Source organism: Nuphar pumila, chromosome 4 (genome assembly GCF_984573655.1).
Source record: "Nuphar pumila chromosome 4, dmNupPumi1.hap1.1, whole genome shotgun sequence".
Taxonomy (NCBI): Eukaryota; Viridiplantae; Streptophyta; class Magnoliopsida; order Nymphaeales; family Nymphaeaceae; genus Nuphar; species Nuphar pumila.
In genome coordinates this window covers 50,494,261-50,566,349 of record NC_143252.1, presented here as the reverse complement: position 1 = coordinate 50,566,349, position 72,089 = coordinate 50,494,261, and the positions used below count along the sequence as shown (strand labels likewise).

The 72,089-nt window shown below is 37.7% G+C and overlaps 1 protein-coding gene and 1 pseudogene across 2 annotated transcripts; both read left to right on the top strand.

Annotated features, from left to right (window-relative positions):
* The first annotated feature begins 14,395 nt into the window (after nt 1-14,395).
* Nucleotides 14,396-31,146, top strand: LOC149840205 (uncharacterized; annotated as a pseudogene). The gene is made up of 4 exons (XR_016431677.1): nt 14,396-14,653; nt 15,614-15,850; nt 15,961-16,178; nt 30,969-31,146. The product of XR_016431677.1 is annotated as an uncharacterized LOC149840205 (transcript).
* A 1,690-nt stretch (nt 31,147-32,836) lies between these two features.
* Nucleotides 32,837-36,829, top strand: LOC149840204 (uncharacterized). The gene is made up of 2 exons (XM_090004368.1): nt 32,837-35,139; nt 35,223-36,829. The coding sequence occupies exons 1-2, from the start codon at nt 33,899-33,901 to the stop codon at nt 36,691-36,693; spliced, it is 2,712 nt and encodes a 903-aa protein (XP_089860494.1). The 5' UTR covers nt 32,837-33,898; the 3' UTR covers nt 36,694-36,829.
* The last annotated feature ends 35,260 nt before the right edge of the window (nt 36,830-72,089 follow it).

Here is a 72,089-nt window from a genome sequence, read left to right as displayed (position 1 = left end):
TTTCTCAAGAAACTTCTTGGCATTAACTTCTTCAGACATAGTGCTCCTGAAGGTATTCAGAATTGCATGTTTCATGATTATAAGACTCATGCGATTGGATCAACCCCACGTCTTATAGTTTTTTTTATCCTCAATGAAACTTCTATCTGTGACAGCAGTGGGTTGATCCTCTAGAAGTGCAAGATTCAAATCCATACACCCAAGAACAATCATGACATTCTCTTTCTAGTTTTTGAAGTTTGAGCTATTCAAAACAGAGATTGAATTGATATTTTCAGATATTAAAGAAGCAGAAGAATTAACTGAATAAAAAATAAAACAAACAACAACATACTCACAATTAATATACATATTCACATGCATTAACATATTCAAACTGTAGTGAATCCCATCACAAGATACCCAACACAACATTGACATTTAATGTTTAGACAAAAGAGTCAACTTATAAGTCGTATTCTTATCACAGTAATCAAACATGGATAATTAATCATGTCAAACAACAAACTTTTCTTTAGACCGACTCATTATTTACATGAAAACTTGATAATCATCCCATATTTATTACTGAAAGTATATTTGAGTTCGGCCAAATAATAATCTTCCTTTGGGCCAATCAATATTCGCATGAACCTCAAATATACAAATATCTTAATATTCCAAACAAGTCAATCTTTACAATAAAGGTTATTTTGGTAATATGTTGTTTTAATCTAACTCATTTTAGAATATTAGACCCTTATTCCAAAAATAATAACATAGTTCAAATTTAATATGTGATTACATGCATATGAACAAAAAGAAAACAAAGTCATAATCCAAATAGGGTCAAAAATTTATCTGAAGTCAACCCTTTAAAGGAACCCAAAATACATATGAACAAAAAGAAAACAAAGCTATAATCCAAATAGGGTCAAAAATTTATCTGAAATCAACTCTCTAAAGGGACCCACAATACATACATAATGGCCTGGACCAAAAAAATATAAATTCCTAAAAGAAATTTCTTTTTCCCATTTTTTTTTGTTCCAAGACACATGCAAAGTGTCAATGACCCGACAAGTCAGGTCAAACTAGACCCAGCCCGCGGGCCGATCCGGGTCAGACCTGACCTTGACTCAGGTCAGTCTCAGCTCAAACGGATGGGAGGCTGAACCCGTCCCCACCCATCGTCGGTTTTGGGTCACCCGACGGTGGTCGAGGTGCATAGCCACCCCCCGGACTACCGTCATCGGTGTAACGCCCCAAAATTTTAACCCAATTTTAGAGGAATTTTTTTTATAATAGCGAAAACAATTAATACTATAAGGTTAAGCATTCCGAAATATTACAGTGGAGAGCAAGCAACATCACTTGTTTTATTTCATTATCCAATAAATAACGATATAAGAGTTTCAATGACATGAACTAATAAATCAAAAGGAAATCAAATTATCCCAGGAACAGTAAATCAAATGTCGATCGAAGCCTCATCCCGCTGTCGCTTGTAAACTCTATTCTTCACCTGAAAAATGGTAAATTAATTGAAATTAGACTACAACTGTCTAAGTAAGAAATACTATATTTTTTCTTACAGGTATATCATGTGTCAAATATGTGATGTGGGTGTCGTTTGTGATTTTCAGCATATACAGGAACATGTAAAGAATCTACACTATGACAGTAATAATTTATAAGAAAGCAAACTAACAGGTAAAAGAATTGGTAGAATTTAAGCATCTAATAACCATAAATTTCATTATATGCTTAAAAGTAAATAAGCACATGCCTACCGTAACTGTTTGGTATAAAAGTATAAGTCTGTCACTGCTTACTCAAAAGTGATTCCTAAGACAATCTAATTTTAATATTTATCTTTAATTATCTCGCAGGTACACGCAGGCCAAGGCAACCATTTCAGAAGAGAACATTCGGGGGTTCATTATTCATTGGTGTTTTATTAACCTAAACATTCTAATTGAAATTATAAATCCTAAGGGAGCGGCCAGTGACCGAGAGAACCTCCCAAAGGACCAAATCCAAAACAGGATGCATCCTTAACTTCTGCAGAAGAACTTGGAGCTACCACCTAAGACACAATTTGGTAGTCCAGGTTTCCTAACTCCGAGAACTCGGGACCAATGAGTCATTGCCGCTCGAAGCAATAACACATGTCCCTGAAGTTTTGTACCACCTACCCTCTCCAAGGTATGCTCGAATCTGAGTAGGTTGACCTTTGCATTTATTTAAATTTCCTGAAGTATAAGGGCATTTTCCCAAATTTTATTTTCTACTAAAATAGTAGTAGATCCCCAACCTTCGTTATATTACAAAGGTATACAATCCAAACTTTTCTCTATTTGGTTTCACAGACCCACTCAGAGTGCTCCGGTACCTTTAAACCGTCACACACACAAGCCCTGGTACCTTTAAACCCGTCAGGCCAATAAAATTTAACTTTTAATTTTCTTACTCGTGTAATTTTATTAGCCCAAGTACCCGCATCAGGTACTCAACCCAATACTGCCCATTAGGCAAGATGTCCCAACAACAACCAACTTAATAATTTTCCCCTTTAGGGTACCACAATATATTAAACCAGTGGGACTTTAACATTACTCGTGTGTCAGTTCATTACTAGAATACCTAACTCTGAACAATTTAAAAAATGTTGCTATATCCAGTTTCCCTTACTTGGATACCTATCCAGAAAAAAAAAGAAATTTCAAGCATACTGGTATATACTGACCCATTGCTGAATACATAACTATTATTGTATTAAATTGTAAGTGTACTACTGCACAGGTTTTATGGCTGGGATGCATGTCTATAAACCACTACCATTCCCATTTCAGAACTTACAGTAATTCAAACATAGAGACCAATTTGCACATGTATAGCGTGAGTATTGCAATTTCAGAACTACTTAGGGCATGGTATAGTCTGAGTATTAGCATTTCGGAATTTGAGGTAACTTACACATGGAATAAGGTTTAACATGTGAGTATTAACCCATGCTACTGGATCATCAAACTTTCAGAACCAACGATTCTTTAACAAGCACAAAGTTTATCAAACCCTGTACCACAGTTTACCTTCAACCGACACAAGAGATAGACTTGAAACAAATATTACTTTATGCAGGGAAAAACTAATTAGATTAAGCCATAATCTGTGAAGGGAAAAAATTTCAGTACAGGCAATTTATATTAAGTAACAAAAGATTAGCATACACGTTACAAATTATCTAAGCAAGAATGTAACATGCAAAACTCTATTTCAACAAGATTATAACACCATTTTTTTTATAACTTTGATAAACACCCGTGATGCGTAAACCTCTTTCTCAATTGCCTGTTATACGTACACGTATGAACTAGTTGGACTGTATGTATAATCTAACAACCGATGTTTTGGCAGATTGAAATTTTTTTCACGTTAATCAATTGAATCCCCATATGCTAGGAATATTAATATAGAAACTCACACATTATGAAGAACAATTCATTCAGTCGCACAAAAAAATTTAACTTATTGTATCAATCGTTATCTAACATCATCACAGAGTAAAATAAGATGGAAGATACAACAAATCTCAAATGGTACATCAAACAGTTATAATAAAATCCTTTTTTTTTTAGTTCACGACAGCCGAACTAGAAACCCATTTGCAAAAATAGAAAGAAATCTCATGTAATCCATAATCAAAACTCCCTTTTTTCAATTGGTTCTTGGCAGTCAAAATCCCCAAATCAAGCGATTTGGGGTTTCTGACAACCCTCGTGGTATGCCTATCCTTACTGAACAACAATCCAAAACCCTTAAGCATAAATCAAAAACCCTTTTTGCATAAACCGAAAACCCCTTTTTATCATTCGACCCCCCCCCCCCCCCCCCTTAGCATAAATCGAAACCCTTTTTTTTACCTGGGATTCACGGCAACCTGAATCCCTAATTTTTTTCTCGATTAAGGATTCATGGCAACCCATATCCCTCATTTCTTGCTTGATTTGGGTTTCATTTTATAGTAGCCGAAATCCCCAAATCAATTGATTTGGGGTTTTCGGACAACCCACACCATAGGCTCAACCCATGACGTACCCAACAAGAAGAACACAAAATATTCCTACCTCTCCTAGTGCTTTTCTGGCGATCGAAGTTTGCTGTCGTGAGAGGAGGGCCGACCAACGTCGATTGCTTCGCTGCCAAGCTCGAGTCGAGAGGAACAGAGAGAAGAGAGGAGTCAGGGGTCGCTTAGGCGGATGCCAACGGACGTAGAGAGAGGGGAGAAGACACATAGAGAGAGAAGAGGAGAGTGGGAGGAAGAGGGGTTTGGGACCCCATTAGTAGGAGGGTGGCCTCTCGAAAAGGAAGGAGGTCGTTACCCTCACCTCGACGGCTACGCACCTCCCCTTCCCCTTTCGATTGCATTAAGAACCCTAATAGGTTCTATTGGGCCTTCGTATGCCCCTATACTTACAACCTTTTTTTTTTCATTTCACGGGGTGTGGCCCAGGTTCGAGACCTGGGATCCAGACGCGGTCTAGATCCGCGACACCCCATTGTCGGTATGGATCCGCAGGTTGGATTCAAATGGATCCACTGCGGGTCCACGTATTAACATGTTATATATATAAATGTATAGATCCGTTATGGATCCTAGATCCAAAATACGAATCCCAAGGCCAATTCAATAAATTATGCATTATTTTAAATAGTTTTCAAATAATTAATGAGAAAAATTAGGTTATTACATCCTTTCCCCCTAAAAGAAATTTTATCCTCAAAATTTACATGTAAGTGCTTACTCAAAAAGATTGGGGTACTTCTCCCGCATATTGGCCTCAGTTTTCCAAGTGCTTTCATCAGTGCCATGGTGTTGCCATCTCACCTTGAGGAGAGGAATGGTCTTTGATCTCAAGACTCGCTCACTTCGTTCTAATATTTTCACTGGTTTTTCTTCCATTGTTAGGTCTTCCCTTATATCCACGTCCTCATACTAGATGACATGTGACAGATCTTGAAGATACTTCCTTAGCATAGATACATGGAATACATTATGAATCTGAGCATACTGAGGAGGTAGATTTATACGATAGGCCATTTCTTTAATCCGCTCCAAAATCTCAAAAGGTCCGACATATCTGAGGCTCAATTTTCCTTTCTTACCAAAATGAAACACACTTTTGGTGGGTGATATCTTGGTGGGTAATATCTTCACGAAAATCTGATCCCCCACTTCAAAAGTGAGCTCTTTGTGCCTTTGATCTGCATAACTCTTTTGCCGACTCTGGGCTGATAGCAGTCTATCCCTTATCATTTTAATCTGCTAGGTATAATGTTGTAACACGATTGGTGATTTCATCGCGCATTCACCAACCGCGTCCCAATACACAGGCGATCTGCAAGGTCGTCCGGACAGAGCTTCGAAAGGAGCCATGCCGATGCTCGCATGGTAACTATTATTGTAGGTAGACTCTACTAAGACCATGTGCTTATCCCATTCACCTTTCCAATCCAATATACATGCTCGCAACATATCTTCAAGTGTCTGGATAGTCCTCTCTAATTATCCATCAGTCTGGGGATAAAAAGCAGTACTCAACTTCAGCTTTGTACCCCATGGCCTATTGCAACTGACCCAAAAATCGAGAAGTAAACCTAGGATCTCGATCTGATATGATAGAGACTGGTACTTCATACAGTCTAACAATCTCTTTCATGTATAAATCTGCTAAGTTCTCGAGAGATTGATTTATCCGTATGGGTAGAAAGTGAGTTGATTTGGTGAGTCGGTCCACTATTACCCATATAGCGTCATGCTGTTTCCGTGTTTTGGGCAAACCCACCACAAAGTCTATGGTGATTTTTTTCCATTTTCACTGTGGAATATCCATTCGCTGTATCATTCTGCCAGGCTTCTGATGTTTGATCTTGACTTGCTGACAAGTCAGACATTTAGAGACATAATTTGCGACCTCACGCTTCATTCCATTCCACCAATACCCTCATTATAAATCTTTAAACATTTTTGTACGCCCCGAGTGTATGGTGTACTTGAACCTATGTGCTTCACCTAATAGTTCTTCTTTCAACTTAGGATCACTAGGGACCCAAAGTTGTTTCTGCATCTAGATACTGCCATCTTCCTTGAGTGAGAAGTGTGAATTTTCTTGCTGAGCTAGTGACTTGAGCTTCTCAATCTGAGGATCCTCCTTCTGACCCTCAATAATCTTTGTAAGGATCTCCGGATGGGCAGATAAGTTAGATAGTTTGATACTTCCTTTGTCATCTGCGAACGACTTCTAGTTAATAAATTCTTCCACCAACTTCTATTCTTTTGTCACTATATTGGACATATCGTAGCCGGCTTTGCGATTGAGAGAATCAGCTACAACATTTGCCTTTCCTGGGTGATAGGAAACGGTAAAGTCATAATCCTTTATAAACTCCAACCAGCGTCGTTGTCGCATATTCAACTCCTTCTAAGAGAACAGGTATTTGAGACTTTTATGATCAGTAAACACCTCAAACTGTTTCTCATACAGGTAAAGTCGTCATATATTCAAAGCGAACACTACGACTACCAATTCAAGATCATGAGTTGGATAGTTTTGCTCATGAATCTTTAGTTGGCGAGAGGCATACACTATCACTTTGTCATTCTACATTAAGACACCTCCCAATCCTGTACCTGATGCGTCTGAATATACCACAAAACCACCATGACCTGATGGTAAGGCCAATACTGGGGTGGTGGTAAGATTCTTCTTTAATATTTGAAAACTCTCCTCGCATTTATCCGCCCATTTGAACTTAATTCCTTTCCTCATGTGCTTGGTCATGAGCATGGCAATCCGTGAAAAGTCTTGAATGAATCTTCTATAATAGCCTGCTAACCTGAGAAAACTCTTGATATCATCGATATTCTTCAGTTAACCCCGATTTAATACAACTTCAACCTTAGCCGGGTACACCGATACTCCATCTCGCGATATGACATGGCCTAATAACATGACCTTCTCAAGCCAGAATTCACACTTGGAAAATTTTGTGAACAATTGGTGTTCCTTGAGAGTCTCCAATATAATCCTCAAATGATCCCCATGTTGCTCTATGCTTTTAGAGTATATAAGTATATCGTCAATGAAGACGATCACGAAAGTATCCAAGTACGCTTTGCATACCCGATTCATCAAATCCATGAATGCGGTGAGTGCATTTGTCAGTCTGAATGGCATAACCACAAACTCGTAGTGACTGTACCTTGTTCTGAAGGATGTCTTGAGAATATCGTTGTCCTTGATCCGGAGTTGGTGATATCCAGATCTGAGATCGATTTTTGAAAACACCTTAGCCTTTTGCAGCTGATGGAACAAGCCTTCGATGCGAGGTAGGGGGTATTTATTCTTGATGGTCACCTGATTCAGCATCTGATAGTCTATGCACAACCTCATAGACCCATCTTTCTTCTTCACGAAGAGAATTGGTGCTCCCCATGGTGATACGCTAGGTCTAATGAAGCCTTGCTTCATCAACTCTTGAAGTTGTTTTTTTAGTTCCGCCAACTCTACTGGGGCCATACGATATGGTGCTTTAAAAAACGGTGTCATCCCAGACACTAACTCAATATGAAAATCCACCTCCCACTATGGAGGTAGTCCAGGTAACTCATCCGGAAATACTTTCAGAAATTCATGAACCACTTCAAGTTCTTTCAGTGGTGTGACCTTCGGCTCAAAGGAAAATACATTCACTAGGAATGCTCCGCACCCTTGCCGCATATACTTTTGAACCTTTAGTACCAATATAATTCGGGCTTTTGCCGTAGGTCTGAAGAGCCTAAACTCAACCTTTGGCAATCCTAGTCGGGACAAGACCACTTTTCCTTGGTGGCAGAGAACATTGACATAATGTTCATATAACCAACCCATCTCCAATATGATGTCATATTCATTCATATCGAGTAAGATTAGGTCAACAAGTAAGTTTTGCCCTTCCAACACAATTGTTACATAAGGGATGTAGTTTACACATATTGAATTATATCCTATAGGATTGTACACGTCTAATACATGTTTCAGGGATTCAGTATGTGCACCTAAAAGTTTAGCAAACTCTATGGATATAAATGAATATGCAGCACCACAATAAAAAAGAACAAGTGCAGCATGACCGTCGACAAGTATTGTACCTTGCACCGAGTTTCCTTTTTCCAGTTCCTCCGCAGTAGTCACATATACTCGTTCTGACACCCTCTTTTGTGCGTTCTGTTGCGGTGTCTGCTGTTGCTGTTGTTGATACCCTCCTCTGGTGTTCTGCCTCTGCATATCTGTCGTCTTCTTATGACACTGACGAACATAATGACCCATCTTGCCACAATAGAGACATGCACCGGTGTCCCTGGTGCAAGGTTGCCCGTTATGAAACTAGTTGCACTTTGAGCAAACACGGTTTTGTCCCTGATGTTGCGGAGGACGAGCACCACCATTGTACCTCTATTTCTTGTGAGGTGGTTGGTGCTTCTTGCCACCCTAGTGCTGCTGCGGGCTGACTCCCCACTTCCATGATGTGCCATTTTGACCCTTGACTGCTCCCAATCTTTGTTCAGCATAGTAGCCATTTCAATGGCTCGTGCGAGGGTGGATGGCAGATTGGTCATCATTCAAGATCGTAATTCATCCTTGAGTCCCCAAACATACTTGGTTTGCCTGGCCTTATCATTGGCGAACAAGTTCGGGCAATAACGCTCTAAGGTCCGAAATTTGGTAGTGTACTATACCAGATTCATATTCTCCTGATTAAGCTCAAGGAACTCCTGTTATTTCTGATCACGAGTATGCTGGAAAAAATATGTCTTTAAAAATGCCTCCTTGAAAACTTTCCATGGAATATGATCCATCCCGGCAAAGTGAATAGTTCGGGCTGTGTCCCACCACTTCTATGCATCTTCTGTCAAGCGGTAGGTACCGAAGTCTATTTGCTTATCATTGGGAACAGGCAGAACCCGAAAAGCTTACTCCATCTCTGCAATCCAGCTCTCGGCTAGCTCAGAGTCACCCTTTCCTGAAAAAGTTGGCAAATTCAACTTCAGAAACTTCTCATAGGTGACTGTGCCAACATTATGACTTCCACTTATGGCCGCGGATAGCTCCGTCTGGTTACACATTTGGGTGTCCATTGTTTGAGTCAGACTACCGAGAGTTTTCATCATGAAACCCCTTTGTTCCTTTCATTCATTTCCTGTGCTCGAACTAGCCTAGGATCGATGATACATCTAATACAGATTTTGACGACACATATTGTTAAAAAAAAATATCAAGCATCTTTAATAGGCCTACCATTATCATTATACATAACTACACTTACAGAAGAGAAACAATGCAATTATCATGATTAATAAAGAACTATACTCACAGAGCACTTGCATGGTGTGGCACGATCATGATCTTTGATTTATTGTTGTCAGGCTCTGATACCATAACTGTAATGCCCTAAAATTTTAACCCAATTTTAGAGGAATTGTTTTATAATAACAAAAACAATTAATACTATAAGGTTAAGCATTTTGAAACATTACAATAGAGAGCAAGCAACATCACTTATTTTATTTCATTATTGAATAAATAACGATATAAGAGTTTCAATGACATGAACTAATAAATCAAAAGGAAATCAAATTATCCCAGGAACAATAAATCAAATCTCGATCGAAGCCTCATCCCGCAGTCGCTTGTAAACTATATTCTTCACTTGAAAAATGGTAAATTGATTGGAATTAGACTACAATTGTCTAAGTAGGAAATACTATATTTTTTCTTACAGGTATATCATGTGTCAAGTATGTGATGCAGGTGTCGTTTGTGATTTTCAGCATATACAAAAACAAGTAAAGAATCTACACTATGACAACAATAATTTATAAAAAAATAAACTAACAGGTAAAAGAATTGGCAGAATTTAAGGATCTAATAACCATAAATTTCATTGCATGCTTAAAAGTATATAACCACATGCCTACCGTAACTGTTTGGTGTAAAAGTGTAAGTATGTCATTGCTTACTCAAAAGTGATTCCTAAGATGATCTAATTTTAATGTTTATCTTTAATTATCCCGCCGGTACATGCGGGCCAAGACAACCATTTCAGAAGAGAACATTTTGGGGTTCATTATTCATTAGTGTTTTATTAACCCAAACATTCTAACTGAAACTGTAAATCCTAAGAGAGCGGCCAGTGATTGAGAGAACCTCCCAAAGGCCCAAAACCAAAACATGATGCATCCCTAACTTCTGCAGAAGAACTTGGAGCTACCACCTAGGACACAATTTGGTAGTTCGGGTCCCCTAACTCTGAGAACTGGGGACCAACGAGCCATTGTCGCTCGAAGCAATAACACATCCCCGAAGTTTTGTACCACCTACTCTCTCTAAGGTAAGCCCAAATCTGAGTGGGTTGATCTTTGCATTTATTTAAATTTCTCGAAGTACTGGGGCATTTTTCCAAATTTTATTTCCTGCCACCATAGTAGTAGATCCCCAACCTTTATTATATTACAAAGGTATACAATCTAAACTTCTCTCTATTTGGTTTCACAGACCCACTCAAAGCGCTCTGGTACCTTTAAACTGTTACGCACACAAGCCCCGATACCTTTAAACCAGTCGAGCCAACAAAAATTAACTTTTAATTTCCTTACTCGTGTATTTTTATTAGCCCAAGTACTTGTATCAGGTACTCAACCCAATACTGCCCATTAAGCAAGATGTCCCAACAATAACCAACTTAATAATTTTCCCCTTTAGGGTACCACATTATATTAAATCAGTGAGACTTTAACATTACTCGTATGTCAGTTCATTGCTAGAATACCTAACTCTGAGCAATTTCAAAAATGTTGCTATATCCAGATTCCCTTACTGGGATACCTATCTAGAAAAAGAAGAAGTTTCAAGCATACTGGTATATACTGTCCCATTGCTGAATACATAACTATTATTGAATTAAATTGCAAGTGTACTACTGCACAAGTTTTATGGATGGGATGCATGTTTATGAACAACTACCATTCCCATTTCAGAACTTACAGTAATTTAGACATAGAGACCAATTTGCACAAGTATATCCTAAGTATTGCAATTTCAGAACTACTTAGGGCATGGTATAGTCTGAGTATTAGCATTTCGAAATTTGAGGTAACTTACACATGGAACAAGGTTTAACATGTGAGTATTAACCCATACTACTAGAGCATCAAACTTTCAGAACCAACGATTCTTTAACAAGGACAAAGTTTATCAAACCTTGTACCACACTTTACCTTCAGCTGACACGAGAGATAGACTTGAAACAAATATTACTTTATGCAGGGAAAAACAAATTAGATTAAGCCATAATCTATGAAAGGAATTTTTTTTAGTACAAGCAATTTATATTAAGTAACAGAAGATTAACATACACATTACAAATTATCTAAGCAAGAACGTAACAAACAAAACTCTATTTCAACAAGATTGCAACACCATTTTTTTTTTTAACTTTCATAAACACCCGTGATGCCTAAACCACTTTCTCAACTGCCTGTTATACATACACGTATGAACTAGTTGGACTGTATGTATAATCTAACAACCGATGTTATGGCAGATTGAAATTTTTTTTCTCGTTAATCAATTGAATCCCCATATGCTAGGAATATTAATATAGAAACTCACAAATTATGAAGAACAATTCATTGAGTCGCACAGAAAAAATAATTTATTATATCAACCATTATCTAACATCATCATAGAGTAAAATAAGATGGAAGATACAACAGATCTCAAATGGTACATCAAACAGTTATAATAAAATCCTTTTTTTTTTGTTTCTGTTTGGAGTTCACGACAACCGAACTCGAAACCCATTGGCAGAAATAGAAAGAAATCTCTTGTAATCCATAATCAAAACCTCCTTTTTTCAATTGATTCTCGGCAGTCGGAATCCCCAAATTGAGCGATTGGGGGTTTCCGACAGCCCTCGCAGTATGCCTATCCTTACTGAACAACAATCCAAAACCCTTTAGCATAAATCAAAAACCCTTTTTACATAAACCGAAAACCCCTTTTTATCATTCGAACCCCCCCTCTTAGCGTAAATCAAAACCCTTTTTTTTCTCTTTTTTTTTACCTGGGATTCATGGCAACCTGAATCCCCATTTTTTTCTCGATTAGGGATTCACTACAACCCATATCCCTCATTTCCTACTAGATTTGGGTTTCGTTTCAGAGTAGCTGAAATCCCCAAATCGATTGATTTGGGGTTTTCGGGCAACCCACACCATAGGCTCAACCCATGACGTACCCAACAAGAAGAACACAAAATATTCCTACCTCTTTCAATGCTTTTTCGACGATCGAAGACTGTTGTTGCGAGAGGAGGGTCGGCCAACGTCGATTGTTTCACTATCGAGCTCGGGTCAAGAGGAACATGGAGAAGAGAGGAGTAGGGGGTCGCTCAGGTGGATGCCGACAAACGCAGAGAGAGAGAGAGAGGAGGAGGAGAGTGGGAGGAAAAGGGGTTCGGGACCCCATTAGTAGGAGGGTGGCCTCCTGAAAAGGGAGGGGGCCGTTACCCTCACCCGGGCGGTTACACATCTCCCCTCCCCCTTTCCATTGCGTTATCAGAACCCTAACAGGTTCTATCGGACCTTCGTATGCCCCTATACTTATAACCTTTTTTTTTTTCATTTCACGGGGCGCGGCCGGGGTTTGGGTTCGAGACCATATCCTATTATAATCAGATGCTGATATGATTTTCACTTTTTGCTATCAAATCTGACAAATATCCGAACTTTAACCCGAATCCTTTAAATGAAAAAATCTGTTTAGCCCACATCCGGTTAGTTGAATATATGGTATTGGCTACATCCGATCAACCTTTTACATTCTTATGGGTATCGATCTTTCATTCTTGGATTCAACATGTTTCAACTAAATCTGCAATGGTTAAAAAAAAAAATCTCTATATTAGGGACTACTAGAATATGAAAACTGGAAACATGAGAACTCCAGTATCAACAGGGATTTTTATAGGTCATTTTAAAGGGACTGACTCTTGAATATTTCAACTAAATCATCTGATTGTGGCGCAGCGACTTATATTTTTATAAATATTTAAGCATCTAAAAATCTTATTTTTTTGTCAAAAGATCCAACAATCGATTCCTAGCAAATGGACCATGCTGAACTCATATGTGGATTCGGTATTGCAAAAAAAAAAAAAAAAACATGAAGAGCACGAGTTTTTATATTTCCAAGTCTCATATTCTATTAGCCCACACAGGCTTCGCTCATCTAGTAGGGGCTACTAGTGAATGTCACCAAATTGACGGAATGTCACAAGTTCAAAACCCATAGGTGGCTCGCCACAAAGGTAGAATCTGAGTGTACTCCCCCGGTGGGTGAGGGCCATCTGATGGGTTTTACAAACCGCAAGCCAGCCAAGGTGCAGTCGGTGATGGTTTTTTTTCTCTTGGATTATAAAAATAAAAAAAGTCTCGTATTCTATCGGCCACTGTATTAGTCGGTTACATGCAAAGATTAAGGGTAATTTAATAGTTTAAATACATCAGGAAGCCGTTATCCGACGTGGCAGACGCGCGCTTCTCTCCACTGGAAACGTGTGAATTCCCGCTGACGTAGGACATGCCACGTCGGATCACTTTCGGTGCACAGGTCTTCTCCCGATGCCCATTTCTGGAAAAAAGTCCGGTAGAAGAAATCGGAGGACGGAAATCGCTGATCCTTTTTCCGGGGATCGAGATTTCCGAGCTTCCAGTAGGAGAGCAAATCGACGGCCCTAGTTCGATCTTTGGCAGTTCCTCTCCCTCCTACGATTTCGAGATTTCTCTATTTAATTTTTTTTTTCAAACAAAGGAAAAAGCACTCTGCTTTCGACACTCCTTCTCCTTTCCCTTCAAACACACACTCCTATCTTTTTCTCTAATTTTACAGGGAAATCGATTCCCGAACATTTTTAATTTCCTAAAGTATTCTGTACGAAGCGTGTAAATTTTTTCTCTTTCTCTCTTGCTTGGTTTGGGGAATTTAGGGTTGGTATATGTATTTAAAATTTTCAATTACGGAAGCTAAAGTTGAGTAAGATCAGGGTTTCTTGTGTCGTACGCATTCCGCTTGTTTCCGAAATGGGGAAGGGAAAGATTTTCCTTCCGCTAGGGTTTGTTTCTTTGTCGACAATGGAACTCATGAGTTTCGTGTTTTTCGAAGACCGAACGGTTAATGTGAAGCAATGCATGATTCGGCAACCGTAGAGGTGTTTCATCCTGCGTCGCTCTGCACTAGATTGTTGTTTTCCTTGGGTTCTTTCGTGTTATTGTTTGGCTTCTGGTGAATCGTCGGGATCTTTTCGCTCGGAAATGACTTATTGCGTGGAGATTAAGGACGGCTCGGTGTTGGATTCGAAGTTGGAGATGGGAGACGACAATGGGGCGTACGTTAGGTTGGGTTACCTGAACGATCCCGAGCCGGAGGAGTTTGGGAGGTTGGAGAATAGGCCGCCTTTGAAGAAGGCTTGCCGCGTGTGCTGGTGGGTCAAGGCGGTTTTTGTATGCCTTTGCTTCCTGCTGCTGGTTGGTGCTTTCATCATTTGGGGGGCGCCTTTTCTCATTGAGAAGGTAAACCCTTTCTCTTGATTCTCGTAATTGAGTTCTTGCTTTTGCATTTCTTCTTCTCCCTTCCATACTTAGCATTTGCATGACTATTTATTCTATTTTCTGTAAATGCATCCGAATTTAGTCCATAATGTAAGAGAATGATCATTTCCCTGTTTTGGCTAATGAATAAAATTTATGCCCCTCATAGGAAGCATAAACAATATATAAGTTAAGTAAGAAATGATTTCAAATGTAACCTTGTTTTGCCATTCTAATGGCTTTATTGTAACTTCTTATGGATATGAATATGGAATCCTATGCCTTTTACCCCTTGTCAAGCAATTTGTATTATAAAATTTGTAAATATAGTAATGGAGAAATACCCAATTGCCAACAACTAGCAATTCATATTAATGAGGGTTTCTATGTTCTTTCTCAGTTCTTCCGGAGTCTTATTTTACGTGAATTTTGAAAATCAGTGATTGCTTTTAGACCTTGGTGTATCGTATATCGTTTTATTCTTACGGCTGGTCATATGCATAATGCATTCTCCTTGTTGGCAGTTTCAGAATTATGTGATGACTAATGGCTCATTTAGGAGGTACAGTTGCCTTCACGTAACGTCCTAACTTGTTTCTACAGACTTTCAAGTCTTATAACATTTTGGTAGGTTTAAAGGCTTTTAAAGAATGTCTGCAGTTTTAAATTAGGCATCCTTAAACGTTGCTTTGTACTCAAAAACCTTTTGGAGCCTCAAAAAGAGCATCGATGTCCCTCATTCTTAACCCCTTGGTGGATATCAGGATTTAGACATGATTTCACTTAAATGTTGGTATATAGTTACTTCTCTTGTAGAAATCAACTTAAAGAATCCATTCATTTTATGAACTTTGTGCAAACAAAATTCTAGAGTATGACAGCATGACTATTTTTTTCATCTCCAAATTTCTTTTAACAAATTTTGCCTTATGCCATTAATAGGTTGTTGTACCAATCTTGGACTGGGAGACGGCCACATTTAGTACACCTGTTCTCGGTTTTTTGCTTTTTGCTTCTATGGCAGTATTTCCTGCTCTCTTATTGCCATCAGCACCTTGCATGTGGTTAGCGGGAATGACTTTTGGTTATGGATATGGATTTTTACTAATCATGGCAGGCACAATCTTGGGCATGTCTTTGCCATACTTCATTGGTTCTCTCTTTCATGAAGGAATACATGTGAGTCCTAATTTCCTGACTCAAAATTTGCACAAGTGCAATTTGTTAAATGTATCCTTTCATAATCAGAAAATTTTAGTCTGACTGAAAACTTTATTTTATTGATACAGAAATGGCTTGAAAGATGGCCTAAGAAAGCTGCTATTATTAGATTAGCAGGGGAAGGAAGCTGGTTTCATCAGTTTTGAACTGTCAGTTTGCTTAGGATCTCTCCATTTCCTTACATTATCTTCAATTATGCTGTTGTTGCAACAAATGTGAAATACTGGCCGTACATATGTGGATCTTTGGTAGGAATGGTGCCAGAAGATTTTGTTACAATATACAGGTTAGTCCTATGACTGATTTTTATGTAAAGCAGGTTTCATAACTAAAAAGTGTTTTTCCTTCTTGTTATTCATTCTTAGCATTCACAATATGCCTTTGTTGAAAATGCAAGCTCATAAGCTTTGGAATTTTCTACTTTTGTGATTTTGGTTTAACAGGTTGTTTTATTAATCATGATTTATTTATTTATGACTTCAAATAAGATGAGTGAGAATCGTTTACGGTGGTTTGGACATATTCGGCGAAGGCCTAATGATGCTCCAATTAGAAGGATGGAGAAATGGGAAAATATATTAGTTAAAAGAGGTCGGGGTAGGCCTAGGAAGACATGGATGGAGGTGATAGGAAAGGATATGAATGCTTTGAACCTCATCGAGGACATGGCATTGGATAGAAATGATTGGAGGAGAAGGATTCATGTGGAAGACCCAGAATGATTTTCTTTTTTGGTTCATATCGCCGACCCCAATTGTTTTGGGATGAAGGCGTAGTAGTTGTTGTTGTTTTTGTAGTCTAGTTTGTGGTAAGGGTGGGTATGGGGCTGGGCAGTTTGCAGACTGCCTGTGGTCTGACCTGAACGTGCCAGGCCTGACCTTCCTTTTTGGGATCCAGCTTGGAACAAACTGGTCTTGCACCTGGCCCATTAACACAGGCCAGGACCCTAGTCAAAAATATGTGGCCCGTATTCTTTGCCTTCTAAAAATAGGGTGCCAGGCAGCTCATGGCCTGACCCATTGGTTTTGTTCCTGCCTCAAACCAGCTTGTTGACGTGCCAGGTTTGACTAGGCCCCGGGCAGGTTGTTCTGTCCAAAACAACAGGCTGGCTGTCCCATTGCCCAACCCTAGTTTGTACTGGAAAACAAAAAGAAAGAAAATTCTAAATTTGTAATATAGTGCTTCTAGCAGTTTTGCAAAATGTCTTGAGAGTCGAGACCCCTTGAACTTTTATTAGCAAAATATTTATGTGTTGCTTCTAACCTCTTGTTTTATGCCCCTCTTTTGTTTTGTTTTTGGACATTGTATTGGAAATCATTCCCAACCCTAGTTTGTACTAGAAAACAAAAAGAAAGAAAAATCTAAATTTGTAATATAGTGCTTCTAGCAGTTTTGCAGAATGTCTTGAGAGTCAAGACCCCTTGAACTTTCATTAGCAAAATATTTATGTGTTGCTTCTAACCTCTTGTTTTATGCCCCTCTTTTGTTTTGTTTTTGGACATTGTATTGGAAATCATTCCTTGGGCCTTATTTCTATTGATGTTTCTTGATGTGGCATGTTGGTGATTAGAAATGTGCATCCAACTGGTTTTGTTTCACATCTGGTTCTTTTCATTTTTTATGATTTATTTCTTTGTTACATACGGTTTCAAGCTTTTGTTTTAAGCTTCCTGCTTCTTATGTCTTACTGTCATTGAATGTGGCAGCCCCATTTACTTTGTGATAAACTAGCCAAACTAATGCAAACATATGCTGCTCTGGATGTCGTTGCACATGTAATAGTGACAGCTGCACTTTAGCAAGGCACTTCACACTTCACCATATCTGTATTAGAAAAACAAATTGTGTTCAACTTTCAACCATTTATTGTCATTTGTCAGGAAGGGAAGTGCAATCCATCATCTAAGTCTTCCATATGAAATTTTCAAGTTTAATCAGTAATTGGCTCCAAATCTTTAAATTGGGTTGCATTCCTAGCAAATCTGATCTACATGATACGTGTGCTTCCTTTCTTGACTTTCGTGTTCTATTTTGGGGAATATTTTGGAAATGCACCACCCATTTTTTTAGGTTTTCCCCAACACATGCTTAACTTTTTGGCTTTTCACCTCATCTAACATTCAGGTGGCTGATAAAAGCATCCTCTGTTCAAGCAATCCAAGCTGCAACTAGCACCACTAACATTGTGAAAATACATAAAATTTTAGCCCCAACAATTTGAAACCCTCTCTCTCTCTCCATCAAGATTATTGATTTTCAACATCTGATCTTTTGGGTCTTGTTTCTTTTTTCAGTCTTAAAACAGTTTTGGGAACACTGATTAACAAAGTGATGGTAATATCATCTGATCTTTTGGGTCTTGTTGTTCCTTTTTTCAGTCTTGAAATAGATTTGGGAACATTGATTAACAAAGTGATGGTAATATCATCTGATCTTTTCCTTTTTTCATTCTTAAAATAGTTTTGGGTGCATTGATTAACAAAGTGTTGGTATAATATCACAAAGAGGGGTTGGGAGAGAACAAGAGGGCACATTTACAATATCAGAGAAGATGAATTGTGGCAACTAGGAGAAAAAGTTAAGGCTTGCATGGAGGTAACAGTTATTCGTGTCATGTTTACTTACTGGCAATAAGAGCACAAGGAGAAGCATAAAACGAAGACTGTAAAGGATAAAACTGTCAATTTTTGCTAGTTCATGGCCAACATTTCTTTGACGTATTTAAAAATTGTAATTAATTAAAGAAAATTTTAGGGGCACTTTTGAAAAGCTAAAAATTTAGGTGCTATTTTGTAATCTTCCCTTTATTTTGAGAATGAAAAATCTTGCTCACATGTAGTCACATTTAACTAGAAAACAGTTGAGGTGTATGTAGAGAACAAAGCATCACCATTTCTTAGAACCAGTCACTTATATCTGTTCCAGGTATATCTCAAGATAATGTAGATTTTCAAATAAACTTGAGAAAACCTTGGCATTCAACATAAAAACATAAACTCAAGATAATATGCCCCCTGTTTGGATCACTTTATAAACTGTTCCTTGCCATTTATGCTTATTTTAATTAACACTTTTTGGTGTTTGGAATCTGGATCATTTACTTTTATTTTTTTTAATGACATTTTATAAATTTCACCCTTTTTTCAAAAATAGGGGGTGACCTACTTATTTCTTTTGTGTAAGTGCTGATTTTCTTCCATTTCACCCCATCATCACCCACCACCATTTCTCCACCATCACCACCATCATTACAATCATCACCATTGCCACCACCATCACCATTACCATAATCACCATTGCTACTACCATCATTACCATTAATACTACCACCACAACCACTATTACCACCATCACCACAATTGCCTCCGCTACCAGCACCATTACCACCACCTGCACCACTGCCACCATCACTATGTCACCATCACCTCTATTACCACCACCACCACTACCATCCACCATCACCATCCATCATCACCATTACTAACTAATCTTCTTTTTTTATTCATATAAATTTAAATAGTTGGTGATCCAAACATTCACATAATTAAAAATAAGGGCAAGTATCTTCATTATAAAATGTGCTTTAATTTATTTTTGTAAGCAATAAACGAAACCAGATCCAATCAGGGCAATAGACATTTAAGTAAACCTTGGCATTTAGAAAAAGAGAAGTATAAAAATACTATAAGAAAAATAGATTTTATTTTTTTCAGAAATTTTGAGAAAATTTTGTAAGTTTTTAAAATGATAAAATAAGAATCAGAAAATCATATTTAATGCAGAAATTTAGAAAAATAAAAAGTTTTGAAAATATAGTGTTTTTTTTATATTTACACAAAGAAACCGTCCACAGGAACAGAGACCTAGCCGTGTTGGCTCTGTCTGCCATACTTACGGTCACTGTCTTGGCAACGTAAAACTCCGTGGAATTACCCCTTGCCCCCAGGGAGTCACCACGCTTCGGCTTGCACAAGTGGTGATGCCCATGAGATTTGAACCTAGACCGCCTGCCTAGCGGCCTAGGCCACATCCCACTACGCTAAACCCCTTTGGGGCTTGAAAAGATAGTGCTAATGCTGCCATTTTTTGAAAAATTTGGTAGTTTGATAATATTGCAATATTTTCACTTTTTAATTAATTCTCCATTATTGTGATATTTTCAGAATACCAGTTACAATTATAAAACCTATCTAACTATGTCAAAATAAATTAAGAAAAAAAATTAGGAAAAGTGAATCTGGATAACATATTTGTCATTATGCACAAATTAAGCTGATCCTATCATCAATATTTGAAAATGTAACCCTTAGCATAATAAAATGGATTAATGATGACACATGCTTCAATGAGTATTTTCTCCAACCAAAGGCACTGAAAAAGGTGCAAAGGATCTGACCCGATTCATGTAACCGATCCATGTAATATCCATGTAATGACCATGTAACTCCTTTTTACATTTATCGGGTCTGGATACACCAGACCCAGACCCATACTGTAATGTAAACTTAAATACACAAGTTAGGTCACAATTTCTTTTACTGAAATCGTGACAGCCGTAATTGATCTCTCTCTCCCTCTCTCTCTCTTCTCTTTCTCAATGCGGGTGCAGAGGAAAACTTTCATGGTATCAGAGCATAAATCCATCTAGGGGTTGAGGAGGATTCCAAAGGTGCGACAGATCAAAGGTTTGAGGTTTCTTTCATCTCCCATCTTCTTTTCTTCTTCAGTTTTCTTTTTCTCTACCTCCATTCCCAATCTCCATCTCTCGTTTTTCCCCTTTTCTGTTTTTCTTCAGTCTTTTCTTTTCCTTTTAGTGGATTCACGCCTCACGTGAATTCCTAAGCTGTTCACAAAGAGCTCACGTGAACCCTGGTTCACGATAATCCTATAGATCAAGAAAGGGAAAAGCCTGTTTCATGTGAAACACTAAGATTAAATTATAAACCATTCAATTTTTTTCTTCTTCTCTTTTCTGCTTATCCCTTCTTATACTGGGCTGGATATCCAAGTCTGATCGTGCATTTCGGGCAGACCTGCGACATCAAATCTGGGATTCTAAACCCTTTTGATGTCCAGCCTGCTGTGTGACAATCTCTTTTGATTCGACTCTCAGAACCCCTTTCTCGTATCATATTTCTTTTGACTGTTACGAGTGGGATCCACATTGAAAATACAGTCTGTTTTTTTTTTTCTTCTCTTCCTTTCCTCATTGCTTCCACATTGAAAATACGGTTTGAATTTCTTTTTCATTGCTTAAATATCCGACCTTTCAAAAGTAAAAAAGAAAACTCAGTCTTGGAATATAGCCTGAATTTCTTCTGACAGCCTCTGGTCGCCAATTTTTGAGTTTCTCAGCCGTAAAAAAAAAAGGCGATCAACAAACATCTCTGGCTGCAGACTGAGCACCCTGTGGATACTCTGGTAACACAAAAAGGGGTTCTTTTTCTTGTTAAAACTCTTCTTTATGGATATTCATTCCTCTTCATCCAATCTTTCTTTAAGTTTTCTCACTCAACTCGTTTCTGAAAAGTTAACTACCTCAAACTTCTTGATTTGGAAGAGACAAATAATTCCTTTTATAAGGAGTCAAGGTCTCTTAGGTCACCTTGATGGAACCACTCCCGCTCCACTCGAATATGTTACGAGAGAGGAAAAAGACGACAAAGGAGTAAGTTCAATTGTGTATGTCAAGAATGTAGAGTACCTCAATTGGGAAAGGAAAGATCAGTCGGTGGTTGCATATATCACTTCCACCTTGTACCAAGAGGTCCTTGTTGCAATTCCCGACAATTGTACTGCTCTGCAACTTTGAAAAAAATTGGTTCAAACATATTCACAAGTTTCGCAGGCACGAATGGTTTTTCTCAAGAGGGAATTTCAAATGCTGAGAAAAGATTCCATGACCATCATGGAATATCTGAACAAGCTGAAGACTATCACAGACCAACTTGCAGTTATAGGGTGCGCGGTGAGTGACAGTGATATGGTACAACAAACTCTGAGTGGATTGGGATCCGACTACAATATGATCATCACTTCACTATTGTGTCTCCCTGCCCTTCCTACCTTTGATGAGTTGCGAGCAAAATTGATTCAGTATGAGATGACTTTGAAAAGGTTCTCTGAGGAATCTCACATTCACACAAATTCTCAGGAAGTTTTTTGCCACAGGAGTGACTTATGGTAGAGGACGAGGACGAAGAGGACAAGGGCGAAGTGGACACGGAGGGTATGGTCTGCTTCCCACTCCAAATACGTTAGCTTATGCGCAGGGATAAAGATCCATTCCTACTTGCTTCCTTTGTAACAAAAAGGGGCATATCAAGGCGAATTGTTGGCATAATCTAGAGAATAAAGGAAAGGGTCCACAGACAGAAAACAAAAGGAAGTTCTCAAATAGTGGAGAGATTAAAGATCTGTTGATATCTGCTTTGTCAGAGTTGAAATTGAAACAGTGTGATGAAGGCACTTGGTTTGTCGACTCAGGGGCAGCGACTCATGTGACAGGTGATGCAGGTAAGATTTCTAATCCCATTCCTTATTTTGGAAAAAGTAAGATTGTCACTGGAGATGGATCCCACCATCTTGTTTCTCATGTTGGAAAAACTGTCATTCCCATGTTATATTCCACTCTTACTTTTTCAGACATTCTTCATGCCCCTGACATTAAGAAAAATATTGTCTCTGTTTCCAAACTTATTGATGATAATAATGCTTCAATTGAATTCACTCCCTTCTCTGTGCAGGTCAAGGACCTACGCACGAGGGAAACATTCGCTGAAGGAAAGAGACGAGGCAATATGTATGTCTTTGAAGAAGCTCCTTGTCATGCTGTTCGCCCTGTCCACCTGAATTCAAAGCCCTCATTAGAGTCGTGTTTATCCTCTTCTGCTAATGTTTTTAGTATTTCTGAATGTAATAAGTCATTCTTATGGCATAGTCGGTTAGTACATTGTGGGAGTCATTTTATTGAGAAACTTGTATCTAATAATCTCATTCCAAAAGAAAGTCTCAATAGGGATGAGAACAGTCACAAATGTTCCAGTTGTCTTTCCTGCAAGAGTCATGTATTGCCTTTTCATTCCATTAATAAGAGAGCTTCAAAACCTTTTGAGATAATCTGTTCTGATGTATGGGGACCCACCCCAATTGCCTCTGGATCTGGAAGCAAATACTATCTAATATTTGTTGATAACTATTCTCGATACACTTGGATATATTTCATAAAAAATAAGTTGGAAGTCTTCTTTTTGTTTTAAAATTTTCTTTCCTTTATCAAAAATCAATTTTCTGAGTCCATTCAATTTTTCCAATGTGATGGAGGTGGGGAATTCTCATCCCGTGATTTTATTTCTTTTCTTCAAAATAACGGAATAGGAAGGGTGTCCTGTCCTCACACCCCTCAACAAAATGGAATTGCTGAACGAAAACACAGGCATATCGTTGAAAGTGCCATGAGTATGCTCCATGACAGCAATCTTCCCATCAACCTATGGACAGAAGCTTTCCATTCAGCCGTGCATGTGATAAATAGACTGCCTATGGTTGTTCTGGAAAATAAGTCTCCTTATCACTGTCTTTTTAGAACTCATCCTAGTTATTATGATCTGCGTGTTTTTTGATGTGTCTGCTATGTGTATATCGATCAGTCTCTGAGAAACAAGTTTCAAGACAAGCCCCAAAAGTGCAGATTTGTGGGATATGCAGATGACTACAAAGGATATAGGTGTTATGATCCCACCAACAAACGCATCAGAACCTCAAGAAACGTTGTCTTTGATGAACAAAATTTTGATCACGGAGCTGACACAACGAATATGCCAACTGAAATTTACTATCCTTGGCTGAGCTCAGAACTTTTTGCTGGCTCCAATGAAGCATGCTCCTCAGATTGTGTGCAACAAGAAGGAGAGGTGTTTGAGAACACTGGGACATCGGGGTCACAGAATGCAGAGGAAGTACCGGGCAAATACAAAGGCATTGTCTATTCTAGATAGAGACCGACAACATCAAGCCATTAAGATCATGTCTCAGTCGCCAATCTTGCGCCTTCTCATACTCTTGCAGCCAGAAAATCAAACCGCATACGACATCCTATTGACAGGTGGGTTAGTTATAACAACTTCTCCTTGGATCTTCAACTGTTTTTAACTGCCATCAATAAGGATGAAGAGCCCATCATGTATTATCAGGCAGCCGCTTCTATGAAATGGGCAGAAGCCATGAATGATGAAATGCAAGCCTTGCATGAATGTGGAACATGAGAAGTTGTTCCCAGATCACCTGATAAAAATGTTGTCGGATGCAAATGGGTCTACAAAATCAAGTACAAACCAGATGGAACCATTGAACGATATAAGGCCAGGCTTGTAGCAAAAGAATTCACTCAAGAAGCAGGGCAAGACTATGATGAGACAATTAGTCCGGTTGTAAGAATGAGAACGATTCGAATCATCATCTCCCTGGCTGTTGAACATGGATGGAAGTTGAGTCAGCTTGATGTAAAAAATGCATTTTTACATGGGAATTTGAAGGAGGAAGTATACATGGAATAACCCCCTGGATATCAAGAACAAAATTGTAAAACCCATGTATGCAAGCTAAAAAGAGCCATTTACGGCCTGAAGCAAGCATCTCGCTCTTGGTTTGATAGCTTCTCGCTAGAGATTCAGAAACATGGATTTTCACGTTCCATGCTGGACCACTCATTATTTATTTTTAAAAGCCCGCCTGTGACCATTCTATTATTAATTTATGTCGACGATATTATCATCACAGGAAACTCTGCGGACCATATCCAAGAAATAAAAGACTTATTAGATCAAAGGTTCAAAATGAAAGATCTTGGAGTTCTACGCTATTTCCTTGGTGTAGAAGTTGATAACCAGGCTCATGGCTTGACACTTACTCAACACAAGTACACCGTAGATGTTCTCAGCAAGGCAGGCATGAAAGACTGCAAACCTCTGGGAACTCCGAGTGTACTTCATCAAAAACTTAACGCTCATGATGAAGATCTGTGTGATGACCCCACCAGGTATCGTAACATAATAGGAATGTTACAATACCTCACATTCACTAGACCTGATATTGTTTATTCAGTCAATCAAGTGTCTCAGTTTATGCATGCGCCATGTACTGGACATATGAAAGCAGTCAAGAGGATCCTTAGATATCTGAAAGGGACTATTGGGGATGGATTGATGTATTTACCACAGTCATATGGCCAAGACAAGCACGAAATTATTGTATATTGTGATACAGACTGGGCAGGAGATCCTGACGAACGAAGATCTACATCAGGATATTGTGCCTTCATTGGAAGAAATTTAGTCTCTTGGAGCAGTAGAAAACAAAAAGCTATCGCTAGATCAAACACTGAGGCTGAATATAGATCCATGGCTGCTGCCACTGCCGAAGTCACATGAATCAGGCATCTTTTAACTGAAGTAGGAGAAAAGATCTCCCACACTACCTTGCTCTGTGACAATCAAAGTGCCATCAACATGTCATTTAATCCAGTACATCACAGTCGTGCCAAGCACATTGAGATCGACCAACACTTTGTGAGACAGAAGGTTGAAGAAAAAAAGATTGAGCCTGAGTTTGTCAGCACTGAAAGACAGGTTGCAGACATATTTACCAAAGGGTTAATCAAGGACCGCTTTTGGATGCTTAAAAGCAAGTTGTTCATGGTTCAAAACCATAATCAACTTGAGGGGGGGTGAAAAAGGTGCAAAGGATCTGACCCGATCCATGTAACATCCATGTAACTCCTTTTTACATTTATCGGGTCTGGATACACCAGACCCGGACCCATACTGTAATGTAAACTTAAATACACAAGTTAGGTCACGATTTCTTTTACTGAAATCGTGACAGCTGTAATTGATCTCTCTCTCTCTCTTCTCTTTCTCAACGCAGGTGCAGAGGAAAACTTTCAGGCACCACCACCACAAAATGATCCACAATATGAGAATGGTGTGAACTCTGCCTGTGATACCAGCTATGACAGAGATCATTTCTCTGATGAAGAACTCCTAGTCCACACCAAAATTTGGCAAAATTAAGCCACACATACTAATAACATAAATATGTGATGCAAAAAGTGGACCATTTCCTCCACGGGCATCACTTTTTATTGTTAATCAGTTGATTTGTATGACCATCAACACATATTTGTTTTACTTGACCCAAAATCTGTCTGGTATGGTATTAGGCTTTAGGCTTCAAAAACAGAAATACCAATAAGAAGCCAGAATAGTACTTGAAATGTGTTCCATGGTAAATCTGGGCATCAATGGTAAGATTTTTCTATTAATGTGGGTTTTCCATCCAATTTTGACTGGATGTACCTCTTCTTTTGTCCCTTGAGAGCAGGAAAATGCTAGTTGAAACACATTTTTTGTGGTGGTTCTAGCTTAGACGTGTATATGTTGTCTTCCAGTGAGGTTCCAGCAAAAGTGGCCTAATATGCCCACTAATTGTTTCTATTATAAGGTGTTGAGAGTTCTCCCAAAATGGTTGTATTTGCCATTCAGAAACTGTAAAAATGCCAATTAAAACAATGATTATGTGGTCCCTTTCATTTGATGGTTATTTTTTCCCAACTTTCAGTTATTTTCCACTCCCCTATGGCAAAACTGCCCCTATATGCCAATTTGATATTTGTATTTTAACTCCATGTGTTTGTCAAAAAAACCTATTGTTGGTGCATTTTCAGTCTGATTTCACCTATGTAACACAAACTCTTCTAACAGGGCACCACACCCGCACCCATGCGGGTGCGACACTTGGACACAGCTTCCTTTGTGTCAGGTGAAGTAAACCACACTGAGGTCCATTTCTGTCCAAAAGTAAATTCAGTTAACCCTAACCAAGTCCAGTTTTATCTATATTATATATATAAATACATAAATGCACACACATACATGTAGTGTTAACTTAAAACTGTTAAAAATTATATATATATACCCTCCCCGCACCCAAGTTTTTTTAAAGTGCCACATCCGCACCCGTATCCACACCTGCACCTATGTGACATAGGTTTTCACCTAATTCAGTATGCAAGATACATAGTGAGGTTAATATTAATTTGGATGGTGACTGGCTTTTTATGCAATGCTTTTCAATTTTCTCTCAGCAGCTAGTGGTGACACAGTCAACATTTTTAGCTATTGAATAGATTTCTGGAAAATATGCTTCTAGTGACTGATCTTTGACCAATGTGTTTGACTAATATGTTACAGTGTTAGAAAACTGCTAGTCAGCATAAGGATGATTTTTTAGAAGATGAATCCATCCTTTCCTTGATCTCACTTCATTCTAGGAAATAGAAGTCCATACTTTCTGTTAGTAATCTTAAGTAGCACTATTGTTTTAATGACTGATCGGTTGAGGGAATGTGGCTTTGATATGGAAAAACTTTGACAAGCTTCAAAGTAATGATAACTCGTTATTCATCCCTTTGTGAGAGCACCCATTTCACTTTGATTCTTATTATTCCTACTATGTTCTTTGTATCCCGACCATAAGGAATTTTTCCAGCATTCCCACATGACATAAGTGCTCTTGACTGAGGTGGGCCATATTTCGTCAGGTCTTAGAGTGCCTGTCATACCACATGGTTGGGGTGTGACTCGACTTTTTGGATCTGGCACCTGCCCCCGAACTGGTGGTGCCGAAGAAGACGTAAATTTACTTGCCTCCAAACCACTTGGAAAGAAAAGACGTGAAAGATAAGTAGTGGAGGTGTCATTCAGTTTGGTAGGGGTTGCCAACTCCTTAATGGAAGACCCTTTTACTCTTTGTACTCCATTCATTACCTTCCATTTGACGGCTTTAATGGTCAATCATTTTGGGAGTTCCTTTGAAATTTTACCGACAGTCCTTCCCAGACTTCTTTACAACAGGTACCTTTAGGAAATAATATTTATCTAATGGGTTTTCAGTAATCTAGGCTAGGTTTCCTGGTTCTCTTCTGGACCCCATACATTTACAAAATTATACACAAATTAACTCTATCCAACCTCTTTGTAGCATAAACTTTGTTTCTCCATTCTAAACCCGGAAGTGTATTCTCTCTAAACTATGAATTTTGTTTACTACATTTCGGAAGCATATGAAAAATATGTATGAAATTTGGGAGCAATTGATTGCTGTACTAAACAATATAACATCCCTTGAAGCGGTACCTCCCTTTGCCAGGAGCTTCCTATGGAACTTTATTACCACTGTGTCCTAAATGATCTCTATTCACCTGCTCTCCAGCCACCAACTTTGAGCAGCAGTCAGAATTTTGCAGTAGGAAGAAGTCGAAGATTCACTAGACTTCATGATCGAAAAATCCACAGAGGCTAACCGTGGCTTTATGAAACTTAAACATGTTATCTGCATACTGCTGTTGGGATAGACTATTAATTCTAGTAACATAAAAGCCTTATTAGCAGATTTCAAGATGCTGTTAATCTCTATAAAAAAGAGATTTTGTGTAAAAACACAATGCTAGAAACACGAAATGTGCACAAAGGCACAAAAGGAGAACTTCTCACAAGTGCACAAAGGCACGAATACAAATGCACAAAAGTAAAAAATATCAACTTGAATATATTGAGTCCCAAAAGGGGCTTTACAAAAGCTTGAAAAAGCTCAAGGGGGTCACCCCTATTTATACTACATTGGAGCAATGGGGGGGCTCCAATACATATGTTGGAGCCCCTCCAACGGTTAGAAAAGTAACCGTTGGAGGCCCCCCATGTGACATCTCATTAAATGAGAGGAAAAGAACAAAAAATAAAAAAAGAGATACAAAAAAAAAACAAATACAACATATTCTCAAATGAGAATATGCGTAAACATGTGAATTTACATAAATACCCTTATCGGGTTAGAGATATATATTTATATATATATATATATATATATATATATATATATATATATATATATATATATAAAAGAGACACAATATTTTAACATTGGGATCATTTAGGATTCCCTTGAATAGCAGCCTTGCCAGCCCTAGAGGACTCATATTGTGGAATTATAGGATCCACTTGTCTCTTAGATAATAAATCATCATGATATATTCGTGTTGAGGTTGGACACTTGCTGTCTGAACATTTAAAGCTATACTAGTTTCATTCTAAATCCATTTAATGGCTGTTAAAAAAAAAAAAGAACAATACTTCTTTCTTTTTATATTTGTACAATTATTCTTCAGAGAATAATACTAACATTCTTTTCATATCTTGTACAAATACTCTTCTCATTTATTTTTTTTTTAAAATATCTGGCAACCACCGGGTCTCTTTCTAATTAGTGAGCCTAGGCTGAAGCATTTGATTCTGAGTTTTTAAGAATAGGATCCACACAAGAAATGCTAATATCAGCGCAGGTTGCATAGTAAAAATAACCCTATGGGTTATCTCCTGCTGCTGAGTTGTCACTTTTGATTGTTCTGTTCAACTAGTCCAATGTAATCTATCTGCATTCACATTTTGCAACAGTAGAATCGGTTGGCCTCTTCTGATGCCGAATCCCAGGTCCGAGCTAGCAACCAGTCATCATGCCATTGATCACACAGAAATCAGCAAGTCGATGAATTTAAAATGAGACCGTTGATTTCTGAATTTCCGAACAGAGCCTTATGACTGTTTTCTGCCACTACACTTATTTTCTGTACACAGCATCCCCTGAAAGAATTTCTCGTAACATGGGTTCTTTGTCATTTACCAAATTGAAAGATAAAGTTACAAGTTCTCAAGCTTGTGCCTTTCTTTGAGAGTTTGTCAAGATACTGTGATTAATGGATAGTAAGAGATGAAGGTCAGTTGCAACCAACAGTTCCTGTTAGGTATTTTAAAACGTTCAACTTGCCAAAACACTGCTGTACTGAAATAGCGAGAGACAAGAAAAGAAAAAAGGAGAAACGGAAAAATAGGATCATCCTGGTCAGTGGCGTAGCTAGGATTCATGTGAGGGGGGGGGGGGGGGGGGTTCGGGGGCAGTGCCCCCGATTTTTTTTTTTAGATAAAATAAAAAATGGCTACAATTATTAATAAAAATCTATTTCATATGGACAAATCAAACTATTTGCTGCAGTCAGGGCTGGGCTAGGACTGCACTGGGCTAAAAAAATGGATAAAAATCTATTTCATATGGAATCAGGGCTGGGCTAGGACTGGGCTTTTAAAAAAAAAATAAAAAAATTTAACTGTTTCGGGAGGCAGGACTGGGATACAGCCCAGTCCTGCTCCACCTTGCTCCGCCTCTGATCCTGGTGTAACTTTGTCATTATACATAAGATAATTGATGAACGTTGGTGATGATTGGTTACCATCAACTGCAAAACTTTCTGTTTTATACTGCTCTTTACTTTTTTATGCACTGTTTTGAGAAGCCACTGGATGCTTAGCTGCACACACCGAGCACCAAACATTTGGTGGTTTCAAACTCCCCAACGTTGCTGTGGGACTTGTCTATGGCTTGAGTTGGATCAGCATTCCTAACTCACCTAGCGGCTCAATCAAGTTGGACTCACTCAGCTGTGACTCGTCGAGGCCCCTGTTTGAGCCACAGCCAAATTTGCTAATTTATTGCTGGACTACAGCGATTCTGATCTCAAGTTGGTTGATCTAAGGTGGCTTGGCCACTGCTTGACAAAGGGGGAATTGGTATTGCTTTGTAGACATCCCTATGAGGGTCCTAAAAATTCGCCACTTTTTATTCTTGACTAGAGATATAGGAGGACAAGGGAAGTCTTGGTTTGTGATGGAAGGGAGGACAGATCAGGTGCAATCACATTGCCCACTTTGAGTGTGCCGCACCTGGTCGCCCTCTATCTTTGGCTCACAGCCTGTCAGTTGTGGGGCCCAACAGCAGATGAAGGGCAGCTAGGTGCAGCGGCAGACTCAAAGTGTGCAATGCGATTGCACTTGAACTGCCATCCATGGAAGGCTTGTTTGGTTTGGTTGGCTGACTTTTTTGATGGTTTTGAAGGGTATGGAAATGTGTTTGGTCATGAGCAGGAGTCCTTTTTGTGATGGGTTTCCAATTTGATGGTTGTTTTGCGCAGCGGGATTCTGATCAGAAGCCTTGCGGATGTGTCTCACGATAGGCGGTTCCTTTTGCCTCAGCAGATCCTGTACAACTCGCTCGGCGTCTGCGCTGCCATTGCTGCTGCTATCGCCTTAACCATCTATTCCAAGAATGCACTTCAAACACTTCAGTCCGAAGAAGACACCCTGGAATGATGCCAAAACTACAAAGAGAGGAGGAAGACGACCAGGCGGGGCGGGTGGGCCAGTGGCCAGTGGGTATATTTGTTTTGGCCACGTGTACCAATGCCCAGACACGTCACTCACCTGTAGAAGGAAAAATTGGAGTCACATAAGCAAAAGATGTATATAATTGCTGTAGATGAATGAAGAAAATGAATTTGCAACTTTACACACACATATCCACTTTTTTTTTGTTTTTTCTTTTTAAATAGTCAAGGTGGTGGTGACGTTATATTTGTATATTTAGTGAAAAAAAGTGTTCTAAATGTGGTGGAATTGGTTGGCCGAGCCATTAATGTTTTCGATTTTTATATTTCTTTTTCTTCAGAAAGAAGGCTGGAGTTGGTGTTCACACAGTCAGCATTCATGGAGCCATTTATAAAAAATGTCGGTGGGCACTGACGATGAATTAAATTCCTGAGGCACGGATCATAAATCTTTGACATACATATATTCTGCAACTAGACGTTATGGCCATTTATGAATTATGGGGCCTCATGTTTCTCTGAACTCATTTTGGTTTTACCTTCGTAATTTGTAGTTTAGATTTTCTTTTTGTCTCTCTCTCTCTCTCGTTAGTTTTAGAGTTGTAATGAATGAGATGAGTCATGAATGGGTTGTCGTCGTCATGTCGATATCGCCTGAGCTCTTGTCCCGTTTATTGAGAATTGATGTATGAGCGTTTTTTTCTGGCTGTCTGAAGAAGACGGAGTTTTAAATATGAGAAAAGGAACGGCAGAAAGCAGAGGCAAAATCATGCTGTGCGGTTTCTCCCCCATTAAAAATAATTAAGGAGTGAGATATTTGCTGCTGCAGGAACCCAGCATTAAACCATTGAGACTGCTTGTTGAAGATGACCGAAACGCCCTTGCTTTCGTCAACCAAGGATAAAAAAGCCTCTCTGAGTGCAGTTTGTAACAAGAAGCATCATAGTACCGCAGGCAGAGCCAGCCAGCGCAACTAGGTTTATGATCTTTTGTGTAAATATAAAAAATTTATTTATTTTTTTATTAAAAAAAAAACCCTCACAGATAACCGGGTCACTTAATGAGTATGCATGCCCCTTTGTCAAGATAAAACTCCAGGTGTAGTAGATATAACAACCCAGCCTAAAACCAGCAGCCATTGATCTTGTAAGAGCACATGCCCCCACATGACAGGTAGTTGGGTGGTCCCTCCTGCTGCAACAGGGGCACCCGCTGGAAAAAGGGAGAAAACTGAACTGGACAAAGGTGCACATAAGGTTTATGAGGTGGTGCCAACGGGCATTTGCTTCCCACCCAGATTGAAAAAAAAAAAGACACACGATAGGACAAAGGCAAACCCCTTCACCCGGGCCCAGTCAACAGAGATGCTTAGAACAGTTAGACAGAGAGGGACTGGACTTTGAGTTTGCTTTATGTCCTTGAACCGTTAACCCTGAGCCCAGGAGGAAGACTTGGTGGGTGAGTGCAGTAGGGGAGACACGACACAGTGCGCCACTGGAGGCAAATGGGAAGAGACTCGAAATTTAGTGTGAAGGAAGTAAATGGGGGCGAAGCACGTGCCTGTCTCTCACACAGCCATTAATAAAAGCTGCTCATGAAAACGGGCATCCCTCTCTCTCTCTCTCTCTCTACTGCCTGCTTCTGCAACACTCTTTGGTGGGTTCTCCGAGGCGCGCTGATTCTGTCTTCCTCTCTCTCTTTCTCGTGCTCTCCGCGGAAGAGTTACTGTTGAGAGAGAGAGAGAGAGAGAGAGAGAGAGAGAGAGAGAGAGAGAGAGAGGAAGACGCGGTTTCTTTTGTTCTCGTTCTCTACGGGACGAACGCTAAAGAATATCTTGGGTCTCGGAAGATTCAGGAGAGTGCAGCGTTTGATTCTCGCATGAGTCCCTCCTGAGGATCCCAAGGAACGTGATTCTGCGTAAACTCTGTGGTTGAGAGGGATTTTCGTTCGTTCGTTCGTTGGTGGGAAAGAAAGAGGAGTGAACTCAGCAGTGAAAAGTTGTCTCCTTGGTAGGACGGCGTCTGTCGTCTTAAGGAAAGAAGCAGGAGAGGCGGTAGACTAGTGATACTCAAGGAAAAAAATTTGATAAATTCAAGTGAATTTCATGTTTATTTCCTTGATTTTTCCTGCTCAGATTTTCTCCAATAACTGCGCTTCTTTCTTCTTCTTAAGGATTTCCATAGCTTTCTCTGCCCATTCCAGTCTTTCCAATTGCGAGAAGACAAACTGCGAGCAGTGCTCTGAGAGTGTCACAAGTATCCGGAGTCTTCATAGCGGTCTGCTTCAATGTGTATTTTTTCTCCTTATGAGAGGATGTTACTAGTGATCACATTAAGAACTCGCGCTCTTTAACATCGTTGCGATCTTGAAGAAGCCTTTAGATGCTAAATTCTTCAAGTTTGAACCAAAGCAGAAGCAAAAATTTCGGTTTTTCTTTCTCAGAATCACTGAGAAGAGGCCGCATTCTCTGTCCTGCGCGGTTTCTGAAGCGTGTCTCAGCAAAAACAGGTGAGTTCTTCGATTCTTACCTGAATAGTTGCGCGGTTACTTCGTACCGGAGTGGACATTAGGTCTGGAGTCTTGATAGCGTGGAACGTGTGATCTCGGCTTCCTGTTTTGAGTGAAAGCGAAAGCATCACCAGAAGAGAGGGGGAAATTGAGATTCGCCGCGAGAAGATGGAGAAATCGGCTGGAGCAGCTCGGTTTCACCGATTACGAGGCTGAGACTATGCCGGAAGATGGAGAAATTGTGGCGAACTCTGCTCCTGCTCTCGGCCAGCTTCCTCTCAATCTTTGCCGTTTCTCCGGTGGTTTCCTTGTCGGAAAAGGAGATCCTTTTGGAGTTCAGGGGAAACGTTTCTGGAGATCCCCTGAACGCCTTGATCTCGTGGAACCCGTTGGATCCGACTCCCTGCCGGAACTGGACGGGGATCACCTGTAATCCTGATGGAGACGTCGTGAAGATCATCCTGCAGAACGCTCAGCTCGACGGAGTTTTGTCGGCGAGCCTCGCCGGATTGAAGTCGTTGAGAGTCCTCACGCTCTCCGGCAATGCCTTCCGTGGGGAAATTCCGCTGGAGTATTCTCAGATCATGACTCTATGGAAGCTCAACGTCAGCCAGAACTCTCTCTCCGGGCTGATCCCCGACTTCCTCGGTGATTTTCCAAGCCTCCGAATGCTGGACCTGTCGAAGAACGCTTTTAACGGGACCATTCCCTCCTCCCTTTTCAAGAACTGCTTCAAGACTAGGTACGTCTCCCTCTCGCACAACAATCTCGACGGTTCGATCCCTGGATCCCTCGCTAATTGTTCCAAGCTCGAAGGATTCGATTTCTCTTATAATGATCTCAGTGGCAAAATACCGGAAGAGATCTGGTGGAGAATTCAAAGTCTAGTTCATGTTTCTCTGAGAAACAATGCCTTCGCTGGAGAAGTTTCTCAAAGGATCGCTTCTTGCCAGAATTTGGAGTTTCTTGATCTTGGGATCAATCTTTTGACTGGGCCGATCCCTTCTGGTTTGCTTGGTCTCCCAAACCTTACTCATTTGTCTATCGGAGACAATTTCTTTACCTCTGCTCTTCTTCCAGACATCCTTAGTTCTCCGTCACTGAGTTACTTCAATGCATCGTTCAATCAATTACAGGGTGAGATCCCTGAGATTAGAAGCTGCAGCGACCGACTGGAGATTTTAGACCTCTCTGGTAATGAATTTAGTGGGGAAATTGAATCTGACATTCAGAATTGCAGAAGCTTAAGAGTTCTGAACATGGGCTCTAACAAGATCAGTGGAAACATTCCCCCAGAGATTGGGAACTTAAAATGGCTCTCTGTATTGAGGTTAGGCAATAATTCGATCAATGGGTCGATTCCTTGGGAGATTGGAAATATCGAGTTTCTTCAAGTATTGGATTTGCACAATCTTCAGCTGGTTGGTGACATCCCCCTTGCTTTATGCAATTGCAGATTTCTTCTTGAGCTGTGAGTTTTACCTTAAAGTTATTCCTTTGATCAGTACGAATTTGTAGCTTTCAGTAAAATAAATACTTGTTTTTCCTTTGTAGGGATCTTTCTGGTAACAGTTTGCAGGGTACAATTCCTGAAACAATTTACAATATGACCTACTTAGAGCTTCTAGACCTGCATAAAAACATTCTAAATGGAAGCATTCCATCGACACTTGGACAATTAGTGCAGCTCAAATTGCTTGATTTATCTAACACCACCCTGAGCGGTGAAATTCCTTCCTCCATTGGAAACCTGTCACAACTGGCCTATTTCAATTTGTCCTTTAACAACCTTTCTGGCCCCATTCCATCTAACTCCATTTTCCAGAAGTTTGGTGATGCACCTTTTATTGGCAACCCAGGGCTCTGTGGCCCTCCTCTGGCCACATCCTGCTCAGGCAAGGTCAGCACTGCAGGCACCAAGAAGACCAAGTTGTTAAGTGTTTCTGTAATCATTGTCATTGTTGCTGCTGCTGCAATATTTGTAGGAGTATGTGTGATCACCTTTATGAACATCAGGGCTCTAAGGAGGACAAAGCCTCCTGAGATCTTGGTCTCAGAAAGCACAGCGGCTTCTACAGAGTCTAATATCATCATCGGAAAGTTGGTCCTTTTCAGCAAGAGTCTGCCTTCCAAATATGAAGATTGGGAAGCTGGAACCAAAGCTTTGCTGGACAAGGATTGTCTAATTGGTGGGGGAACTATTGGGACGGTCTATAAGACCACATTCGAAGGTGGAATTTCAATCGCTGTGAAGAAGTTAGAAACACTTGGAAGAATCAGAATTCAGGAAGAATTTGAGCATGAGATTGGTCGGCTTGGAAACCTGCGGCACCCAAATCTTGTTCCCATGCAAGGTTACTACTGGTCGTCCACAATGCAGCTTATCCTTTCTGAATTTGTTCCTAACGGTAACCTCTGTCAGCACCTTCATGAATTCAGTCTTTCTGGTACAAGTAGGAGTGAACTTTCTTGGGACAGGAGATTCAAAATTGCAGTAGGAACAGCCAGAGTGCTTTCCTATCTTCACCATGACTGTCAACCACAAGTGCTGCATTTGAACATCAAATCTACAAACATTCTCTTGGATGAACAGTATGAAGCCAAATTATCGGATTATGGATTGGGGAAACTGCTGCCCATGTTGGATAATCATGTCTTAACAAGGTTCCATACTGCAGTTGGTTATGTCGCTCCTGAATTAGCCCTCCAGAGTTTGAGAACGAGCGACAAATGTGATGTTTACAGCTTTGGGGTTGTCCTGTTGGAGCTTGTGACAGGGAGGAAGCCAGTGGAGAGCCCAATGACAGCAGAGGTGGTGGTGCTGTGTGATTATGTGAGGCGATTGTTGGAAAATGGCAGAGCTTCTGCCTGCATCGATCCCAGCTTGCTTGGGTTTGCAGAGAATGAAGTGATGCAGGTTCTAAAATTGGGGTTGGTCTGTACGTTGGACAACCCTTCAAGGAGGCCAAGTATGGCCGAGGTTGTTCAGGTATTGGAGTCTATAAGACCCAATTCAGATGCTTGAAAGGCAGCCAAGGTACCTTGTATGTATTGTTACAAAGGAAACAAAATCCATTCTTTTGTTTTCCGCCCCCTCTTTTTTATGTACTTTCATCATTCCCTTGTCATTGTTATTGTTAATCGAGATTCATTGATTGAAATTTGGGATTTTTTCTTCAAATGATTTCATGAGACTTGATTGATTTTTTTTTTTGCATTCTCATGTTCGCCATTATAGATCCTTCAAGATTTTAACTTTTCAAAAGTTTCTTTAATGGTCAATGTTGAACTGAGATGTGAAGGTAGGAGTAATTTATAATATTTTGCTAAAATAACGCCAGCCATCTCTCTCTCTCTCTCTCTCTCTATATATATATATATATATATATATATATATATATATATATATATATATATATATATATATATATATATGGGTGGTTGGGGCAGGATCTCTACAACAGGTATCTCCTCCCTACTCCATCAGCCGAGGGTATTAAATTATGGTAATGCAGTAGAAGAAAACGTCCTAGGAGAAAGCCAACGCAGACTAGAAAAAAATGTTTTCTTCAATGCTTTTACAAATGTACAAAAGTCCCATATATATAAAACAACATTCTGGTTATCTCCATGAAATAAGTCAGAATAACAATAAACCTATCGTTATCCAATGCTTATCCTTATCTTTATCTCAATCACGATAGAGATTATCGTAACTGAGATAGAATCTCGTTCTAACATGCTCTCCCTCAAGTTGGAGCATGAGGATTGATGACGCCCAACTTGCTCTTGAGTTAAGAAACTGATATGGTCTCAATGGCTAGGTAAACATATCTGAGTTTGTCGGAACAAATTGAGTTCTGATTAAACCGTTTTGAATTTTTTTTCTTATAACATGATAGTCGATCTCTATATGTTTAGTGTATTCGTGGAACACCAGATTTGTTGTAATATACAATGATGCCTGATTGTCACAAAACATCAACATAGGTTGGAGATGTTTGATTCCTAAAACTGACAATAAATATTTTAACCATGTTAATTCACAACTTGCAAGTGTCATCGATCTATACTCTGCTTCAGTTGACGATCTTGAAAAGTACAAGATTCATTAACAAAAACGTCATCACACTGTAAATGTAACACCCTAATTTTTATAACCCAAAAAATGATGATTTTTTTTAAATACCTTTAAATATTTTAACATATAACAATGGAAAAACTCATCGGGTCTAAAAGTTGGCATGTTACTTTTCGTATTCATGCATAACCATATGATTCTGAGAACTTAAAATAAATAGATTTCATCTTGCATAAAATAAATCGATGTCCACAATCATGAAAAATATTAATTAAATTGTTCATTGCCATAAAAATCAAATAATAAATCACAGTCTAAAAATCTTGTAAATACGAAGGAAAGGTAGACTCGGTTTTCATCACAACCTTCCGCCTTCGCATGTAAGCTATTCCTTATTACCTGAAAAATATTAAACCATATAGGGTTAGACAAAACATGTTTTAGTAAAGTGAAATATGCTAAGCTTGTAAGACAAATACTCAAAGCAAGAATTTCAATAGAAATTTCATAGTTTAGCATTTGAAATTAACTGAAACAATTACATAACTAATCCTGCATGTTCAAAATTTACAAATTTAACAAAAGAGCATCAATTCACACATTCAAGAAATAAAATGCATGAGCAGTTAATATGCATGACTTACCATATGCGGAATCCCTTCAATGCGTGCATATTTTTTATCTTTAATTATATTTTCTTTCTTAAATGATGCATGCAATGCCTAACTAATGCACATACATCTTAAGTTATCACTTCTTAGCCCTGCTAATACGACACAAGCTTATATTCTTAGATTAGAACCATGACTCATGACGTGTTTTACATACAATGGTGACTTTAGCTTGACCAGGTCCATTCACCAGGATAGGGTGAGGGATGTTAATACGAGAGAGATTCCCAACACTTTTCAATCCGATGCACCACTTTTTCTCATGAGTATCTTATATCCTTTACGCTACAGTCTAATGCAGAGGTTTCTCCATAAAATGGTGGGAGGGGAGGAGCAACATTCCATGCTCGAAACATACTTACCCCACAAAGTTTTATACAACCTGCCACTCTCCTAGCAAGTATCTTGAGTTTTAATGTCACATGATTACTTGATTACATACTTTATTTTTTTTCATGCAATATCAAAACTTGAGCCACTTTATAAGCCATGAATGCATTCTTATAAAGCATTAAAAAATTCACTTAATCATACTTGCAACATAAACTTGAGCATATGTGTAAATGAAAATCTTATTCATTTTCATACTTCAGCTAATACATATGCATGTATATGACCAATGCAATAAAGAATATGAATATGAGCATCCATCTCAGGAAAACATTCATATCATCACCATAACATGAGCATACTTGCAGCTAATACATATTCAAAATTTAAAACATAAACTTGCATTCATTGGACCCTTTGATCCTTGATCTTAATATGTAGACTTTATTAACTATTCAGGTCATAAGCATATTCATATAAGCTTTTACATAGGATCAGACCTACATACTTATTTACATATTGCATGTTATTTAAAACGAAGAAATTTATACAAAAATATGCAAACTATGCATAGGTTGACCCTCGGTCCAAAGACCGGTCTTGATTTATGAAACTAATATTTCTGCCAGACTGTTATAGAGCTCACAGAAAATTTTATGTTCTGTGAATAGAGCTGATATTTTCACAGTATAAAAAAAATCGTTAGCTTTTCATAGCCATAAACCGTTCATGAAAATTCCTCCGTATGAGGGAGTTATGAACGTTTTACTACGGACATGCCATATTCTGTTTCGACTGTCACCGGGCCGTGCTTAGTCTATGAACAGAGCTCAAAATTTCACAGTAGATGCAAAATTTTGTTAGCTTTCCAATGCAATAAACCGTTTGTCAAAACTTTTTTTGATGAGGGAGATATGAATGTTTTACTGATCGAAGGTCGGGCTAGAAACCTGAAATTCCAGATCTAAGCATTTGGGTTGGACCAAACCGAGTCGCCCGAATCCGTACACCCATGATTTTTCTTGTATATTTTAAATAAAAAGTAGAATAAAATACATAGTTAAATCTGAGATAGATCATATTTTTTCTCAGCCTTTTAGCCAGAAAAATATGCCTGATACACAACTTTATTTTCTCAAGAATTAATTCAGAAGAATATGCAATAAATTAACTAAAATATAAAATATTCATGAAATAAAATTCAGAAAAATCCAAAAAAATCACAGAGTATCTAACAAATCATAATCCATCATAAACCATGAAATCTTTCATAAATCCAACCATGAATTTCACTTTCTTTCTAAATTTACCGATTTCTTTTATGAGAAACCCGATATTGCCAAAATCACAATATCTCAAGATTTCGATCATAGAAATTCTTAAAATTTATTTAGAAGGTCTACAATAACATATTCTACCAATACAAATTGATAGTTATAAGAAAATAATGGCATAAATCAAATATTTATAAATTGTACATATTTCTTTTCTGAGAAATCTAGTTTTTATGAAAAACTAGATTTCAAAAGAGGTTTTGCTTTGGGGAAAATGTTCTTTCTCTATGGAACTTTAGTTCTTAGTCAAACACACAGTTAGGAGGATCTGATCATGGCCTAAACTCATGAAAAGTCATTAAAATTTATGCCAAGAACTCCGTTCTTGCAAGAAAAGCATAAATCACCTACCTCTTATTGCAAAAATATTTTTCAAAGATTCTGGCTAATCTTTTTGCACAATTTGGATGATTGTAAACACCCCAAATTTTCACTCACCTCCCTGATATCTCCATCAATCATCACATTTTGGTTCTCCGAGATCACCGAGGGGCAAAATGGTCATTTTCTGAGATAAGACATTGCAGAAAATCAAAATTTCATTCTTGAGTCTCAAAATTTCTATATTTAGGCTCAGAAACATCTCCAAGCTGCAAATTTTCAAAATTCTACTCTTGACAAGAAGCTAGAATTTCCAAATCCTGATTCAGAGTGGCATTTCATGAAACATGTCTTTGCATAGCATTGCACGAATATTTCATATCATTTCACTGCACAACATGTCATTTCGAGGTCCAGAACTCTCGATTTTAAAATCCTCAATCCAGATTCGAGTTTTAACCCTTTTCAAAATTGATTTCAAAACCCTGGGTCTTCAAAATCGCCAATTCTTCCCATTTTACCCCCAGGACTCCGAATTACAAAAGTTTTCTCAAGAAAACAATCTGGATAGTTTTGATATTGATTTTTTAAAAAATTTCGTCAATTGGAAAGAAGGGGACACAATTTTAAATTTAGGAGATTTTATTTCGAATTTTTGCAAAAGAGCTCTCAATTTCTTTATAAAATCCCTGTATTTTGCCCTGAAAGGCCATTTTTTTTAGTTTTTGAAATCAAGTCCATTTTATTTCATATTTCCTAACTAGCCTACCATCATAAAATCCCCAAAAAATTCATTTTTGCTTCTATTTCAAATAAATGACGTGGGACCCGCCTTGAAGTGGCGTCACACTCAAATCTTTAGATACTCCCCTTATTTTCAAAAAGGGTCCACCCTGAGGTGGCACCACTTTATAAAAACCCTTTCCTTTAAATTTCAATTCCATTTTAATAATCAGTGGGCCCACACATAGGTGGCGCCTCACTAAAATCCCCTACAGAGAAAAAGCAAATCTCATTTCAAAGAGTTTTTTTTAAAGTTTATTTTTTATCTTATCCGGCTGAGGTGTCACCACCTTAAAAAAAAAAAAAGGAAAACCCCATTTACTCACGTTTTCCCTTTGTTTTTACCTTTTCAGCCCCCAAACGGTGCCGCCTTAAAACCCTAAAAGAACACTTTAGCCAAGCTTTTGAAACCCCAAAATTTCTGCGAACAAACCAACCGTCCTTTTTTTTAAGGATTGACGAATTTTCAAAATCTTTCAAAAATCTGTTTGAAAGTTTTCAAATGTTTTCAAAAGTCAGTTCAAAACCACCATTTTTTTTTGTAAAACCTCCTGGAAACTCTTTAAAAGGAACCACGATGGAAGCAAAAGGGGGGATTAGGAATGTTAGGGCTTTCGATATCTCTCTGAAGACCTCAGTTTTTCTGATTGTTCTCAGCCTCCAGCAGAACATTCAAGAGGGGACCTGGAAGGCCAACTTCTCCTCTCCCTATCTAGTCTCTCTGTATCCTCTTGTGCCTCCCCCTTTTAACTCTCTTTTTCAGCAGGGATTGAAGGAACCCTCCATCTTCCTGATTGGGGATAATCGTCTTCTTCCATCAACTAGTAAAAGGAAGGACCAAAGGGAAACCAGATAGTGTGTGGTCCTCTTTTCCCTTTTTGAGTCTTGACTCATCCCCAAAGGAGACGCCAGCGTCAGCCTCCATTCAGCCAAGGTAAAGGCTCCTCTTTTCATTTTACCCTGCATCTACAGGAAGCCGATATCAGGTTCATGCCATAGGCATGGTAAACCCATCTCAAACGGCTGATGTGGTTTACTTTTGGTTTAGTCAATATGTCAAGAAATGATAATGCCTCTCAATGGCATCCTCAATTCAATTTGAAGATCATGGTTTTACCAAATCTTTATTTTCCTTCAAGATTCTCATATGATTCCTTATAGCATCATGACTATTTCAAAACTCTTTTTTGTTTTACCTCAATTCTTGATTTTCACACGCATGTCCAACTCCTCCTGTTGCACACCCATGATTTATACTCATTTCAGAAGATTCTTTTTTATGAACTTCAGTTTTTCGGTCTTCTGTAAGTGCAGCAACTCAGGCTGCAAGTATTAGCAGTGGTAACATTCTCGTTGTCTTATAACCTTCTTGCTTAAAGTTAGTTTAAAACTTTCAGTATGTCATTATTTTTTTTTTTTACAGATTTATTTGGTTTTTCATTGAGTTGCCTGCATATCATGGAGTAAAGTGATAACCAATAAGGTTTATCTTACAGTGAACGATGCTTTTAACAAGGGCACTATAGATAATTTCGGTGTTAGTCTTGAGCTCATGTTTCTCATAATATCATGTCAGTATTGACCCCTGTATGTACATTAGATGAACTTCATGATCTGGGTTCATCAAACCGTCTAATGATATACCATTTAATATGTACGTATGATCAGCTTAGGCATCACTTCTGCACCTTTACATTTTTTTTTTACTCAGCACATGTTTTACACTTATTTATCATAGTTTTTTTTGTTTTACCTGTGTTAAGTCCCATTTGCTTCCTGGTGGAATACCCTGTCATGTATCTAACGTCACCTTTTATCATTTGGGTAATCCCTGTTCTTGCTGTGCTCATAGGGATATGTACAGGGGTATTAGTTCCAGTTTTTTTTTTTATTACTAGTGGCTAGTGTAGTACAGGTATACCGTTACCAGCTAGATGAAGAACAATTTTTTTTTCTTTCATATCAGATCAATTGCAACATTAGATGTAATTATTTCTGCTGTATGGAATCATGTTGCTAAAATATTTGTTGTGGGAATCTGATTCATCAAAGATGATTATTCAGACAAAGTAGCACATATGCTTGCTCAAATGGGTGGGATTTTCAGTTGTGATATAACATTCTAACCCGTCCATATGAGCCTTTAGACAATACATTAATATCTAGATTTTAAGCATTAATGGCTACCCATTTAAGATTGTTTTGTATTATTTTCTGTTACTGTCTTTCACTCGCATAGCATCAATTGTTAAACTCAAGAGTTTATGCATTTTGGCCCCAATGTTGGCACATCTCCTTATGAACCTGTCATGCCTTACTTCTGCAGTTATGTTATGCACAGTTACAAGTTACAAATTTTTTTTTTTATCATGGCTTTCATTAGCCTGGTTGAGATTATCTTTTCTTTTCATCTGATGAAGATATGGGACTGACGATATCAGTCATGACTTGGAATGAGAGTTCTATGCAACTGGTAGATGATAGTATGGCGTGATTATGTCATTGATACATGATGCTAATTTTCTATATTCATATTTTATAACTATATCATATGTGATTTCTGCTGTGCAAATGCTTCTTTTGAATCAGTCTGCATATGAGTGGAAGATAGTCTCTGGCAGCATAGTTATTTATTATAAGCAGGGGTATTATTCTCTGTAGGAGTCTTCTATACACTGCTTCTATACATGTGTACATCAGTAGTCTCTCTCAGTATTTCCTATCGTTTTTTTTTGGTAATGTCATTTTATACTAATTATTAGCCACCGTCAATTTTCTCCTCGTGCCCTCTACCTGTAGCATGTCTATTGCTATGTCTACATTTTCAATTTATAATTTAAGATGTATCATCCTTTTACATACTGATTTGATTGGTTTTCTTTATCACTCGTGACATCTCTCATCTTTATTTTTTACAATAGATGTCTTGTATTTGCTCTCTGTGCCAGGTTAGCCTATTATATGTGTTTAGCATATCTCTTGTATGAGTTTCTATGCACTCTGTACTTGCCCAGTACATGTTCTGAAGTATTTCTCTACGTATCATCTAGGCCTGTTTCATCCTCTATAGTGTAATGTGCTTCGATAGGGTATAATATATTCATTAATGGCTGTTTCAGTTGCTGATATCACGCTTTGCTGCTGTGCATTTGTTTGTCATTATCTCCTTACCCTCACCATATACTGTATGCCCCCCTTTGCCATCATTTCTTTACCTATCATTAACACCCACATTACTAGCCATTCCAGCCCTACACCACCCTCACCTATGCTGTCCATCCTATTATCCCAGATTTTTGTATTTAGTTATTTTAGGGCATCAACTTATCTCAATGACTGAAATTAAGATGATGACAGGGGAACAAAAGGATTTTTCTGAACCATAGTCAATTGTACTCGTCCAACAACACAATGGCACGTACTATGTCAAAAGGACATTATATCCTTGCCTTAGTTTTGAGATTTTCCACTGCAAAATGCGTGTATACAACCTCCATTTGCAGAAAAGAGGCGTGATACACAGTATAATGAAATCTTACAACCTCCTTTGCCAAATCCACATTGTCATCTTGCATTAAAGTTTTCCATGTATATACCTATGTACTTCTGGTTATGTATATATTCTTGTGTATTACCCTCATTACCTGTATGGTGTTTTTGTACATTACATGTATGAATGTGATTATTATACACATTTTCAATTATGAATATATTTATATATATATATATAGATATACATGTATATATATATACATATATACCCTCATGAACATTTTGTTTTGTATAAGTCTTTAGGTATATATAGATGTATATTCTTCATTTAGTTTAAATATAGTTCTTAGATGTTCTCATATATAGTCCATTCATATTCTTGACACTACAATTCAAGCATAATCACCGGCATGTCATCATTATTAGAAGATCTTCTTTTATCTATATAGTGTGTTTCTGGTATCAATTCTCGTTTGCAGAGAATATCTGGAAGATGCTGACTCCTTGGTTCCACATATTTTTTTTAGTTTTATGATAGCAATGTAACAATCAAATGTAAACTTTGGAATAATATTTATTTTTCTGCTTAGATTAAGATGCATTTCATATAGTTTGAATTCCTGCAATATCCTGATTACGTGGTTCATGCATTTTATTGCCAAATCACTGTGGATGAACACGAATGGCACGTGCACTAACTTTTAGAGAGTTGATGAACTCGGTGCAGTCCATATTTACGGCCCTACTCAGAATATGGACGAGACCCAGATTCATCATCTTTCTACCAGTCACATTGAGCCTACACTCTTAGGCTATCTTCAAAATTGCACATCATACTTCCAATTTTGCAAAATATTGTGAATTAAATCAATTAAACTCTGAACATGTTCATGGCCACAGTCAGAATATGTGAAGAATTTACTTTGGCTTAATACACATTTTTTCAACAAATTTCTCAGAAAATCTTTCTAGATATCTTTTCTAAAGTGCATTCATACATTCAAATCATCTACATCATGAAATTACCTGTATTTTTCAAACTTTTCTCAAGAAACTTCTAAAATTTTCAAAATTGGATTTTCCAAGTCAAGTTTTTCCATGATTTTCCCTGGAAAATGTTATTTTCTTAAGATTCATTTTCAAAAGGAGTTTCTCACCTTTCTCAAGAATCAAAAATCGATTTTCAAACATTTCAAGGCTAAGATTCTCAGGATTTCAGTTCCCTGAGTTTTGATTTTCCTTCTCCAAAGAGTTTCCCAATGAAATTTAGTCATTTTCCAAAGAAAGTTTTCAAATTTGACAAATAGTTCCTCTTCAAGTATTTTCTCAAGAATCGTTTTTACTTTCTCAGGATTTTCATTCATTCGTGATTTTCCCAAAACTTCATAAATTTTCTTGAGATTTCAAATCCTTTTATCAGAATTTTTTGAGAATTTGATTTCTATCTTTTGCCTGAGAAATATTTTCCAACTCCAAAAGCATTTTCCAAGCATACATCATGTTTTCCAACTTGCATTTTATAAGATATCATAGCACATGCCTGAATTCTCTGTGCATTTAGGATATAACACAGTTTTGATGATTTAGCTAAGTCAAGCACATTTTTGGTCCTTGGTTCGATTACCCCTGTTAAAGGCGGTAGAAACGGTCGAACCTCGTACCGACAGGTCAAACCCCATCCCATGGATTTTCCTGCTATTTTCAAAACGAAGGCGAGTATTTCAAAACAAATTTCCAAAACTCTAGTCAAAGTTTGACTCGCGAAAAGTGTTTTCCCCTCTCTCCTACAGGGAAGAGAAGACGAAAATTTTGCGACGATGACAGGTTTGGCGACCATGATGGGACCTGTCCTTGTCTGATTAAAAGTGTGCTTGACTTAGTTCAATTATCAAAACTATGTTCACAAAATGTCAGCTATTTACTTTCTGATATCATGCAAACCTAGGAGCCTGAATTTTTACCTAGCTGACATTGATTGCATATAGCTTAGGCATGATTTGGTAGGACTATATTGAGGAGATATTTTCATGCTCACATAGACTTAGGTCTAAATACAACTCTCATTAATTTAGGATCTGAATGCAAACAATGTATGATTCTTCAAAAGTTTTCAAAATCTATCTCTCTAGGATTTAGAGCCCTCTATTTCTTGCATGTGATCATTTTTTCAAACCTCCCTTACCTATCTTTACCTGGTCTTCACGTTGCTAGGCTCTCTTCCAGAACCCTAGTTCGGGACAGAGCCTCACAACTGGGTCACTTAATTGGGTTAACGCCCCCCTACCACGTACCGCGGGCCACAATTCGAAGTATATTGATAGGCGCTCAAGGATGTTGGAAAACCTTACCTTAGAACCGAAGTTGAAATTATATGCCACGTACCTCGGATTTCAGTTCGGGTATATCGACATAACTGGATTGGACAAAGATGATCTGAACTTAGAGTTAGGATTAAGGTCCTACAACTGTTTTCAAAATGATGCATCTAGAGTCAGCCTTTTAGGGAGTGTTGTATGTTCATAAATGTTTGTGCAGGATGTGACTGTTTGTGTGTTACCTTTATTTCTCTCATATTTTCCCCCAAATATTTTTTTCAAATATCCATATTCTCATTTTTTCCTCTTATTTTCTCAAACCCTGGATGATTTTCCCAAATATTCGATTTTTTTCAAAACTGTAGGTGATTTTTCATTCTCTCGCATTCTACTGGATCTCGAATTTCCAACTGCATTTTATATCCTGCCTGCGATTTTTTTCAAAATTTTCTATATTTTCCTAAGTCTCATTATGAGTCTTTCTCTATTTTCAGTCCGATGACATCCAGTCAAATCGATCATATTTTTTCAGAAGCTCACATCTCCTACGAGGTGCGACAAGGTCGCCCTGAACATTGAGCTCTTAGCACCGGAACTTTCATTCCCCGGTGGTACTACTCATGGCTCAAAAGCTTTTCTCGCATGTTTCCGGACCATTTGAGCGAGTGCGGATTAGAATTGGTGTTAGTAGTCGGAAAACAAACCATCAACGACAACCTGATCCACGCCATGACAGAGCGATGAAATCCATGAACATGTACCTTCTGGTTCCCGTGGGGAGAGATGACCATTTTAATGGATGAATTTTCAGAAATAATGGGATTACTAGAACCAGCCGGTCAACCAAGAGATCCGTTAGAACATCAGTTCCTGGTCAATGTCAAATGTTTGGACCCCCGAGACTCATTAGCTCGTATGACATGCCTTCGATCTTGGCCTCTGATTCAGTTGGACGGAAATGAATATGTCAATCTGCTTGAATTGTACCATCAATATGGGACCTTCATCGAAGTCAGCTCACTATCAAGGACACCTAGAGAAAGGATTAAGAATGCAATGGTTCTATGCACTGTAGGATTAGCCCTCTTCTTAGACGGACAAAACTACATGGATATCCGAATAATCCAGCTCATGAGAAGATGGGGAAGTCGACAAACAAACCATCTCTCCATAGCCATGGCAGCGCTCGCTTTTCTGTACCGAGGTTTGACTCGTTTCTCACTTGGAGAATCCATCTTAGTTGAAGGATGCATTTACGCGCTTCAATCCTGGTTCTTCTAGCACATTCCAGCCCGAGCGAGCTCTTTCAGATACAATGGTCAAGAACTTGTTCTAGTGGCACAATACTGGTCCATGATTGACAACATTCAAGAGGATGACATCGTCTGGGACTACTTTGATCAACAACTATCTCCTCCCAGATATACATATGCTTATGGCAAACAGTTCAATTTGTTGAGACCATTCTTCTGCACTTACTATCAACCGGAGCGATGTGTTCGGCAATTCTCCCAGAGACAGCAGTACGTCGAAGCTCGACTACTATCAGGAGCTATGGCAGAATTCGATCTCACTTCCGCACAATGGTCCGGGGCATATCATTCTGCCCGCTACGGTTGGGATTCCTTTGTTACTCTCAAATTCTTTCCTGGTCCTAAAGTGTCTGCTGATTATCATGAATGGTGGCAGATTGTTTGTCCTCCACCTCTTTGTCAAGATCAATAAAAAGTTCAAATTTTCTCATTCTAATGAAATTTTCTCTCTTTCTATTGTGGCTTGACGATAACAAGGCACATTTTTGTTGTTTATTTCTCGTTTAAAGAATGACAACACAATTATCGTGATTCCTGCGATGACTCAATCTCTAGTAATGGGATATCTTTTTCAAATTGTCTACCATATTTCCAGCAAACATTTCTTCCCAAAACCAATTCCTTCAGAATCTAATCAGGTCTTTGCTCTGCAGAGAGCATCCACAACATTTGATGGTTCAGACAAGATCAGGAAGAAGAACCACATCGCCACAGTACTCATCAGCTTCAGAAGAAGAGATGGGCTCCCCGCGATCCGTCAGAAGTCAAGAACAACATCAAGAAGACGATGGCATAGATCCACAGATGTATGCTATGTTCCGTAAGATGATGAACAAAATGATGAGTGAGCAGGTCGGGACTGTTACGACAATGAAGCCAAACATGATACTTCAAGTACAAGGTTTTGATGATGAGCAAGTGGAATCAACTGCATTTCAGCTAAGGCTATGAAGAAATTGAAGAATTCAGTGAAGAATCTTTGAAGACTAGTGTGTAAATGTTTAATTCATTAAAAGTCTTAGATTCTTGTAAGAGCCTTACTTAGAGTGCATATTTAGGTTGCATTTCACCTTAAAAGTCTTTAGAAAAACTTTTCTAAAAGAAACACTTTTGAAAGTCTTTTTAGAAAACTCTTTTCTTAAATTTTCATGTTTATTAGTCGACCAATAGACTTATCAGTCGACTAATCCTTTCGCGCCATAATTTCTAAAAAGTCATTCTTGTCAAATTAGTCGACCGAAGATTTTATCAGTCGACTGGGCAGAATGTCTGTTTTCTGGAAAATTAGCAGCAATCGACTAATGGTTTTATCAGTCGACTGAACAGAACATGTGTTTTCTGAAAAATTTAGCAGCAGTCGACTAATGCTTTTTATCAGTCGACCGAACAGAATGTTTGATTTTCAGAAGATTTTAGCAGCAGTCGACTAAAAGGTTTTTCAGTCTACTGATGATATTATCAGTCGACTAACTTTTCTCAAGTCGACTAAGTTTCAAAAGTTCAGATTTTCAAACGGCTCGATTAACAGATCAGTCGACCGACGATAACTGTCAGTCTACTAATAACTAACTATTAGTCGACTAACTGATGTTTCAGTCGACTAATTTTGCCGTTTTCCTGAAACTTCACAAAGGCGTGTCTTTTCATTTTTCAAACGTTTTGATCGTTCAAAATGGACTGTTTTGACACCCTTTCATACTCTCAACGTATGAAATCTTTTAACTATAAATATGAGTGCATTTTACACTCAAAAACACAGAGAAACAACAAGAATTCAATCGATTTGAATCATTTACTTATTGCTTTTCACTCTTATTCATTCAAGTATTTGTTTTCTCACTCACGTGATATTTTCACTTCAGTTTTTCACTCAAATCATTTTGAGAGTTAGTGAATTCGTGAGTAGAGTATTTCAACAACCTCAAAAGCCAATTGCATCTCATTTGCATTCAAAAGGAAGGCTCATAGGTTGTATTGTAAGTTGTTATTTCTTTTTTGTAAAAAGAAAGACTCCTTGGTGTAAAGGAGTTGTTTGTATTCAGTAGGATTGTTACTGAAAGTGGGACCGGTTATGGTCTGTGTGATCTTGTAGTTTACAAGGTTGATAGTGGAAAATCTCAAGCGGGTTTTGCTTGGGGACTGGATGTAGGTCGGGTTAGACCGAACCAGGATAAAATCTTGTGTTCTTTGTGTGTTTGCTTTTCGATTTGCAAAATCATTCTATATTCCGCAGAAATTTTTTAAAGCACTATTCACCCCCCCTCTAGTGCTTGTTGCCTCGATCCTAGTGCACTTTCATTTGATATCAGAGCACAGGTTTGCTATTACTTTGATTTGACCATCATCTAGCATGGCAACTACAACATCTCAGCACAAAGAAGGAAACTCCTCTGTTCGTCCTCCTCTCTTCGATGGAACAAACTATGGATACTGGAAAGTAAGAATGACAATATTCTTGCAATCCATGGATCTCGATGTCTGGAGAGTTGTTTCAGAAAAGTACCAAACTCCATCAACTGATTTCAGCCGATGGACCGATGATGAAAAGAAGACTGCTTCACTGAATGCCAAAGCCATGAATGCATTATATTGTGGCGTTGACAAGGTAGAATTCAATCGCATCTCTCAATGCTCTACAGCAAATGAAATCTGGCATACTGTTCTCGTGACACACGAAGGTACGTCAAAGGTAAAAGAATCTAAAATTGCTTCTTTAGTTCATAAATTTGAATTGTTCAAAATGAAGCAAAATGAATCCATATCGGACATGATAACTAGAATGACCGATATAATTAACACTTTGAAATCCCTTGGAAAAGAATATTCACAAGTGGATTTAGTCAGAAAGATTCTAAGGTATTTAACTTCTGAATGAGAGAGAAAAACCACTGCTATTGAAGAAGCAAATGATCTCAATACTCTCACTCTTGAAGACTTAGTTGGTAACCTAATGGCATATGAGGTCCAATTTCAAGACAGACAAGAAGAAGAGCCTAAGAAGAAATCTCTTGCTTTTAAGGTTACTTCTGACTCAGAAAATTCAGAAGAAGATGAAGATGAAGATATTGCCCTCATCACAAGGCAATTCAGAAGATTCATAAAAAAGGGAAGATTTCAAAGAAAGGCAAAGAAAGCAGATTCTTCCATTCTCAATGAAGTAAAGTGCTTTAACTGCAAAAAGGCAGGACATATCAAGAAAGATTGTCCTCTTCTCAAATTCAAGCCCAAGGACCAATTCAAGAAGAAAAAGGCATTTCAAGCCTGTTGGGATGATAGTGACTCCTCTTCCGATGAAGAATCAAATGAAGAAGTCGCCAACATGTGTTTTGTAGCACAAGAAGATTCGGTAAGTCAATTTGACTATGATGAGTTATTTGAAGCATTTAATGATTTATATGCTAAATTTAAGAGTCTTAGTTCTAAAAATAAAGAGTTAAAAACTGAAAATTTAACTCTTGACTCTCAAAATAAAATGTTACTTCAAGAAATAGAAGATCTCAAGAAGGAAAATTCTTGCCAAGCACTTGAGATAAAAGAAATTGGAGTTAGAACCAATCTCTTACAAAATGAAATATTTAGTCTTAAAGAAAAGTCAAAAGATCTTCTTTCTATAGTGACCAAATTCACAAATGGTCAAGAGAATCTAGAAAAACTTCTTGGTTCTCAAAGATGCTCGGTTAATAAAACCGGATTGGGATATAGCTTCTTTGATACTCAAAATAGACCAAACTATGTGGTGAAAAATCAAAGACATTATTCTCAACCTTTTGTTCATAAAACTAAACTTTCTAGTTCTAATAGAAATGCATCTAGAAATGATTATTCTAAAAATGTTTATTCTAAATCTTTTTATAGAAAGAATATCTATTATCAAAGGAAACCAAAATCCAAATGGATATGGGTTCCTAAGACTAACTCTCATGGACCCGAAAATAGAAAGGGGTCAAATGCTCTGTTTTCTGATATTGTTGTAGGTACACAACATAAGGAGCAAATGGATATTGGACAACGGTTGTTCCAAACATATGACTGGAAGGTCGGAGTTATTTTCCACCCTCCAAAATAAGGATGGAGGAACCGTCACCTTTGGTGACAATAACAAGGAAAAAGTGATAGGTATTGGTAATATTGGTAATCCAAAATTTTCCTTGATAGAAAATGTTCTTTTAGTAGATGGTTTAATGCATAATTTAATATCTATCAGTCAATTATGTGATAAAGGTTTTCATGTTTCTTTTGAAAATGATTTATGCTTAATTTCTGATTTTCAATCTAAAAAGATCATTTTTAAAGGTAAAAGAAGAAACAATGTGTATGAACTATATCTAGATTAATTACCCTCTTTTAATGAAAAATGTCTTATTGTTTCAAATGAAATTCAATGGTTATGGCACAAGAGACTTGGACATGTTAACTTTAAAATTATTTCAAAATTATCCAAGAATGATCTTGTAAGAGGCCTACCTAGAATACCATATAAAAAGGATCACTTATGTGATGCTTGTCAAAGGGGTAAACAAATTAAGAGTTCTTTTAAAGCAAAAGATATAGTTTCAACAAAAACGTCCTCTTGAACTTTTACATTTAGATCTATTTGGACCATCTAGAATTCAAAGTTTGAATGGTAGCAAGTATGCTTTTGTTATAGTAGATGATTATTCTCGGTTTACATGGGTGATTTTTCTAAAAAGCAAAAATGATGCTTTTTCAGAATTTTCTAAACTTTGTAGAAGAATTACAAATGAAAAATCTACAACTATTATTAAAATTCGTAGTGATCATGGTGGTGAATTTGAAAATGAATCTTTTCTAAAGTTTTGTGATTTACATGGTATATCTCACAACTTTGCTTTTCCTAGAGCGGCTCCACAAAATGGAGTTGTTGAAAGAAAGAATAGAACTTTGCAAGAATGTGCTAGAACCATGCTTCAAGATAAAAATTTACCAAAATACTTTTGGGCTGAAGCAATTAATACAGCATGTTATGTCTTAAATCGTGTTCTTATTCGACCAATTTTACATAAAACGTGTTTTGAATTATATTATGATCGTATACTAAAAATCTCATATTTCAAAATTTTTGGTAGTAAATGTTTCTTGTGAAATACCAAAGATAATCTTGATAAGTTTGATTCAAAATCAGATGAATCAATATTTCTTGGATATTCTTCTAGAAGTAAAGCATATCGTATTTTCAATAAAAGAACATCTTGTATTGAAGAATCTTTACATGTTGCATTTGATGAGAATTGTGAGCAGGTTATACCTCTAAGCGAAGAAGAAGAAGTAATACTTCAAGAAGAACCCTTGATAGAGAGTACTTCTCAAGAAAATATTCCTCTTCAACCGGTTTGAAAAGAAGTTCCTAATCATCCACATGAACAAGTTATTGGTGAAATAAAGAGTGGTGTCCAAACTAGAAGGCAGTTGGAAAAATATATTGCAAATGTTGCTTTCATATCTAAATTAGAACCAAAGAATATCAATAAGGCATGTGATGATGAATTTTGCCTTTTAGCCATGTCTGAAGAACTTAACCAATTCACTAGGAATGATGTTTGGGATCTAGTTGATAGACCAAAGGATCATCCGGTAATTGGAACAAGATGGGTCTTCCGAAATAAGCTGGATGAAAATGGTGAAGTCATTCGTAACAAAGCAAGGCTAGTAGCACAAGGCTATAATTAAGAAGAAGGCATAGATTTTGATGAAACCTATGCACCAGTGGCTCGATTAGAGTCAATTCGAATGATGCTTGCTTTTGCTAGTTACATGAACTTGAAGTTATATCAAATTGATGTTAAGAGTGCATTCTTAAATGGACACATCAATGAAGAAGTTTATGTAGAGCAACCTCCAGGCTTTGAAAATGAGAAATATCTAGAAAAAGTCTACAAATTGAAAAGAGCTTTGTATGGACTCAAACAAGCACCAAGAGCGTGGTATGAAAGACTACAAAATTTTCTAGAACAATCTGGTTTTTCCATTGGTCGGGTAGACTCCACTTTATTTATTAAACATTTTAATTCAGATATTCTTATTATGTAAATTTATGTTGATGACATAATATTTGGTTCTACTAATGATTCTCTTTGTAAAGAATTTGCTAAAACTATGCAGGAAGAGTTTGAAATGAGCTTGATGGGCGAATTAAACTACTTCCTTGGACTTCAAATAAAGCAAACTGAAGAAGGAATCTTCATCAATCAGGCTAAGTATACAAAAGAACTTCTCAAGAGATTTGGGATGGACTCATCGAAATCAAGAAGGAATCCTATGAGTACAACTACTTCTCTTGATAAAGATGAAAATGGTAAAAGTGTAGATACTAAGCTCTACATAGGTATGATCGGATCTCTATTATACTTAACTGCTAGTCAACCTGATATTATGTTTAGTGTTTGTATGTGTGCAAGATTTCAAGCTAATCCAAAGGAATCTCATTTAACTGCAGTAAAACAAATTCTTCGTTATTTGAAAGATACTTCAGATTTCGGTTTGTTTTACCCAAAATCATTTTCCTTTGATTTAGTTTCATATAGTGATGCAAATTTTGCAGGAAGTAAATCTGATCGCAAGAGTACTAGCGGAACTTGTCATTTCTTAGGAAATTTCGTAGTCTCTTGGTTTAGTAAAAAGCAAAATTCAGTATCACTCTCAACAATTGAAGCAGAATATATAGCGGCTAGTTTAGCATGTTGATCATGCATATATTTTAGGGATTTTTCATATAAAAATATGCATGATTTCATGAGAAAATGATTTAAAAACCCAATTTTATGTTAGTTTCGAGTAAATGTGCTAAAATGATTTAAAAATAGAAAATGCATGAAAAATAGTTTTATTTTACATTTTAATGCCTATTTTAGTGTTTGACATAATTGTAGTAGTTTAGTTTTTGAAAATCATAAAAAAATTAGAGTTAAAATAGACTTAGTTTTGTATTTTCTAAAACATAGTCATTTTGAGGTATTTTGTAAATAACTTTTTGAAGAGAGGTTTTAGAAATGAAATTTTACAAAGAAGAGGGACTTATGGAGAAAAGTTCAAAATTATAAATATGATACGTAGGGGGAAGAGAGGCTTGTCTTCTCTCTTTTGCCTAAGCCCTCTCTTCTTCCCCTTCCTCTCCACCTCTTCTTACCTCTTCTTCTTCTCCCTATTTTCCCCTCTTTTTCTCATCCTCTTTCCGGTGGAGAATTCCGGCAATGGCTGAAGCAAGATAGAGGATTCCAACCTCTCTTCCCAACCAAGTTTGTAAGTGTATCCTTCTCTTCTTCTTCTTCTTCTTCTTCTTCTTTTCCTCTTCTTCTTTTTCTTCTTCTTCTTCTTTATGAATTTTCATTTTGATTTCTGTTAAGCATTCATAGCTCATATTAAAAGAAATATGTTTTGATTTACAGTTTTTGTTTCATAAAATTTTTAATTCGTAGTTACATGAATCGGTTCTGCATAAAAAAAAAAAAGGTTGAAAAAATTTGCCGATGAATCTCAGAACTCCTGTAGCCTTTCCGGTTTTCTTAGATCTGAAGTCTTGATAAAACATCAGAGTTAAAACATTAAAAACAGAAAAAATTTTGTTCAGCAATTGGTGGATTTCAATATTTCTACAGGAACTAATCTGAAATCTACCGTCGGATTTCAACAAAATTCCTACAGAAGCTTGATCGATCATCTGGATCGATTTCCATTAATTTTTTTATCCGGCGATCATTATTTTCAAAGCTTACTAAATTGATTTCTAACTATCAATCAGAGAACTGGATCAAATCCAGTTGATTATAATCTCTTTGTTCTCTGATTGATAGTTGAAATCCTCTGATGTAGCCGGATTCACATCACATGTATCGTGAAAATGTGAAAGAGGCACTTTCATTTGAGTTGCCGTGAAATTCATTTCACGACTGTTGAAGAATTCCGGTGTATGCTGTTGAAGAATTCTGGTAGGCTGTTGAAGCATTCCAGTATGCTGTTGAAGAATTCCGGTGGAGGCTGTTGAGAGTTCCGGTAGGCTGTTGTGATTTTCGGTAGGCTGTTGAAGAATTCCGGTGGATGCTGTTGAAGAATTTCGGTAGGCTGTTGAAGAATTCCGATGGATGCTGTTGAGAGTTCCGGTAGGCTGTTGTGATTTTCGGTAGGCTGTTGAAGAATTCCGGTGGATGCTGTTGAAGAATTTCGGTAGGCTGTTGAAGAATTCCGATGGAGGCTGTTGAGAGTTCCGGTAGGCTGTTGTGATTTTCGGTAGGCTGTTGTGATTTTTCGGTGGAAGATATTGAGAGTTCCGGTGGAGGATTCGCCGGAAGTTCTGGTGGTTCAGCTCCTTGAAATGGTGGGAACCGAACTCACCTGTGTGAGGTCGTGTATTGTGATTCAATCGTGAATTGTTGATATTGTATTTTTTCTCATTTTCACGGCAAAGAATTATTTTGAAAAAAAAATGTTTTCAGCAAGTGTAGCTGTTCCTAATCTTTGGTGATTATTGTTTGAAGGTTGATTGATGGACTTTTGGCATTAATCAGATGTCTGTTTTAGATCAAACTAGTGATTTCTGAATGTATAAGATCTAAAAATGTTAGTTTGAGTGTATTAAAGAGCATTTGATTGAATGAATAAATTGCTACTTGAACATTGATTTTTGAGCTTTGTAGAACTACTGGTTTCTTGATTAATCTGATTATCGGTCATCTTTCCAATTTCTAAGCAATATCTGGCCTACATATTTGATGAATGATCAGTAGTGTTAATTTTTGAACATATGTTACTAGTTGATTAGTAATTACTTTTAATTAGTTGTTTTGAATTTAGGTTTAATTAGTTGATTTGAAATAATTAGCAATGGTAATTGCTTTGTAATTAGAATATTTAGCTAATTAGTAATTAGTTACTTAGTAAAGAAATATGATGTTAGTTTTTGGATACTATTTTTAGTCTTAGAATTAATTAGTTAATTGTCATTAGCTTCCTTTCATGATATCTTTTAGAAATTTTTTTAGTGTACTTTGTTTAGTATAATTTTTACTTTTATCTCGTATACTGCTCGTGTTCATTTGAATTGTGCAGGATAGCACAGACTGGAGTGGAAGAGATTACGTGACACGAAGTACGAAGAATAAAGTTTTTTTTACTTTTAAATTTAGAATTAGAATTTTAATTGGGTTTGTAAATATTGCACTTTACGCCCTCTACGAAGGGTATTCATTTGTTGTAATAGTTAGTTGTCTTTACTTTTCTTGAATATTTTACATTTCAAATAATTCGGCAATAAAGATTAGTTTAGATTTGTGTACTTGAATACGATATATTCCCGTTCCCTGAGTTCGACCCGGTCTCATCCACTACTGAGAACCGGTTTTTATTATTTGATGTCTGGTTTTCACATGCTTTTCATATAAAAATCTTTTCAAAATTACAACGATTGCAAAAAGACATCAAATTTTTGGCGCCGTTGCCAGGGAACGGCGTAATATTAGTATTCACTTTATTGCCTAGTGTTTGTGTGTGCATTTAGGTTTAGAACCACGTATGTGCATATCTTAGAGACGAGCTTACTTTTCTGCACAACCCACCTATTAAGATTCCCTTAGAGGTGACTGTGTACGATTGGTACCGTACACATAGATTTTATATTTCTTATGCATAATCTCTTTTATGTGTAACTGCGTGGTGTTTGTTTAGTTTTGTGTTGTTTTTAGTTCACTCGCTTTGTGGTTTGCGTGGTTTGGCCGCTTAGTGCGTTAGTTAGGTAGAAAACCCAAAGTTAGGACGTGTGCTACACCGGTCTACTCTAAGGTGTACGCAATGGCTGACGATCATCAATTGATCCGTCCTTTGAGGGAGTACTCCATGCCAAATACATATACTCCCACCTCCTGCATCACAAGACCTGATGTAGGAGCGAGCCATTTTGAGATTAAGGCCAGTGTGATTCAAATGTTACCTTCGTTTTATGGCCTTAGCAATGAGGACCCATATCGTCATCTCGACGAATTCCTTGAGATTTGCTCGACTGTGCGAATCAATAACTTTGGAGATGATGCTATGAGGTTAACTTTGTTTCCGTTCTCTCTCAAAGATAAAGCCAAGCACTGGTTAAAATCTCTTGAGACAGTTCGTATTACTACTTGGGAAGGAATGCAAAAAGAATTTTTAAAAAAATATTTCCCAATTAGTAAAACGAACCAGTTTCTAAAAGCTATAACCAGTTTTTCTCAAATTGAGGGAGAACAATTTCACGAGTCTTGGGAGAGATTGAAAGATCTTCTCCGCAAGTGTCCCCATCACCAGGTGCCTCGTTGGCAGTTGGTGCAGTATTTTTATGACGGGCTTACTGAAAAGCATCGTCAAATGGTTGATTCGTCTTGTGGGGGCACTTTTATGCTCAAGAGTGAAGATGAGGCGTGGTCTCTATTCGAGACCTTGAGTGAAAACACGACGCATCATAACTTGTCTTCACGGCTCGATAGGACTACATCTCTGTCTAGTGGTCCTAAGAAGGTTGGGATTTCCGAAGTTGGGTCCGAATTAGAATTGCGTACCAAGGTTGACCAATTGACTAGGAAGTTAGATCAATTCCTAGCCAATTCTTCGAGAAATCCAGTGGAAAGAGTGTGCGAGCTATGTATTAGCCCTGCACACTGTGTTGCGGATTGTCCGGCAGCACCATTATATCCTGAATTCGTTCAGGAGCAGGTGAATGCTGCCCAAGGTTTCGCTAAACCCATGCCCGATTCATTTACATCCTCATATAACTCAGGTTGGCGAAACCAGTTTATTTCCCCATCCCATCAGCCCTCCCAGACACAGTATAGACCCAGTAACCCTTCACAAGGTTACTCGCATCCTATATTTCCACAGGTTCATCCCCAGTATTGTCTACCTTCTCCTCAGGAGCCCATTCCAAGTTCATCATTTCAAGAGAAGATGTTAGAAGTTTTTTCTGATATCAAGGCCACTTTGTGTTCCCATACGCAGTCAATAGCCAAGCTAGAGACTCAAATGGGACAGTTAGCTCAGACATTGAGTAGACAAAATCAGGGGAACCTTCATAGTCAGTCTGTTGTCACATTAAAGGGAGAGGATTCCATGTCATTTGACTTGCAACCCACTGATTCACATCATAAGCAAGTCGAATCTGTTACATCCCTTCAGTATGGGAAGGCGTGTCACCCCATTCAGGAATCGACTCATGAACCCCATATCATTTCTACTGACGAGTCGATCTTCATGATACCTCAGCAGAAGGGGCCTTACTCACAGCATACATTTTCATCATATAAAGCCCCATTTTCTCAGCCTTTAGGATCACCAATTTTTAGTAAGCAAGAGGTACAGATGCAGAAGGTGCTTGACCAAGTCAAGCCAGATCATATTCACCACTTGTCTGAAGTTGCATTCATTGGTACTCGGTCGGTCCTAGACTCTCGATTCTTGACCAGTCTCTCAGATGAGACTAATCTCCGTTCTTCATGTCAAGAGAGTCATGGTGATACATTTGGAGGTAGAAGGGATGGAAACACAGTGCGTAGTGTCACAGATGACACTCTTTTCTACATAGAGCCCGGTTGAGTCTGACTTCATGTCCATTGATCTCATGGACGATGAAGGGTTTTCCAGGGATCCGTCTGGCTGGGGACGTGAAACTTAGCGCTTTATGGGAGGCAACCCATATCTTGTATATTATTAGAATTGCTTAGAATTTATAGATTTTATTTTTACTTTTTCATGAGTTTTTCATGTTGTTTTTGTTTCATTCATGAGTTTTATGTTTTGTCATGTATACATTGCATTCATTATATTCATAGAACATATATTTTTAATTCATGTCAGGTCATTCTACTCTTTTCCCTCATTTATTTCTCTCATGTGCATTCACTTAGTTTCATTCAAGCATGGGGGAGTGCCACTGGGACAGTGTCATTCAAGCATGGGGGAGGGTGTAGAATGCACACCTTGATATTTCTGTTTACGTTCTTGCACATGTTTACACATATCTCATGAAAAGTAGAGTTTTAAAGAAAGAGTTTGAACTTATATGAATGTTATTTCAAATCTAATGTTTTTAGAGGATTTTTTAAGCCCCACGAAAATTTTTTCTGACATAGATCTAAAAATTATGGTTGTTTATGTGGATTTCGAGGAAATGATGATAGATACATGTTAGAGTTTATTTTGAATCATAAATATGAATATGCACAGTTTTATTTTTGAAAAACTAAGCAAATGAACAAAAGCATAAAAATGAGCTCAAAAGAAAAAATATATAGCATGCGTTAGGTTGTTTGGATAATTCCACAATCCTTAATAGATAGAAATTAGATGTAAGTTGAAACTTTTAATTCCATTTTCGAAAAGGAGAGTAGAAAACTTCGTGATCCTAAGTAACTGAGAACAGATACAAGTTGAAATGTTTGACTCTCATGTTATAAGGGTGAATGAAGGAAGTCACTTTTATGTCTTAGTTGATATCTTTTGGTATGCATTGAAAAAAATATAGAAGATATTGACATTGCACAAGGCATAAAAGCAGACCACATGCAAGCTATAAGAGAAGAATAAGTACGCAAAAAGAAAAAGCGTGAAAAAAATGAAAAAATTGAGAAAAGAGCTGAAAAAGAAAGAAAAGTTCAGTGCTTAGAAGTATGATTGAGAAAACCTGTGCAGAAAACATATGAGTGAGGATAAGTAAATAATAATATGTTTTTATTGGATTTTCTAAGAATAAAATATAAATAATTGTGATGTTTAGAAAAGTGAAAGAAATTCTTTTTCTGTGGTGGTACATAAAAGATTCTAATTATATTGTGATTTTGAAATAACAGGAAATATTTGTGAAAACAAAGTCTTTAATTACCTACTGCTTATGAGGATGTGTAATATTATGCATACATGACAGAGATGTTTGTGGGTAGCATCACTGCAAACCCTCACGAGACCTTACTCGTCCACTGGCGTAACCCAGGGGTTGAAAGGGCTTGTTGCATGAGCTAAATGCAACCGTGATTCCTACGAAAGTGAGTTAGGTGATAGTTTGATTTCTTGCATTTTTCTAGTTTGCTCGAGGACTAGCAAAACATAAGCATGGGGGTATTTGATCATGCATATATTTTAGGGATTTTTCATATAAAAATATGCATGATTTCATGAGAAAATGATTTAAAAACCCAATTTTATGTTAGTTTCGAGTAAATGTGCTAAAATGATTTAAAAATAGAAAATGCATGAAAAATAGTTTTATTTTACATTTTAATGCCTATTTTAGTGTTTGACATAATTGTAGTAGTTTAGTTTTTGAAAATCATAAAAAAATTAGAGTTAAAATAGACTTAGTTTTGTATTTTCTAAAACATAGTCATTTTGAGGTATTTTGTAAATAACTTTTTGAAGAGAGGTTTTAGAAATGAAATTTTACAAAGAAGAAGGACTTATGGAGAAAAGTTCAAAATTATAAATATGATACGTAGGGGGAAGAGAGGCTTGTCTTCTCTCTTTTGCCTAAGCCCTCTCTTCTTCCCCTTCCTCTCCACCTCTTCTTACCTCTTCTTCTTCTTCTCCCTATTTTCCCCTCTTTTTCTCATCCTCTTTCCGGTGGAGAATTCCGGCAATGGCTGAAGCAAGATAGAGGATTCCAACCTCTCTTCCCAACCAAGTTTGTAAGTGTATCCTTCTCTTCTTCTTCTTCTTCTTCTTTTCCTCTTCTTCTTTTTCTTCTTCTTCTTCTTCTTCTTCTTCTTCTTTATGAATTTTCATTTTGATTTCTGTTAAGCATTCATAGCTCATATTAAAAGAAATATGTTTTGATTTACAGTTTTTGTTTCATAAAATTTTTAATTCGTAGTTACATGAATCGGTTCTGCATAAAAAAAAAAAAAGGTTGAAAAAATTTGCCGATGAATCTCAGAACTCCTGTAGCCTTTCCGGTTTTCTTAGATCTGAAGTCTTGATAAAACATCAGAGTTAAAACATTAAAAACAGAAAAATTTTGTTCAGCAATTGGTGGATTTCAATATTTCTACAGGAACTAATCTGAAATCTACCGTCGGATTTCAACAAAATTCCTACAGAAGCTTGATCGATCATCTGGATCGATTTCCATTAATTTTTTTATCCGGCGATCATTATTTTCAAAGCTTACTAAATTGATTTCTAACTATCAATCAGAGAACTGGATCAAATCCAGTTGATTATAATCTCTTTGTTCTCTGATTGATAGTTGAAATCCTCTGATGTAGCCGGATTCACATCACATGTATCGTGAAAATGTGAAAGAGGCACTTTCATTTGAGTTGCCGTGAAATTCATTTCACGACTGTTGAAGAATTCCGGTGTATGCTGTTGAAGAATTCTGGTAGGCTGTTGAAGCATTCCAGTATGCTGTTGAAGAATTCCGGTGGAGGCTGTTGAGAGTTCCGGTAGGCTGTTGTGATTTTCGGTAGGCTGTTGAAGAATTCCGGTGGATGCTGTTGAAGAATTTCGGTAGGCTGTTGAAGAATTCCGATGGATGCTGTTGAGAGTTCCGGTAGGCTGTTGTGATTTTCGGTAGGCTGTTGAAGAATTCCGGTGGATGCTGTTGAAGAATTTCGGTAGGCTGTTGAAGAATTCCGATGGAGGCTGTTGAGAGTTCCGGTAGGCTGTTGTGATTTTCGGTAGGCTGTTGTGATTTTTCGGTGGAAGATATTGAGAGTTCCGGTGGAGGATTCGCCGGAAGTTCTGGTGGTTCAGCTCCTTGAAATGGTGGGAACCGAACTCACCTGTGTGAGGTCGTGTATTGTGATTCAATCGTGAATTGTTGATATTGTATTTTTTCTCATTTTCACGGCAAAGAATTATTTTGAAAAAAAAATGTTTTCAGCAAGTGTAGCTGTTCCTAATCTTTGGTGATTATTGTTTGAAGGTTGATTGATGGACTTTTGGCATTAATCAGATGTCTGTTTTAGATCAAACTAGTGATTTCTGAATGTATAAGATCTAAAAATGTTAGTTTGAGTGTATTAAAGAGCATTTGATTGAATGAATAAATTGCTACTTGAACATTGATTTTTGAGCTTTGTAGAACTACTGGTTTCTTGATTAATCTGATTATCGGTCATCTTTCCAATTTCTAAGCAATATCTGGCCTACATATTTGATGAATGATCAGTAGTGCTAATTTTTGAACATATGTTACTAGTTGATTAGTAATTACTTTTAATTAGTTGTTTTGAATTTAGGTTTAATTAGTTGATTTGAAATAATTAGCAATGGTAATTGCTTTGTAATTAGAATATTTAGCTAATTAGTAATTAGTTACTTAGTAAAGAAATATGATGTTAGTTTTTGGATACTATTTTTAGTCTTAGAATTAATTAGTTAATTGTCATTAGCTTCCTTTCATGATATCTTTTAGAAATTTTTTTTAGTGTACTTTGTTTAGTATAATTTTTACTTTTATCTCGTATACTGCTCGTGTTCATTTGAATTGTGCAGGATAGCACAGACTGGAGTGGAAGAGATTACGTGACACGAAGTACGAAGAATAAAGTTTTTTTTACTTTTAAATTTAGAATTAGAATTTTAATTGGGTTTGTAAATATTGCACTTTACGCCCTCTGCGAAGGGTATTCATTTGTTGTAATAGTTAGTTGTCTTTACTTTTCTTGAATATTTTACATTTCAAATAATTCGGCAATAAAGATTAGTTTAGATTTGTGTACTTGAATACGATATATTCCCGTTCCCTGAGTTCGACCCGGTCTCATCCACTAGTGAGAACCGGTTTTTATTATTTGATGTCTGGTTTTCACATGCTTTTCATATAAAAATCTTTTCAAAATTACAACGATTGCAAAAAGACATCACATGTTCACAAGTACTTTGGATGAAACAGACCTTAAAGGATTTTGGTTTGAATTACTCCGCAACAACTATTTATTGTGATAACACTAGTGCTATAAATCTTTCGAAAAATCCTATTCAGCACTCAAGAACTAAGCATATTGAAGTTAAACATCATTTTTTAAGAGATCATGTGTTGAAAGGAGATATTTCGTTAAATTTTATTTCCACTAAAGAACAACATGCTGATATCTTCACTAAACCTCTTAAAAATGAAGATTTTATGAGAATTCGGAGAGAACTAGGTATTTGCTCATTTTTTGATTTATAAAAATGCTGATTTTTGAACAAAATCTCAAAATTGCACTATATTAGTCGACCAATAAAATTCTAGTCGACTGGTGTTTTATATTTTGGAATGTATCGCACCATGTTAGTCGACCGATATATTTCTAGTCGACTGATGATATTTTTAGAATAAGTCGCACTTTTTAGTCGACCGATAAAGTTTTAGTCGACCGATAAAGTTTTAGTCGACTAAATTTTTAAAAAAAAAAATTTAATGAAGGGACCCGACACCCCTTGGATTTGTTTTAAAACCCGTTTTTTTTTAAAAGAGGCATCGTTTCACTTCGTACCATTTCGTTTTTCTTAAAAACGAAAACCCCTCTTTCTCTCTTGCCTCTCTCTCTTCCGAAAAACCCTCGGAGTGCCATTCGACTCCATCTTCGCCGGGGTTTTCTTACCGTAACAGGGAGACGCCGGAATCTTCTGGACGTGATCTTGAAACGCCGGAATCCTCTTGTAGTGACTGGCGCATCTTCAAAACACGCCGGAACTCTCTTGTCGTGACAGTGTATTGCCGGAATCCCCTTTTGGCCGACCTCTCCTCGCCATCAGCCACCGCATCGACCTTCGTTTTTTATCGCCGGAAAGCTTTTTCCCTTTGCCGGACGTCATTTGGAAGCCGACATTTTTTTTTGGTAACTTTTTTACCATGCCTCGTACGAAGTCTGCATCTGCAAAAGGTTTAGGTTCTCCTCCTCCTACACCTACTTCAAGACATGGGTTTTCACTCAGATTACTCCGAAATCCTCTTTTATATGATACTTTTGATTATTTTGGCTCAGTTTACAGAATTGTTACTTTTTTTATTATTTTGGCCACTGCCAATGTGTATTTTACAAACTTGTGGAAACAAAAACCATTTCTTCCTTATGGTTGTCTTTTAACCCGTATTTTTAGACATTTCAAAGTTCCTTTAACAAATGAAAAATACATTGAGCAAAAAGAGTTCTTTGATCAAACAATTTTTAAAAGAATGAAAATTAAATATCTGCCTCCTTTAAATGTTGATCAAACTGAACCATCTGATCCTAATGAACCATCTATTTCTGAACCTTCACCTTCTGCGACACCTTCATCTTATGCAAAAAGAAAGAAATTTTCGACAAATCAAGACCATGATGAAGTTATGCAGAGACTAGAAGCTTTGGAGCTGCATCAACACACTTTTCGTGAAGATGTGACTCAACAACTTGCTTCAATTCAGAAGGATGTAACTGCCATTAAGGATTTGCTAAACTCTTTTTTCTGACCTTTGATCTTTGAAATACATACTTTATGGGTTGTAATATTTTTAAACTTGTATCTCTATTTTGCTTATGCTGTTTTTTTGCCCTTACTCTTTTTTATTCTGACAAAGGGGGAGAAAAAGATAAAGATAGCATTACATTGAAATTGCAGGAGATCTTGAGAAAAAGATGATATCAATTACATTGCAGGAGATCTTGCATAAGAAATGCAAAATTAAGAGAAAAAGAAAGCTTTGAATAAATGTATTTCTAAATGCATGAAGAAAATGATGAATGGAAATGCAAACCAATCAATATGTGTTATATGTGCTTTAAATGTGCTAACTTTTAATGTTTTGCAGCATATTGATAGGGGGAGTAAAATCTCCATCTATGCATCTAAATGCTTCATCTTTGATTAAGTTTGTCATCATCAAAAAGGGGGAGATTGTTATGACAATGAAGCCAAACATGATACTTCAAGTACAAGGTTTTGATGATGAGCAAGTGGAATCAACTGCATTTCAGCTAAGGCTATGAAGAAATTGAAGAATTCAGTGAAGAATCTTTGAAGACTAGTGTGCAAATGTTTAATTCATTAAAAGTCTTAGATTCTTGTAAGAGTCTTACTTAGAGTGCATATTTAGGTTGCATTTCACCTTAAAAGTCTTTAGAAAAACTTTTCTAAAAGAAACTTTTGAAAATCTTTTTAGAAAACTCTTTTCTTAAATTTTCATGTTTATTAGTCGACCAATAGACTTATCAGTCGACTAATACTTTCGCGCCATAATTTCTAAAAAGTCATTCTTGTCAAATTAGTCGACCGAAGATTTTATCAGTCGACTGGGCAGAATGTCTGTTTTCTGGAAAATTAGCAGCAATCGACTAATGGTTTTATCAGTCGACTGAACAGAACATGTGTTTTCTGGAAAATTTAGCAGCAGCCGACTAATGCTTTTTATCAGTCGACCGAACAGAATGTTTGTTTTTCAGAAGATTTTAGCAGCAGTCGACTAAAAGGTTTTTCAGTCTACTGATGATATTATCAGTCAACTAACTTTTCTCAAGTCGACTAAGTTTCAAAAGTTCAGATTTTCAAACGGCTCGATTAACAGATCAGTCGACCGACGATAACTGTCAGTCTACTAATAACTAACTATTAGTTGACTAACTGATGTTTCAGTCGACTAATTTTGCCGTTTTCCTGAAACTTCAAAAAGGCGTGTCTTTTCATTTTTCAAACGTTTTGATCGTTCAAAATGGACTGTTTTGACACCCTTTTATACTCTCAACGTATGAAATCTTTTAACTATAAATATGAGTGCATTTTATACTAAAAAAAACAGAGAAACAACAAGAATTCAATCGATTTGAATCATTTACTTATTGCTTTTCACTCTTATTCATTCAAGTATTTGTTTTCTCACTCACGTGATATTTTCACTTCAGTTTTTCACTCAAATCATTTTGAGAGTTAGTGAATTCGTGAGTAGAGTATTTCAACAACCTCAAAAGCCAATTGCATCTCATTTGCATTCAAAAGGAAGGCTCATAGGTTGTATTGTAAGTTGTTATTTCTTTTCTGTAAAAAGAAAGACTCCTTGGTGTAAAGGAGTTGTTTGCATTCAGTAGGATTGTTACTGAAAGTGGGACCGGTTATGGTCTGTGTGATCTTGTAGTTTACAAGGTTGATAGTGGAAAATCTCAAGCGGGTTTTGCTTGGGGACTGGATGTAGGTCGGGTTAGACCGAACCAGGATAAAATCTTGTGTTCTTTGTGTGTTTGCTTTTCGATTTGCAAAATCATTCTATATTCCACAGAAATTTTTTAAAGCACTATTCACCCCCCCTCTAGTGCTTGTTGCCTCGATCCTAGTGCACTTTCAGGGACCAGTTCAGAAAAGAATCCATTTAGGCAGAAGTTCCACGGTCACAAGGATAAGAAGACTTCCAAAAAGCAGGTTCAACCAGAGGAAATTTCAGATGAAACAGAATAAGCGGAAGACACCGATGAGGAGTATGAGGTACCTCCGACATTTCAAAAATATAGTCGGGAACAAAGGAAGAGCCGCAAACCAAAAGGCCAGGTCGTAGAAGAGCCCCTGCAAGCACAGTTCAGGGAAATGGCTAGAGTTGTTAAAGATCTACAAGCCCGCGACAAGGGCAAGAAAGTCTTCACCAGTGAGGACTTCTATGATGGCCTAGAAGGAGATGAAGATATGGAAAATCTACCCCGTAAGTTCATCAAGTTCAACGGCTCCGACGATCTAAAAGCTCATCTTGCCACATTCTTTGCAGAGTGCTCAAGATTCAAGAGAGACAACAAAGCACTATTTCTATGTTTTCCCCGCAGCTTAGAAAGAGTTGCTGCTAAATGGTATGCTGAGCATATCAATCCCATCGAGCTCAAGGAGTTCGATAAAGTTATGAATTTGTTTATCGAACGCTTCCTATTCAACACAGAGGCGCTCCCGACATTAAGTCATCTCTGGAATCTAAGCCAGAATAAGAACGAAAAGGCACAAGACTTTATTCATAGATGGAGATCAGCCTGCAACAAAATAAGGGATCCTATATCAGAAAGGCATGCTTTATCACTAATCTTCAACAACTTTTTGCAACCTCTAAGAGGATTAATCTCCACCGCACCATCCCGGATCTTCATTGAGCTGACTGAACGAGCCGTATGGCTCGAGCTAAGCATGGAGAATGGAGTCTATGAAGGCTTTACATTTCCCAAAAATAACTCTCAAGGTGAACAGAAGAAGAAAACTCACTTCACCTATTCTGCCAACAACAACAACAACAATAGCCAAAATTAGTACAAAGGGCAGAAGAAAGATTACTGCTATGGCGCAGGCAATTCAAACAACAAAAGTGATCAAGAAATGAAGCCTGCTCCTCAATACAACAAGCTCTCTCAGCAAGATCAAGGGCCGAAACTGCGTGAAAAGGTTAAACATGAAGGATAGAGCTACGACTGAAAATTCACTCATCTCGACCAATCACTTGAAGATGTGCTTGAGTATATGTTGTCGAAGGAAATGATCAAGTTGCCAAGACTGGCCGATCCCCCTGTGCCTATGGGGAAATGGAAAGACCAATTTTGCAAGTTCCATAGGACAATGTGACACAACACTGAGAACTGCTTCGTTCTCAAAAACATTGTGCAAGATCTTATTGACAAGAATCTTTTGGTGGAAGGAGACGAAGAAGAAAAAATGGATATTCTCAATCAGTCGTTTCCTCCGCACACCACAACAGTGATATCTGAATGGCCATTCCAGCCTCAAGAACACATCAAGTCGTGTTCTTTTCAAGATCTTCAAGTTTAGCATCAGGTTTTGGTGTTACGACAAGCAGCACCAGCCACTAAGAAGATGGACATAATTTCAGCATTCGGCAAGCTAAAAGTGTCTGAAGAATCCACGAAATCGTCCCCCAAATTAAAAGGAATCCCAGAATTCCTTAATCAGTTTATCAAGCCCATGCCGAAAAAGGAAATTCAAAAGCCACTGACTGCTTTGTCCAATGTTTCAATTTTGGACTTGGCCAAGAACTCCCGCAAGCACCAACAAGTACTGGACGATTTGCTCAAAAAAATTAAAGTCAAACCCAGTACCACACCTGAAGACATGGCACAAATTGTGAATTCAGCCATGACAAATGCGCCAATCACCTTCTCGGATAAGGACCTTCCAAAGCCTCACTCCTTTCATAATAATGCCTTGTACATTGTCGTTCGAGTGAGAGGAATGACAGTACCTCATGTGCTGGTTGATGGAGGCAGCAACCTCAACATATGTCCTGAAATGACAACAAAGGCACTAGGCATCAAGGAGGAAGAATACATTCCAGATCCTATCACTATATATGGATTTGACAACCATGGTCAAAAAACTAAGGGCAAGATATTTCTGGATGTGTTTATCAATTATTCAGTACATTCAGTACTTTTTCATATGGTCAATGTGCCACCCACCTACAATCTGCTGCTCGGAAGGACGTGGATTCACAATGCAAATGTGGTACCTTCCACCCTTCATCAATGTGTAAAATGGTCCAAAGGTGGAATGATTACAACTGTATTGGAAGATGACCCAGAAGAAAGGCTTCCGCAGCCCATGATCTCTCGACCGTCATTCACAGCAGATATCCCTAGCATTAGAGAAAGTGAAGAAATCAATCCGGAGAAAGTCAGGAAATACTCCAGACAATATCAGAATTATCTCTGCACATTGTAGCCATGATTCGATGGAGAGGTCCTGAATTCTTCAAGATTGGAGGTCGGATCAGCTACAATACTATCAAAGAGCATCCATTGTTTCCACAATTCATGAAGGCAAGAAAGGGATTTGATTTACTTCTGAAGCATGGTTATCAACTCTTCAAAGGACTGGGTAAAAATAAAGATGGTCGCATCCAGCCAGTGATCTAAAAGCATCGTCCCCACAGAGCAGGACTAGGGTTTTCCGACAAAAGCTCACCAAAGAAGACTGTTTTTGTTAAAGGGGCACATTGAGAACCATTTGTTATTTTCTTTCTATTCTTTTCAAAATAAATGTCTCATTCTATCAATGTCTTTGATCAATTCAAAATCAATAAAATTTCAAGTTTCTTTGTCTATCTAGATGCCATCTATTTCCCTTTTCTACCTCCTAATTTTATAATTCCAATGTCACTTATGCATGGTTCTTTTCAAATGATTGTTTGTCTTATGATGGGCAATTTTCTTTGAATCAAGTTTCTTCTCCAAAATTTTTAGAATGCATTCTCGAACAATCAAGAAGCTCGTTCTCAATCCAAAGGCTTTCCAAAAATCGACAGTGATTCACCGAGTCAAAGCGAGCACAGAAGATGGCAAGGTTGCAAAGTAGTCAGATGATTATGCAGAATTTGATCAGTCTCTTCAGGAATTACCAGAGTTCACCTCAGTTCAGAAGTAGGATGAACCATCAGCTATAGTCCAAGACCCGACTGAGGATGTCAATATCGGTTCAGAAGACGATCCCAAGATTCTCAAAATTGGTACTAGTTTGATTTCAGAAGATAAGGAAAGGCTTACAAGTTTTCTCAAGCAACATGAAGAAGTGTTCGCATGGACATATGAAGATATGCTAGGTTTAAACCCAAAATTAGTCGAACACCGCCTCATTTTGAAGCTAGATGCTAAGCCAGTTAAGCAGAAGCTAAGGAAAATGGATCCCAGAATAGAACAATAAGTCAAAGAAGAACTTGAAGATTTGCTCAAAGCAGGATTCATTCGAACTATTGACTACCTAGATTGGTTAGCCAATATTGTCATTGTCCTAAAGAAAACTGGCAAAGTGAGGATTTGCATAGACTTCAGAGACCTCAATAAAGCGACTCCAAAAGATAATTATCCACTTCCAAGCATTGATCTTCTAGTCGACAGCATGGCAGGACATGCCATGTTTTCTTTTATGGATGAATATTCCGGCTATAATCAGATTAAGCTGGCAGCCCGTGATTAATCAAAAACTTCCTTTACTATGCCTTGGGGCACTTTTTGTTACACCGTCATACCATTTGGGCTTAAGAATGCGGGAGCAACATATCAACGAGCAATGGCCGTCATCTTTCACGATCAGATGCGCAAAATCATGGATGCATACGTTGATGGTATCCTCGTGAAATCCAAAGAGGAAGAAGATCACCTTGAAGCCCTTGATCAAGTGTTTAAACGGCTCATTCTTTATAAGTTAAGACTTAACCCCCAAAAGTGTGTTTTTGGAGTCGAATCAGACAAACTGTTGGGTTTTCTGGTCAGCAAAAAGGGAATTGAAGTTGACCCAGCCAAAGCAAAGGCTATCATTGATATGCCACCCCCAACGAATCTTAAAGAATTGCGTAGCCTTCAGGGATGCATGCAATCAATTCGACGATTTATTTCCAACTTGGCAATGAGATGCGAGCCTTTCAATCACTTGCTCAGAAAAGGAGTGAAGTTCGAATGAGGACCAGAATGTCAGCAATCATTCGATCGGATAAAAAAATATCTCCTCAATCCTCCCATCCTGAAGCCGCCAGAATTAGGCAAACCTCTTCTGCTATATATCTCAGTCAATCAAGTCGCATGCGGCAGATTCTTGGCGCAGTACAAAGAAGGCAGCTTGATAGAGCATGCCATTTATTATGTGAGTAAGACTTTCATAGACTATGAAAAAAATACTCTCAAATAGAGAAGACCTGCCTAGCTCTGGTGTGGATGTGTCAGAAACTAAGACACTACCTGCTGGCATCTGAAGTCAAAATCTTGTCTAAACTCAATCCTCTCAAATACATCTTGGAGCAACCTTTTCTCAGTGGATGAGTTGCCGAATGACAAGTCTTATTGATGCAGTATGACTTAGAATATGTCTCCCAGCAATCAATCA

Coding starts and splice junctions, on each gene's coding strand:
- LOC149840204 (XM_090004368.1), top strand. CDS start 33,899: ATGGAGAAATTGTGGCGAACTCTGCTCCTGCTCTCGGCCAGCTTCCTC. Junction 35,140..35,222: donor TGCAGATTTCTTCTTGAGCT/GTGAGTTTTACC, acceptor TTTCCTTTGTAG/GGATCTTTCTGGTAACAGTT.